At 28.8% G+C, this 70,874-nt stretch overlaps 10 protein-coding genes across 14 annotated transcripts; 4 read left to right on the top strand and 6 right to left on the bottom strand.

Annotated features, from left to right (window-relative positions):
* Window positions 1-8,165: 8,165 nt before the first annotated feature.
* LOC124934934 (serine/threonine-protein kinase RUNKEL-like) lies at window positions 8,166-16,205 on the bottom strand. Of its 4 annotated transcripts, none has more exons than XR_007099069.1 (11): window positions 16,000-16,205; window positions 15,825-15,914; window positions 15,131-15,183; window positions 14,966-15,041; window positions 14,119-14,180; window positions 13,948-14,026; window positions 13,805-13,864; window positions 12,092-13,672; window positions 11,134-12,006; window positions 9,482-10,682; window positions 8,166-8,508 (listed from the first exon to the last, which is right to left on the bottom strand). XR_007099069.1 is itself a non-coding variant. In XM_047475421.1 (10 exons), exons 1-10 carry the CDS (start codon window positions 16,045-16,047, stop codon window positions 9,558-9,560), a joined length of 4,047 nt encoding a protein of 1,348 aa, XP_047331377.1. In that variant the 5' UTR covers window positions 16,048-16,205; the 3' UTR covers window positions 9,305-9,557. The 4 variants fall into 4 exon arrangements, 1 of the variants encoding a protein (XP_047331377.1); XR_007099068.1 differs by having other exon boundaries at window positions 8,166-8,476; XM_047475421.1 differs by lacking the exon at window positions 8,166-8,508 and having other exon boundaries at window positions 9,305-10,682.
* Window positions 16,206-26,118: 9,913 nt separating this feature from the next.
* LOC124936193 (probable E3 ubiquitin-protein ligase MARCHF10) lies at window positions 26,119-28,019 on the bottom strand. 2 transcript variants are annotated; one of them, XM_047476671.1, is made up of 8 exons: window positions 27,872-28,019; window positions 27,435-27,800; window positions 27,281-27,368; window positions 26,916-27,213; window positions 26,773-26,845; window positions 26,605-26,695; window positions 26,459-26,538; window positions 26,119-26,370 (listed from the first exon to the last, which is right to left on the bottom strand). In XM_047476671.1, exons 1-8 carry the CDS (start codon window positions 27,929-27,931, stop codon window positions 26,236-26,238), a joined length of 1,191 nt encoding a protein of 396 aa, XP_047332627.1. In that variant the 5' UTR covers window positions 27,932-28,019; the 3' UTR covers window positions 26,119-26,235. The 2 variants fall into 2 exon arrangements, with proteins under 2 accessions (XP_047332627.1, XP_047332628.1); XM_047476672.1 differs by having other exon boundaries at window positions 26,916-27,201.
* A 2,215-nt stretch (window positions 28,020-30,234) lies between these two features.
* On the top strand, window positions 30,235-30,807 carry LOC124933780 (heavy metal-associated isoprenylated plant protein 19-like). The gene is made up of 3 exons (XM_047474223.1): window positions 30,235-30,285; window positions 30,364-30,445; window positions 30,533-30,807. The coding sequence occupies exons 1-3, from the start codon at window positions 30,235-30,237 to the stop codon at window positions 30,805-30,807; spliced, it is 408 nt and encodes a 135-aa protein (XP_047330179.1).
* Window positions 30,808-33,129: 2,322 nt separating this feature from the next.
* On the bottom strand, window positions 33,130-34,870 carry LOC124934101 (BI1-like protein). The gene is made up of 4 exons (XM_047474573.1): window positions 34,517-34,870; window positions 33,892-34,005; window positions 33,662-33,819; window positions 33,130-33,582 (listed from the first exon to the last, which is right to left on the bottom strand). Exons 1-4 carry the CDS (start codon window positions 34,767-34,769, stop codon window positions 33,376-33,378), a joined length of 732 nt encoding a protein of 243 aa, XP_047330529.1. The 5' UTR covers window positions 34,770-34,870; the 3' UTR covers window positions 33,130-33,375.
* A 1,418-nt stretch (window positions 34,871-36,288) lies between these two features.
* LOC124936973 (membrane protein PM19L) lies at window positions 36,289-37,209 on the bottom strand. Its single transcript, XM_047477499.1, has 4 exons — window positions 37,000-37,209; window positions 36,703-36,922; window positions 36,542-36,587; window positions 36,289-36,443 (listed from the first exon to the last, which is right to left on the bottom strand). Exons 1-4 carry the CDS (start codon window positions 37,124-37,126, stop codon window positions 36,339-36,341), a joined length of 498 nt encoding a protein of 165 aa, XP_047333455.1. The 5' UTR covers window positions 37,127-37,209; the 3' UTR covers window positions 36,289-36,338.
* Window positions 37,210-37,305: 96 nt separating this feature from the next.
* Window positions 37,306-41,306, bottom strand: LOC124936972 (transcription factor GTE1-like). The gene is made up of 9 exons (XM_047477497.1): window positions 41,103-41,306; window positions 40,587-40,712; window positions 40,092-40,307; window positions 39,655-39,732; window positions 38,937-39,161; window positions 38,720-38,818; window positions 38,512-38,570; window positions 37,800-37,950; window positions 37,306-37,717 (listed from the first exon to the last, which is right to left on the bottom strand). The coding sequence occupies exons 2-9, from the start codon at window positions 40,701-40,703 to the stop codon at window positions 37,466-37,468; spliced, it is 1,197 nt and encodes a 398-aa protein (XP_047333453.1). The 5' UTR covers window positions 40,704-40,712; window positions 41,103-41,306; the 3' UTR covers window positions 37,306-37,465.
* Window positions 41,307-43,167: 1,861 nt separating this feature from the next.
* On the top strand, window positions 43,168-44,655 carry LOC124933779 (probable aquaporin NIP7-1). Its single transcript, XM_047474222.1, has 5 exons — window positions 43,168-43,347; window positions 43,431-43,655; window positions 43,767-43,988; window positions 44,084-44,145; window positions 44,448-44,655. The coding sequence occupies exons 1-5, from the start codon at window positions 43,168-43,170 to the stop codon at window positions 44,653-44,655; spliced, it is 897 nt and encodes a 298-aa protein (XP_047330178.1).
* A 2,439-nt stretch (window positions 44,656-47,094) lies between these two features.
* Window positions 47,095-53,139, top strand: LOC124935791 (long chain acyl-CoA synthetase 6, peroxisomal-like). Its single transcript, XM_047476217.1, has 23 exons — window positions 47,095-47,387; window positions 47,468-47,528; window positions 47,609-47,686; window positions 47,767-47,838; window positions 47,910-47,991; window positions 48,069-48,174; window positions 48,262-48,338; window positions 48,639-48,683; window positions 48,782-48,868; window positions 49,673-49,762; window positions 49,860-49,939; window positions 50,031-50,124; window positions 50,373-50,461; window positions 50,553-50,641; window positions 50,908-51,037; window positions 51,347-51,465; window positions 51,549-51,672; window positions 51,801-51,887; window positions 52,082-52,185; window positions 52,271-52,356; window positions 52,456-52,542; window positions 52,637-52,723; window positions 52,792-53,139. The coding sequence occupies exons 1-23, from the start codon at window positions 47,270-47,272 to the stop codon at window positions 52,900-52,902; spliced, it is 2,103 nt and encodes a 700-aa protein (XP_047332173.1). The 5' UTR covers window positions 47,095-47,269; the 3' UTR covers window positions 52,903-53,139.
* A 1,251-nt stretch (window positions 53,140-54,390) lies between these two features.
* LOC124933777 (sugar transport protein 8-like) lies at window positions 54,391-56,618 on the top strand. Its single transcript, XM_047474221.1, has 4 exons — window positions 54,391-54,508; window positions 54,573-54,892; window positions 55,148-55,774; window positions 55,849-56,618. The coding sequence occupies exons 1-4, from the start codon at window positions 54,391-54,393 to the stop codon at window positions 56,287-56,289; spliced, it is 1,506 nt and encodes a 501-aa protein (XP_047330177.1). The 3' UTR covers window positions 56,290-56,618.
* On the bottom strand, window positions 56,517-57,505 carry LOC124936340 (mavicyanin-like). The gene is made up of 2 exons (XM_047476834.1): window positions 57,309-57,505; window positions 56,517-57,010 (listed from the first exon to the last, which is right to left on the bottom strand). The coding sequence occupies exons 1-2, from the start codon at window positions 57,478-57,480 to the stop codon at window positions 56,652-56,654; spliced, it is 531 nt and encodes a 176-aa protein (XP_047332790.1). The 5' UTR covers window positions 57,481-57,505; the 3' UTR covers window positions 56,517-56,651.
* Window positions 57,506-70,874: the final 13,369 nt, after the last annotated feature.

Here is a 70,874-nt window from a genome sequence, read left to right as displayed (position 1 = left end):
GGATATTCCGGAAATTATCAAACAACACGTCTGTCTAAAACCACCTATTAAGGTTAAGAAAGGGCGGCCGACAACAAATCGTAGGTCATCCCAAGGTGAGACTCGTAAGGTCTGAAGATGATGCAACTCATGTGGTGATTAGGGTCATGACAGGGTAACATGCAAATCAGTGATGCATGCACCATCTACTACAAGAGTAGCATCTCAATAGCAGCATCAACCATTATCTCAGCAATAACATCAACCATGATCTCAGCAGCTATTCTAAGTTTACTGTTGTATGAATAATGTTCTAAGTTTACTTCAATGTTGTATTGTATGAATAATTTTGTATTGACTTATAATGTTATTTATTTCAACATGTTTGAGTTAAGTTGTATCATAACTCACGCATATTACAATATGGGTGAGTCATATATATTATGACTCTTGCTAATCATTTCGAGATTAAAGTCTAATAAAATACAATAAAGTAAGCAAACATGTCACCAAAATCGAAGGGGGACAAGTAAACCGAAGTTGTAGTATGGTGTATCATACTCACGTATATTACAATATGCGTGAATCATGTTGTAATATGAGTGAGTCATGTTGTAATATGCATGAGTCATAACTCACGCATATTACAATATGTGTGAGTCATGTTGTAATATGTATGAGTCATAACTCACACATATTACAATATGTGTAAGTCATGTTGTAATATGCATGAGTCATAACTCACGCATATTATAATATGCGTGAGTCATGTTATAATATGCGTGAGTCATAACTCACGCATATTACAATATGCGTGAGTCATATTGTAATATGCATGAGTCATAACTCACGCATATTATAATATGCGTGAGTCATGTTGTAATATGAATGAGTCATAACTCACGCATATTACAATATGCGTGAGTCATTGTAATATGCGTGAGTTATGACTCATGCATATTACAACATGACTCACACATATTGTAATATGCGTGAGTCACTGTTTGTTCAACAATCTGAAATAAATAACAGTATTACATAACTAATGATGATAAACAATATTTAGTATTACACAACATGTTACAACAATAATGTGAATTGTTTCAACATATTACAACTTCATGGCTCTAAAATTTGGTGGAACAACCTGACTCCCCACTTTTCTTTATAAAATTTCATATTATCTGATATGCAATTTTCTAGACCAAGTTTAGCAGTCAGGTACTCTATATACATTAATACAAAAATGGCATAGTCTCCACTTGTTGATTGTTTGGTACTTCTGGATGTGAGATTCTACGAAATGTTAAAGTCTCCAATGTCATGTTAGGATATCTGGACATTTGAACTTCATACATTGCTTTATGAAGGAAGGGCGACAACATTTGACACATGGGTATCATGAATTATGCAAAATTGTCGTCATTGAAAAATTGACTGATCGCAATCATAAACATCAATTCTCCATTCTTTCAACTGCAGAACACACAGTACCTAGTGCTTGAGATCGAGGTTGAGGGGGAAGTAAATGTCATCAACAATGCTCCACGTGAGCATTTGTCTATCTTCCTTACCCCAATAGTACTCATAAAAGGATTCATCAAAAGAATGGCCTTCTGGCTTATCAGCATCATCAGAATCAGCATCAAATTGGTCATAGTGTGGCTGATAATATGTCAAATTGTTCTTATAGTTGGTTTAACATCTCTTCTATGAGATTTATTTCAATTTTTAGTTCATTTAGCTCATTCGTAAGTTGATCCAATCTACATCTATCCTAAGGAGTTGTTGTTGTTGGAGTCATTTGAGAGGAATCATCATCTTTTCTACTTGTGGCGCTCTCGACAGAATAAGAGTTGCTGGTGTTGGGGGTAGGGTTGCGGGTTCTTCTACTCGTGGAAGGTTTGATAGGAGTAATTTGTCTTCTCTCTCTCATGTCAGGTTTAGGAGGAACTATATATCTTCAATATCTCCAAATTTCCTTTTCTACAATCAAGTTCAAAAAAGACATCATAAACATTACCTCACATATCTTCAAAGTCCTCCCCAGCATATAAGATCTTCTCGTCTTCATACAATTCCATCTTCTTGACAATCTTTCCTTGCAGAGCAGTGTGAAGATCAGAGGCGGTGCTCTTCCTGTTGGATTTGTACTGTATTATCCTTGGGAAGACAGGCTTTTGCGCTTGAAGCATCGTATTTCTTGCAAGTTTGGGGACAAACGTTTAGATAACCTCATAGGTCCACACTTGTAAGGCTAGTGAGAACCCATATACGGTATAAGAAATATCGACATTCTTGTCTTTGTTCTTCTTCCCCATGGTTTTCTTATTATCCAAATATAGCAACCTGTAGCGACCAATGTCATTGTTCAAACCCTTTATGGTTGCTCTAAAGGACAACTTTCCCCATGAAATTTGAGGAAAGTGTCGATGTCCTCGACCATGCTGAGGAGTTTGATATTTACTATCCTCTTTGGGTGAAGGGCGAAGAGATATTGGCAAACCATGTATACTAGCCCCAATTTCCATGCATCTTCCTTATTAAAGCAGGACACGAATTTTGAATGAAGGTCGATTGTTTTAACAAGTTGATTACTTTTAAAATATTTAACAACCAAAGGTGGACATTCTTCAACTTGATTGAAAATGGTTTTCACCGCAGGGAATCTCCCAAAATTGAGACCTGTGACCAATGCAAACTCCTTCATCCCGAAGCACAGCTTCTCTCCATTCACAAGGACCTTCATCTCCATAGAATTTGAGTTGTTCTTCCTGAGGAGCATTTGGTGTATTATCGTTCCTGAGAACCGCAGTAACGTGGGTCCTTTAAATAAGAATCGGAATTGGGTTTGCTCTACCCTTTCCATTAAATTCATTGAAGCAAACTTGGTGACAATGTTTGAGATATTGGTTTTCCATGAGATCCTCCCAACAAACTCAGGAATTATAGTGGAATCCATCTACAAAACAAGGAACAACATTGGAGTAAGCAACTCTAGAAAATTATAATTCCCTAAACTTGAACATAACAACTCAAGTAAGCAACATCAAAAAATACACGAAAATTATATATGTTTGCATTCTTTGTTTCACTTTAATCGGGCATTTGTTACAATCTTTATCACATTCATGATTTCATTTTCAAATCTCATTAGCAAATTGTCCGTCAAAGTACAATGCTCGTGAAAGCAACATATAGGTACAATGCTCGTGAAAGAATAAACGAGAAATACATGCATGCAGAATAAGAACACTGATATAATACTCGTGAGTGAAGAATATGGGTGCAAACGAACCGAATCAAACTGAATAATACAAAAAAAAATTGATATTCGAGCTCGAAAATTATGAATGGTATTTGAATTCGATTCGAAGTTCAAAAATTCAATAAAATTTGGCTCGAACTCGATTCGAAGTAAAGTTCGATTTGAATTGTTCGAACCTTGATTCGAACAACTTCGAATCATAGCTCGAAATAATGTTAAGATTTCAGGTTCTTGAGAGATGAAAGTGTATTCATCGTGTTATGGTTAATTTTCAATTAAACAAAATACTTCCAAATTCAAAAAATTATTATGATACCACATTCAAACATTGTCTAAAGTAAGTCTATCTCAATACTAAGGATCGAAAAACCAGCAATATATATAATTCAACAGTATAGAATCCTATAAATTAATCGTCGGCAAGTCGATCAAACATCCAAAAATCACATATAGTCTTCGACGGAACAACCAGATTACAAGTAACATGTGTATAAGAAGAGAAAGAGATGCATACCTTAGAAGAAGTCTAAAGATCGAGCGGCCTAGTCTTCGACAGAACAACCAGATTACAACATTTCTGTGAGGAGGCAAAAGTCGATCGGTGGGATGGTAAATTTGGAGAAAGGCGCCGCAGAAGATCTGTTTGACGGACGAAATCGCGGTAGATTCAGAGCTTCCCTAATGTATAATATAATAAAAATAAAAAATATATGAATATTAAATGAAAGATCGTGAGCGGCTCGTGAACAATCGAACTAAATAATTTGGGTTCGAGTTCGGCTCGAAATATTATCGAACATATTTGAATTCGGCTCGAATTCGATAGATTTGAACTCGAATCAAATATATATAGAGCCGGCTCGAAAAGCTCGTGAGGCAGCTCGGTTCGTTTGCACTCCTAGTGAAGAACACTGGATAAACAACAACATATACACACATAAACGAATAAAAGATACATGAACCCTAAAAGTTAAGGATACATCAATATCCATCAATATAAACGGCAGAATATATGATCGAATAGAACATTAAAGATTAAACCTAAACTTAAACCCTAAACTCACCTGAATATATGATCGAAGAGACGGACGACGAACGATGATGTTGAACGAGGTTGATCAAGGTTGGAATGGAAAGTGGAGAGTTATAAAGATGAAGTTGGAAGTCGGAGTGGAAAGTGAGAGAGTCGATATTCGTGAATGGGTTTTTTTTAATTAGGGCAAAAAAATTATATATACGATGAAAGATGAGAAATGTCATTCACACATTTTCATCTAAAACGCGTAAGTTCATAAACGCATTTTAGATGAAATGCGTGAGTGACATTTCTTGACTTTCCATTTACGGGAAATGTCACTCACGCATTTCATCTAAGATGCGTTTATGAACTCACACGTTTTAGATGAAAACGCGTGAATAGTATTTCTCGTCTTCGAGCGATAATTTGATCGCGCGAGGGGCAATACAGACTTTTCGCAGGACAAAAGAACCCTTTTTGCAAACTATATCAAGCGGGTCTATTTTTGTATTTAGGCCCTTTTAGTAGGGTCATTTCAATAAATTTCCCATATATATATATATATATATATAATATTTTCTCTAGGTTGAAAATACTTAAAAGTTAGGTACTTTAAATCAAAGATGATCCAGAACGTCTCTTTGTTGAAGTAAAAAAAAATATATTTTATTTTCCGACGGTTTAGAAATGTTTTATTTTGATATTCACTGTAATTTGAAATTCAATCCAAAATTTTATTAATATAATAATAATAATGGAGGGGAATGAATATAACTATGTAAAAAAATTATTCTCAAGATGACAATTTTATTAAAATAATAAACACAACTATTGCATGACAATTCAATAAATAAACCAAAATTTTACACAAACTCATGTTTTGTGTAGTAGTTATGTAAAATAGTACCTCACATAACTTGTTTTTAGAAGCAAGTTTGACAAAATAACAAAAATGATACATTTGAAAATTAAATGGTGATCTAATTTATTTTAATATATCAATATAAGAAAATGGATAACTTTTCACATATTTCTTATGAATAAACTTCAATACTTAACATATGAAATATCAAAATAAAATATTTTTACTATTTATTTTTTTATAAAAAGGGTCAAAAATTATAAATGATTATTGAAATCTTTTTATTTTCTTAAAGTTTTAAACTCACTAAATAGTTATTTTTTTATATATTTTTAAAGAATTGACATTTATTAAAAGAAATAAGTGACATTTAGAATTACTTGTCAATATTAACTTTTAATTATAAATGCCACTTAATATAATTTTTTTTTATAGACGTCCATATCCGTTAAGCAAAATCTCATTATGTAGCAACTTCACAATGCAGAGCCTTAAATTATGAGCTCAAAAGAAGAGATCTCAAATTACAATTGATCCCAATAAGGAGCTTCAAATTGTAAAGTTCAAAAGAAGATGTTTCAAATTGATAACAATATTATTATAAATTTATATTATTAAACTTATAAACACAGTTGCATAACAAGCTTATAATAATTCTATTGACAAACTTATGGCGAATATATAAGGGCATTTGTACCAGCTTCCCTATCTTGTATCCTTAAAAATAATATAAAATAATAATATCCCTATTTTAGAGAATCAAAATATAAATTATTCTACATCAGCTTCCTTATCCTTATCCATATATCATTTAAATATTCATTAAAACAACCAACTTTTCAACCATCTCAACCATTTAATTACTTATTCATATATATTTAAATAATCATTGTTAGTCAAGAAAGAGAAAATATATTATTTTATTATTTAGGGATGCTACAGTAATCTCTAAATATAAAGATTCACTTTCATCATCCCTAAAAAATTATAAGGATAGGGAATTTGATAAATCATTTTTTTACAACTTTTATATTATTTATCTTCATAATAGAGATATAACACATTTTAAGGATTCTGCTACAAATGCCCTAAAACTAAACTTGCATAGCTTTTCAATAAATAAGTTTGATACTATAAAACATGTAAGTAGTTAGCAGAGCTAATCTTGGAATAAGTTGAATTAAACTAACCCTTTATTTCAATATAACTATATAAATGAACAAATGTGTCAAACTTTATTTAAAAAGTTTGGGTAATTTAGTTTATTTTGCCTTAAATTGGATGTAAGTATTTTCAAGTGTAAGGATTCGAACTCTTGTAGTCTTCATGGTATTTGTAATTCTTTTGTTAATATTTTTGTTGGTTAAAACACGTCTTTCAATTAAGCGATATTCATAGTGAAATTCTCATGGATGATATGTGAGTTGTATTATGACAAATCACTAATTTTGTATTGTCGAGAAGTTAGCTAGTATTTTGATTCTTTTATAGAGTATGATTGAGATTCATTGGGTGATGTCCGAGTCTTTGAATGCTTTATGAGAAGTTTGAATTGAGTCAGCTAGTATGGTAACACTACATATTTGAGTTATAATCCTAATTTTGAGAGAAATTGTCAAATTTTCAAAAATCTTAATTGTTCAATTAGTATCATAAATGTTATTATTATGACGTTTTAATATATTTGTTTTGGAAAATTGATTGAGTCGATCGTGAAGTTAATCGTTTTTCTCGAGTATCTACGAGTAGGGATGACAATTATAAACCGTTCTATGATTTTCGACCCGAATTAACAGGGCGTTTTTTCCTGGGTTTTACCGGTAGTTGTTCGTACTTGTGTCCCCCGTCCGACTCCGCCCCAATTTAATCCCGATTCTACCCCGAACAATATAAACACAATTAAATATATAACATCACCAATATAATTATTTAAGTATAACTCTACCAAGGTAGCCTAGTGGTAAGAGTTAGCTTAAGAGACAAAAAGGTCAAGGGTTCGACTCAATCTGAAAGTGTTTTGAGTTTAAACGGGTGTTATGCCAAGTGGATCGTGGGGAACTCAGAACGGAGTACGATGGTTTCTTTATAATGGTATTTTACAATATATATATATATATATATATATATATATATATATATATATATATATATATATATATATATATATAAATATATATATATATATATATATAATATTAAGAAAATCAATTATAAAATTTTATTAATTAAATTTTTATTTTTTTAATAATATGATATAAAAGTGCCCATGGAGATCCCAAAATTGAATAGAGCTACGATGGCTCCGAAGTAAATATGGTAAACATTCACCACCCGATCCGCCCAATTGTCATTCCTACCTACAAATTCTTATATTTTTAATATATAAGGATCATTTTCAGAAAATAATTTTATAGGATTAAAACTATAAACAGTAACTTATAAATAACTATTTGAAAATAAAAACAAAATTAAATTTTATTATTTTATATATACAATTTAAAAATATATAATTTATCAATCTTTTTCTCTATTTTTTTTTTTTTGTTTGTTTATAATATTACTTTGGTAGGAAAGAAGCAAAGGAGAATGACAAAGACATCTCATAGCATAATTGTTTAGACAAATTAATGATGTTGTTAGATGAATAATTTAGGCTCTTGAGTCTTCATTATACCTAATCGTCTTAAAGCCTTGTTTGGAATTGATAGAATTGGATTGATTATCCTTCAAATCTACATTTAATAAAAATAAAATAAATGATGTTAATTTGATATAAATTTAAAATTTATTCAAATGTGTAGTTCTGTATATTATAGTTAGTTATCCATATATTGGTTTTTAATTAAATTTTATTAATATTTTAAAAATCATTTATTATGAGGTGGTTGAGAATTGCACTTAAATCTTCGTTTTATCTTATTGTCGAGTAAATGTAGTTATCATTGCATTCAGAGGAACTCAATTAAGAAGGTTGGTAATAACCTTTTGATTAAATTTGGATTAGTCTCTTATGCATATATCAGCATACAGAATTGGATCACAGATCTAGACTGGTGTCTGTCTGATATAGATTACCCAAACACGCCCGAAACAAAGGTATGTTCTTACCAATTTGTCAATTTCAAAAAATATCTACTTTAAAAACACCTTTGCTATTGTTACTTCAGGTGCATCGTGGATTTTATTCAGCTTACCATGACACGACCATACACCTTGTTGTTGTAAATGCGGTCAGGAAAGCGAATGAATTGTATGGAGAAAACATTATGTTTTCATCACTGGGAATTCAATGGGAGGAGCAATGGCTTCATTTTGTGCACTGGATCTCGAGGTAACAAAATCATTTATCCTGCATTAAAATGGGTCTTTAGTTGATTGACCCTTCATGCAAAAAAACAGTTTTGTATTATTTCAATTGACAGATAACAGGTAAAGCTAAGAATATTAAAGTTTATAAATATGGAATGCCACGAATTGGAAATGGCTAATTCGCAACATTCTACACCCAACATGTTCCCGACACAATAAGGGTAACAAGCGAACGTGACATTGTGCCTCATTTACCTCCAAATTTCCCCTATTTAGATTATCAAGAGACATGTCGTCACTTCCCAAGAGAGGTATGGATTTGTACAGTTGTAAACGGTTGTTTAGTTAACATTATTGAGGTTGTTTGTGATGGATCTGGTGACGACCCTTGTTGCAGTAGGTAATTAAGTGCTTACTTAATTAACTAACCTTAAAATTAAGAATCTGAATCATGGAAATGACACACTTTTGTTTTTGTTTATGGATGTAGATCGTTGGACTTCTACAGTATATTCGACCACATGTATTATTATGGACTTAATATGGCAGATCACTCTCCTAACATATGTTACATCGGGATTGATCCTAGTTTGGATAATTTTACGACAAGTGACGGTAATGGAAATTTCATCTTTTCTCTATACCCTTCCTATTTGGATTATTTGAAATTGGAGGGAGGAGGATCTTAACTACCTTAACTATATAATCTTACAAAACAATTACTTATATAACATTTGGATATACTTATATATATGTTTGAAATAATTATATAATTGGTTGATTTCCTTCTATATATAATATAAAAAAACATTATATTTCATTAACTGACTTCAAAGAAAACAATCTGGATCTATCTCAGAACTAATTTTAGCTAAATTCCTTGGTAATATCTATTGCGACGGTTGGAAATCTATAACAAAAACATTGCAAACACCAAAACTTGATTGGAAAAAATCCTGCACATGAGATGCTTGAATTCAAAATAGATGAACCCACATCAGCTATGGCACAAAATTACACAAGTAATAGCATAATAGACTCTTACCAGCCGAGCAGGACATGCCATTAATGCTGAACACGAGCCAAACGGAGCCCCAGTGGAAGAAAAAAAACTGCATATTTCAAACACAACGAGGCAACCTTTGCAGCTCCAAACTCGCCTTATATGCAGAATCATGAATACCTTTCAATCCCGCATTCTTTATCTGAAACACAATCGATTCCACCTTAAAAATCTCCGGTACAGATATCGACAATATCATAGCATACGATAAATATTGCCTACACGAATACCCAAGCGAATGCAATATCCTGTTTATAACCAACTCGGAAACAATAACCGCCTTTTCCCATGACTCCAAAATCAATGTAACCTTCGGTAGATTCGTTAGAAAACCATTTGTAGCTTCCCTCGGAGCTACTTTCATCAACAAAACTATACATTCAGAAGCCAAATCCGATACATTTTTCTCATTGGATTTGCACAGCTCGAGCAAAACACCGACATTCCCTCCGAAATCAACTATATCTTTTATACATTGTTGCTGATCTACTACACTTCCCCAGTCCGAAAAAAACCCATCGCTTAACAGCCTCGGTTCTTTATCATACACGAAACCCTTAACATTCCCAACGGCACGCAATAGAAACGCCTTGCAAAGATTCAAAATTGGCTCGATGAAATCTTCCATTTCCTTCACGTACGCGAATTCCAAGAGGTTACCGATCCTCCTAACAACTCTAAGTTGCGATAATATCTTGTTTTCCAGTTCTGAAGCTGATGCTAAGGCAAGACAGAGCATTATATTGTTCACATTTGCAGCAGAGAAATCGCCAAGTAGAAATTCGAAACACTTGGAGATTATCTTCAGATTAAGGATGTCTGGGATCTTGATGTAATTAAACTCAATGAGCATCACAAGCAACTTTTGGGCGTACATGGGAATCGGATCCTCGTCCTCGATGAACATGGGATATAGAGGAAGGAAGTGATCTTTTGATATGGATTTCAATTGTTCTTGAGGTTTATCGTCTTCTGAGGTTTCGTTCAGAAAGGTATCCATCACGTCGAATATTATTTTGAGGCACAAAAACCGAGCATTCCCATCTTTGTTTCCTTTATATAGAACAGCCAGACTAGGAAGAATCTCATGACTATAAACTTTAGGACTATCAAGAATAAGAGATGGTTCTCCTGTGATGCACTCAAGAACACGTAGAAGGGTTATCTGAAAATCATCCCTTCCCTGCAGTTTCATAAAAAATAATAAATGGTAACAGTCAGTTTAGTCATGATATTTCCTATGATCAGAAATTCAATCCAAAATTTTAGGTCAGTTATGCAGTTTGCTTGTCAACCAGCTCTGTCCCCTGCAATTATATCTTTTCTTTTCTTTTTTTACTTTGGAATGATATTCATTCAGTTTATTAACTATAACCCAATATCCCATTAACAATCTACTCATCATTAAATCATCAACCAAAATATTATATTTATACCCCTAGAGTTTCTTTGATCTTGGGTTATTTAAAACTCTAATGTTTTTTACTCAAATAACCTAATTTTTATAAACCTACATCAAACGGGGTTATTTGAAAAAAATCACCTGGTCATTCAAATAACCCCAGATCAAACAATGGTATCCAAACAATCATTGTAGAAATAAGAAGCAAAAAGCTCAAATTGCAATTGTTAACCTGGAAGGGAGTCTCTGCAAGCTTGATCAGAGTTGTCAACTGTTGAAGAACCTGAAGATTGACTATCTTGCGCTTGAAAGATGAACTACTAAGAAGATGAAAAAGGACAGGAAATAAATTAACATTGTTTTTTGGGGTCGCTGCTCGACTGGTGAGGCCTCCAATCTGAGTGTGGCGTCTCCCTCCCATCATCTGTTGAATATCAGTTGTTATAGCCTCCAGAAGACTTGGTAGAATGGATGCTATCACATGGATGAAAGCTTCTAAGCACTGTTGCATAAAGTTGTCCTTTTCTTTCACCATTCTGTCCACAATTGAGAGTAACCTTCCATTGGAAAAGAAATGAGCCAACCATCTCCTACCATTTTTACAAAGCAGACCCACCAAAACAAGAGCCTTTCCCTTTAGAACTTCACTACCTTGTTCAGTAATAGACATGAGAAATGGAACAAGACCCTTTTCTTCCACCAACGAAAGAACATGCTTTCCCATGTTCGTAACAATGTGGCTGCTAAACATGACCATATTAATAAGGTTTAAGCAAATTTGTTGTTCACGTTGGCTACCTTTAATAAGTACTGAAGCAATATCCTTCAAAGGAAGTTTATCTATGACAGGTTGAATGCTAGGAGGGTTAAAACGAACTAGGCGTACCAAACAAGACCCAGCTGTCAGTTTTGTGCTATCCTGCTTTCCCGGAGCCCTAAATATATAACACAGGTTTTTAATAACATCCTGGCTTGTGAAACGTGTTGCCCATTGTGCCCCTTGACTACATATGTTTTCTATTGTCCTCAATGCATAGAGCTGAGTAAGATCATCCTCTCCTTTCCGCAATAGTGATGTCACCAACGATATCTGTGTATTTGAAACCTGCTTCAAAAGTTAACTTTTAGTAATTTAGAGGCATACAAAAGAACATAAGAAAATTATTTTTATGCCATGCAGACAAAATGACCTGCCAACCAGAAATTCCGCGACTATCCTTGGATGGAGATAGAAATTCAGTAGGAATTCCGTCCTTTGTATGCTCGTTTTGAGTGGAGATATAAAACAGTAGCTCACCAAGAGCAGCCATGGAGGACCTCCTTACTTTTTCTTGCTTATCTCGCAGACCATCAGTTAACGAACTCAAAATCCCAGAATTTGCTAAATCATCTTCAATAAAGGTAGAATGTCGGATTAACAGGCCTATTAGGGAAACAAGTTGAACACGCAAAACAGAAGCTTTAGATTGTCGCGACATTTTGACAAGCATCGACATGATTGGCCCATTAGTCAAGATATTGGCAGCTTCAGCATTGCTGCTCAACATCTCAAGATATCTAATGATATTCTGCTTCTCGCCAACAGAAGAATTCCCACATAAATTTGTTAGTATTCTATTGTTAAGTGCATCAAGCTGGTCCTTGGGCATCTTGACAAAATCAGAAGCTTGCAGAGCTTCGAAGGGGAGAGATTGTATTGGTATTGATACTTTATCAGCCTTTCTACTGGGCATCACAGGTCTGACAGAGAGGTCAGATGGGTGCCAAAGCACCTGAGAAAGCTCAACTGATGATTTTGAAGAGTCAAAATCAGGGATGCCTGCACTTTCTTTTGCCCTTGGATTTTTTAGTTGAGGACTAAAAGTGGATGGAATATCAGTCACACTATCATTTTCTGCAGATGATTCTACAGGCACATCTTGATCCTCCCCCTCATCCATATTGTCTTTTCCACTTTTCTCATCAAGGCAAGTAGAATTATCTGGGTCATCTTGTGTTTCATCCTCCACATTCTCACTAAAGTCTAGTTCCATATCGGTGTTTTCGATCTTAACTTCAGCATCATTTTCACAGCCGTCAGTCATTGGTCTACGGTAGTTTTCTTTCTCATTTTCCCTTTGCAAGTTAGTTTTCGCTATTCTTGAGAGCCGTAGAAGATTCACGCCGCCTTTGGTATTGCCTGAAGAATCTATCCGTCTCTCAGTAACTTTCCCTAGGGCTTTTGTTTGATTCTTCCTGCCACTCGAGATACCCTTAACTGGTGTCTCACAACTTTTTGAACCTGAAATACTATTTTCATCTTTCTTGGGACCTCCTCCTCTTGAATCCTTTTCACGATATTTTGGTGGAGTTTTGTTTTGTACATGCTTATCGCTGTTTTTCTCTGCAAGACACGGCCTTGACAAAACCTCAATCATATTAGTAAAAGCAGGCTGGGGAGGTAAGGGAACTAGAGTAAAACTTGTCCTCCAGAAAACATGTCCACAGAGTTCTGTCCATTGTATTCTTTCAGCTGGATCTTTCACTAGAAGAGAGTTTATTAGGTTGGCAAATGGACGGCTAGGATTACCAGGCAGGGATGGGGTTGGATCAGATAGGATTGATTTAACTAATTGAGTAAATTCACTTCCTACAAAGGGAGGAGACCCCGTATAACATTCATACATCACACAACCAAGAGCCCATAAATCAGAAGCAAAAGAATGGACACCTCCATCCTGAAACAGTTCAGGAGCCATGTAGAATGGAGTTCCGCGCTTCGCTTGTGGCATCTAAAAAATGCAGGAAGAAAAAGACAGGTTACTTTCTGTTTTTGGAAAGAAAAAAAAAAGTGAAGAGGAGGATATTGAAAATTCAAATTGTAATGAATGAGCAAAGGATATTGGGACTGAAAGAAATCTCACCAAAGAAGATGGAACATCTGATACATCACTCAGTTTTCGGACCAATCCAAAATCACAAAGCTGCAATACAGAATAGAGAACATGTTACTACTTGGAGAAAAGCTGCTGACTATAGAAATAAGACAATGTTGAAGGGTCATTGCCTTTGTATGCCCATTTTCATCCAAAAGGATGTTTGACGGCTTCAAGTCACAGTACATTATTCCCTTGGAATGCAAAAACCTGGGGAGGGGATAATCACAGAGTAAGTAGCATGCATTGTCAAACAATATTGGATGTGGCAAATTAATAAAGGAAATGACAGCAGCTCTTACATCAAAGCTTTGACAAGATCACAAACAAGAAGATGTATTGAATCTTCTGGAAGCCTCTTGTCCTACAACTCATTCATTAAACAAATTCCAATACTAAATGAATTATCATAATACTAAATGGTTACTAACAAGCTAAAAGATTGAAATGTTAGGGAATCGCCCAACAACACTATCATCCTAACAAGGTCCACAATACAAAAACGAAAAATGTTGCAGAAATCAACAGTTTGCTATGACATTGATTAAAAATTATTAGCATTTTTTTGTTTCTACAGAAAGGTTTTATAAAACAAATTAGCTTCTTTTTTTTTTTTTGAACCAGAGTTTATTCTCTGGAGGAAGCTAGCACAACCCCCAATCATTATACTTTACCTATTTGGTAATCATTTTGAAGATTTATCAAAAGAATCATATAAATGTCAAAAAAATAAAGGGAGATCAATTTCCCTGTTTTTTTTTTTATTTCACTATTCCAATATCTCTCCATTATTATGACTATGGATGTCTCAGATTATTTGTAAAATGTAGATTACATATCTTGTACTTCATATAAGTTAATTCATAAAATCATAGTAATAGAATACCAAGATTCTGGTTGAAATATTTGTATTTTTATAGGTCTTGATTTAAAAAAAAAAAGTAATTCAATATTTTAACAACACTGAAGTAACATAAGGAAAAAATGATAAAGATAATGTTCTGGGATGGGATTAAGTCTCTTTAATAGCTTAACAAATTAGACTACCTTGATATTATACCTTCAAAATCAAATTCATCAGAAAAAATAAACACATTATCCCTTGGGTTCCACAGCTCACGTGATAATACTCTTGATAGAAGTGATTACCTGTTTCAACAATGACATGAGATCTCCTCCAACACAATATTCCAAGACCAACCACAAATGAGCAGAAGTTTCATACCTAGTGGAACAGGAGATATGCAGTAAATATATATTAATGATTAATAACTATAATCATTACCAATTCCAAACCACCTAAGCAACACTTACCAAGAAAAGAATTTCAATATATTTGGATGGTCTAGTGTGTGAAGAACTCTAACCTGAAAGAAACGGGGTAAGAGAAAATGAATACAAGGGATGCATGTACATAATCAACTCTGGAATTTTGTTCTAACTATCAAAGCATTAGATACTATTGCAACTGATGAATAAGATCTAAGCACTTGATTAGTTTACAACATCTGCTCATTGGCTAGGAGTGGCAATCAGATCAGTACTCAAAATACAGTTTTAGAGTGCAAGGAATCCGAACTAAGGACTGCATATCAGAATCTGGGATAAATGTTCAGGCATAATTCACTAGTAATCCCTCAAACATCGGACAGCGAGCTGCAGCTAATCTAGAGTTTACACAGTATGATCCATCCTTACAGCTATTGGCTGACATGTGTTTAGATTTACTGATTGAAATAGAATAATCCGTGTCTTCCCATGTCATCAGCATATCAGAATACACACCAAACACAAATATCTAGTATTAATTGACATTTTGACTTTGCTGATTTCAAATGCATGAACTCAAAAGAGGATTCTCCAAGCTTCTAACTATGTCATGTCATCATACATGTTTGTTGAGTAAGAAATTAGGTAATTTAATACTATAAACCCTGGATGAAGTTAGAATGTATGAATGGGATCCATATGACTCGTCTGAACCTGAAAAAGGCAGAATGATTCTTACTTCTTGGAGAACCTTGGTCTTCTGCGATTTATCGACACTCTTGATCGCAAAATACTCAAGTGACTTCTTCTTTCTCCCCTTATAAACAGTCTATAAAGATAATAATACACGTTAAATCAACCAAAATTGTAATTTCAGATTTCATTTTTCAACAAGATACATCATCGCAAATTACCGAATACTTCCCGCGGCCAATTGCGTGGTATATATGATACTGATTCATGCCTGCCTGTTCGGTGAGAGAAAATAGGGTTTCGAATCAGCTACAGAAGTTCTGTGATTGGATAACTGGAAATGAATGATATGGAATTAAGATTGCTCAGATCACTTCCAGTTGATGATTTCGTTCTTTTCCAGTTGATGATTACTGTGGATTTGAAAGATGATGGAGAAATGGCGAACGCGGCGGGAAGAAAGATCGATTGAAAATTAAATTCTTGAAAATTTATAAAACGACAAAAGCTTAAAGGTTTAGTACCTGTTTGGAATGGTTAAAAATATATTTAAAAACTACCACCGTTCCTAAATATTATTCATGACAATTTAAATTATAAATAAAATATTATTAAAATTAAAAAATTAATTATGTGAGAGAAAATGTATACTTGGTAGAATTGTAGGTTAATCCGTCCATAAACTTAAAACGATTAAAAATAAAATTAAAAATAACAAAACAATTACAACTATTTAACAACACTTTATATTTTAGATTCAACATCAAATTTGATGAACACGAGACATTTTAACAATAAAAGTTTAAATGTTTAACTAACTAATCTATATATATATATATATATATATATATAATGATACTTAATTTTTAAATTGTTCGGATTGTCGGGTCTCGAGTTGTGGTTAATTTGAATATATATGTGAGAGTAAAATTGATATTTGGGTCGGATTGTGCGTTGACCCGCCCATAAACTTAAAACCGTTAAAAATAAATTTAGAATACTATTTATATGTTTCGAACTTACAACCTAACAAAACAAGTACAACCATTTAACCAACTAGGCTAACAACACTTTATATTTTAGTTTCAACACCAAATTTGATGAACGCGAGACATTTTAACAATAAAAGTTTAAATTTTTAGCGAGACATTTTAACAATAAAAGTTTAAATTTTTAACTAACTAATCTATATATATATATATATATATATATATATATATATATATATATATATATATATATATATATATATATATATATATATATATAATGATGCTTAATTTTTAAAGTGTCTGGATTGCCGGGTCGAGAGTTGTGGTTAATTTGGATATATATGTGAGAGTAAATGGATACTTGGGTCGGATTGTGGGTTGACCCGCCTATAAACTTAAAACAGTTAAAAATAAAATTAAAAATGTTATTTGTATGTTTCAAACTTGCAACCTAACAAAATAAGTACAACCTTCTAACCAACTAAGCTAACAACACTTTATATTTTAGATTAAACACCAAATTTGATTAACGCAAGACGTTTTCACAATAAAAGTTCAAATTTTTAACTAACTAATTTATATATATATATATAATGATGCTTAATTTTTAAAATGTCCGGATTGCCGGGGTCGAGAACTGTAGTTAACTTGGATATATATGTGAGAGTAAATGGGTACTTGGGTTGGATTGTGGGTTGACCCGTCTATAAATTTAAAACGGTTAAAAATAAAATTAAAAATGTTATTTGTATGTTTCGAACTTGCAACTTAACAAAACAAGTACAACCTTTTACCAAATATGATTGAGATGTGGTTTGCTGAGGGATAAAAGACTGGTATCATTTGAAAGTGGTTAAACAAATATGAATCAAATATTTGATTGACCAAAGTTGAGGTCACAATGCTAATTATTAAAAAATATGAATCAAATGTTTGATTGACAAAGTGAAAGTGTAAAGTCACGAGATGAGAGATTCATTCGAAAAAATATGTGAGAAAATAAATTGTTTTACCAAAGTGAATAAAATGTGGAATAAGAGCGTTATATATTTATTTATTAATATATTATTATAATTTTTTAATTTATTTTATTTTTATCCGTGTGCATTGTACGAAAATTTTGCTAGTTTATTATATAAAGATTGTCTTTTAAATCACTATTCGAATAAAAATGTAACTCCTTATTCATTTGTATATGATTAATAAATGTAAATTATTGGAAATTTTATATGAAAAAATAAATAAATAAAAAATTATTGAATGAGTGAATTGGGTGAGGGAATTCTTTTTCTTCTCTCTTACATGACACGTTATTTTCTCTCATATTCAGTTTCTTAAATTCCCTCATCTATCACTTCTCATAAATACATTACTTAAACAATTTGTATGTTTCGAACTAACTAATTTATTTATATATAATGATGGTTAATTATTAAAATGTTTGGATTGTCGGGTCAAAAGCTATGATTAATTTGGATATATATGTGTGAGTAATTGGATATTTGAGTCAGATTGTGGGTTGACCCGCACATAAACTTAAAACGGTTAAAAATAAATTTAAAATACTATTTATATGTTTCGAACTTGCAACATAACCAAACACTTTATATTTTAGATTCAACACCAAATTTGATGAATATGTGAGAATATGTGAGAGATAAAATACACAAATTAATTATGAGAGATATAAATTAATAGAGTAATGATAGGGACGCGAATCTGCCACAAAAGTCCGCGAAAATATAATATTTTCTTTCTCTCTCCTCTTATTAATTAATTTCTCTCTCTATCTCTACTAATTAATTTATCTTTATTCTCACGATTAATTATTTCACTCATTTATTTATATTTATTATCTCTCATTTAACTTTAACGGGTAAATAATTCAACACATTACAACAAACTCTCACATTAAATATTTTAATAATGTTTAAATAAAACATAAGTTGTATTTATTAATTTCTTTTTTCTCTAAACCCTAATCCCTAATCCCTAAATCCTAAATCCTCTGAATCCTAAATTCTAAATCATAAACCTTAAACCCTAAACTCTCCTTTTATTTAATTTTTTTGCATTTTTTTTATTGACTTATTAATATTTTTTTAATTTTATTACTTATAAATGTTTATCTAATATTTCTATTCTCACGATCAATTATTTTTTAATTAATTGATTTTTTTAACTCATTTTTTAATAAATTCATAATTCAACTAAATAAAAATAAGAGATATTAATTAGGGTTTAGGATTTAGGTTTTAGGGTTTAAATAAATTAATTAGAGACGAGGGATAAATTAATTGATTAGTGAGAGAGAAAAAGAGAGAAATTAATTAATAAGAAAAGAAAGAATATTCTATTTTTGCAAACTTTCGCGCGGCCCCATTCGCCTTCCCTATCATTACTCAAATTAATATATATATATATATATATATATATATATATATATATATAATAAGATGAGAGAAAATAAAGAAAATTTAATTAAGAAGAAAAATTAATAATAAATGAGGAGTGATAACATAAAAATAAATTAATTATTAAAAATATAAAATTAATTAATTATATATATAATGAGAGAGAAAATAAAAATAAAAAATATATTATATATATGAGAGAGAAATGCACGTTATATATATATATATATGATAAAGAAAAAAATTAAAAGTAATTGATTAGAAGGGAGAAAATATATGAATATAATTGATTAAAAGTAATTTGTGCTTAACATATTTCTCATAAAATTCTTAAATGATAAATTAACGGCATTAAACATAAAGAAGACATAAATAAGAGATAAAACGTGAGAGAAAACTTTAAATTTAATAAATGAAAAATCAATGGGCATTAAACATAAATAAGAGAAAAACAATATAAATATTTGTAAACTTTTTTTTCTCTCACATATTCTTTCTTTCACTTTTCCAAAAAAACAATAATAATCTTTGTAAATTTTTATTTCTCTCACATATTCCTTTTTTTACCAGTCTCACATATTCATTTTTTTACTTTTCTGCTAGGATTTTGGACGGGCGAAACACTATTTTGCACTAGATGAGTGATCTTCGATCCGCAGATGAATTTCAAAGGTAATTCCACTCCCTCTTTCGACCTGTGGTAAATTTTCTATTCCTTCTCTTTTCGAAAAAAAACAGCATATATCTTACGAACCCTAAACTTTTTATCCCTTACGCTTAAAAGGAATGCAATGTTAACTGAAGGATGATCTCATTGGCCTTTTGTGTTAAATCCAACATCTGACATAACCGTTGCCGATTTCGAGCTGAAGGTGATGGATTTCAAAGGCGATTTCACTTCCTCTTTAGATCACGTGGTAACTCTCAATAGCAACATCAACACTTATATAATATATGAATAGTTTACTAAAAGCATAAACATAATATATTAGAAAACTAACATGTGTTTCGTTGAGAGTTTATTTCTATAATCATAACTAATTTGTAAAGTGTTCAAAATCCTAACAGAAAAGTAAAAGAATGAATATGTGAGAGACAAGAAAAGTAAAGAAGTAATATGTGAGAGAAATAAAAATTTACAAAGATTTGTATTGTTTTTCAGAAAAACGGGAAAAGTGAAAGAAGGGATATGTGAGAGAAAGAAAAAAAGTTTATAAAGATTTATATTGTTTTTCTCTTATTTATGTTTAATGTCCATTAATTTTTCATTTATTAAATTTAACATTTTCTCTTACGTTTTTTCTCTTATTTATGTCTAATTTATCATTTATTAAATTTAAGATTTTTCTTTTATTTATGTTTAATGCCAGTTAATTTATCATTTAATACCATCAAAATTTTATGAGAAAGATGGTAAGCACCGTGATATTTTTATATATAAATATTTATAATATATATAATAATACTATATAATTAATAATTATGATAAGAAATATAAATTAGTTATTAATTATGATAGGAGAGAAAAAAAATACTTAATAATTAAATGAAGGGAAAGAAATATATATATATTAGGAAAGAAATTTATATTTACATATATATATTAGGAAAGAAATTTATATTTATATATATATTAGGAGAGAGAAAATAATTAAAATAAATAAATTAGGAAAGAGAAATTACCTGATTTGTGGATGATGGTGAAGAGACGTGTTGTACACCTTCAACATTTTAAATTAAGTGTTACATGATACATTGGATTATAAATCAAAGTTCACTTAATATAGATCAGGAATAATGACAAACTTATTTAAATTTATATTAAATTGGAAATAAATTATAAAAAAATTTAACTAAGAAACTACTCTGAACAGTTTGAACCACAATGAGAAACTATGATTCAAAAATAAGCTCTCAAACGAAACACATGTTAGTTTTCTAATATATTATGTTCATACTTTAAGTAAGTTTTTCATATTGTTATATAAGTTTTGGATGTCGCTATTGAGAGTTACCACGTAGTCTAAAGAGGAAGTGAAATTGTCTTTGAAATCCATCACCTTCAGCTCGAAATCGGCAATAGTTATATCAGAGGTTGAATTTAACACAAAAGGCCAAAGAGACCATCCTTCAGTTAGCACTGCATTCCCGTTAACCGTAAGGGATAAAAAGTTTAAGATTCGTAAGGTATATGCTATTTTTTTTCGAAAAAGAGAATGAATAGAAAGTTTACAACGGGTCGAAAAAGGGAGTGAAATTACCTTTGAAATTCATCCGCTTCAGTTCGAAATCGTCAACGTTGAAGCTGTCACTCAGCGTCTGCAAATCGAAGATCACTCATCTAGTGTAGGATAGTGTCTCGCTCATCCAAAATCCTAGCATAAAAGTAAAAGATTGAATATGTGAGAGACGGGAGAAGTAAAAAATAAGAATTATGTGAGAGAATAAAAGTTTACAAAGATTTGTATTTTTTTCTGAAAAACGAAAAAGTGAAAGAAGGAATATGTGAGAGAAAGAAAAATGTTTACAAAGATTTATATTGTTTTTCTCTTATTTATGTTTAATACCCAATAATTTTTCATTTATTAAATTTAACGTTTTCTTTTATTTATGTCTAATTTATCATTTATTAAATTTAATAATTTTCTTTTATTTATGTTTAATACCCGTTAATTTATCATTTAATACCATAAGAATTTTATGAGAAATATGGTAAGTACCGTGATATTTTTATATATAATTATTTATAATATATATAATAATATTATATAATTAATAATTATGATAGGAAATATAAATTAGTAATTAATTATGATAGGAGAGAGAAAAAATACTTAATAATTAAATTAAGGGAAAAAAAAAATATATATATATATATTAAGAAAGAAATTTATATTTATATATATATATATATATATATTAGGAGAAAGAAAATAATTAAGAGAAATAAATTAAGAAAGAGAAATTACCTGATTTGTGTGATTTGTGGAGAGAGCGTGTTGTACACTTCCAATATTTTAAATTTAAATTAAGCATCATTATATATAACTTATATTGTTAAAATGTCCCGCATTCATTTTTAGTGTTGAAATTAAAATATAAAGCATTATTAGTCTAGTTGATTAAAAGGTTGTACCCAAGTATCCAATTACTTTCACATATATATTCAAATTAACCACATCTCTAGACCCGGCAATCCGAACACTTCAAAAATTAAGAAATGTAAAATCATTAATAAAATATAAAATAAAATAATATTAAAAATAATAATAATAAACCGTCTATAATAAATATGAAAAAAATTAAAAAATATATTAATAAAAATATAAAATTTAATATATAAATAGAGAAATATATATATATATATATATATATATATATATATTAAAATATCAAATAAATTTATATTGATATAAAATTATATTAAATTATAATATATATATATATATATATATATATATATATATGAAGAGAGATAAAATACAGACAAATTAATTATGAGAGATATAAATTAATATATGAGAGAAAATAAAGAAAAATTAATTAAGAAGAAAAATTAATATATAAATGAAGTGTGATAATATAAAAAAATAAATTAATTATTAAAGATACAAAATTAATTAATTATATATATATATATAATGAGAGAGAAAATAAAAATAGAAAATATATTATATATGAGAGAGAAATACAAGTTATGATATATTCAAATATATATATATTATTATAATTTATATATATAATAAAAAAAATTAAAAGTAATCGATTAAGAGGGAGAATATATATTATAAGTATAAAATATAAAAAAAATAAAAAAATAATTTATAATTTATAATAAATATGAAAAGAATTTAAAAAAAAATATATTAATAAAAATAAAAATATAGGAGTTAGTATATAAAGAGATAAATATATATTTATATAAAATTAATTATAAAATATATTATAAATATGAAGAGAGATAAAATATATATATATATATATATATATATAAATAAAAGATGAGAGAGAAAAAATTAATTAATTCAATACGAAATTTGAATTCGATGAAAGCAAGACATTTTAACAATAAAAATTTAAATTTTTAACTAATTAATCTATATATATAATTATATATATATATATATATATATATATATATATATATATATATATATAATGATACTTAATTTTTAAATGTTTTGATTTTCGGGTAGAGAAATGTGGTTAATTTAGATATATATGTGAGAGTAAATGGATACTTGGATTGGATTGTGGGTTGACCCGCTCATAAATTTAAAACGGTTAAAAATAAATTTAAAATACTATATATATGTTTCGAACTTGCAATCTAACAAAAACAAGTACAACTCTTAACCAACTAGGCTAACAATACTTTATTTTTTAGATTAACACTAAATTTGATGACCGTGAGACATTTTAATAATAAAAGTTCAAATTTTTAACTAACTAATTTATATATATATAATGATTCTTAATTTTTAAAGTGTCTGGATTGCCGGGTCGAAAACTGTGGTTAATTTGGATATATATGTGAGAATAAATGGATTAGGTTGACCCATTCATAAATTTAAAACAGTTAAAAATAAAATTAAAAATGTTATTTGTATGTTTCGAACTTGCAATCTAACAAAAACAAGTAAAACCTTTACCAACTGTGATTGAGATGTGGTTTGCCGAAGGATAATAGACTGATATCATTTAAAAGTGGTTAAACAAATATAAATCAAATATTTGATTGACCAAAGTGTGAGGTCATTATACTAATTATTAAAAAATATGAATCAAATGTTTGATTGACAAAGTAAAAGTGTAAAGTCACAGTATGAGAGATTCATTCGAAAAAATATGTGAGAAAATAAATTATTTTACCAAAATGAATAAAATGTGGAAGGAGAGCGTTATATATTTATTTATTAATATATTATTATAATTTTTTAAATTTATTTTATTTTTATTTTTATCCGTGTGCATCGCACGGAAATTTTGTTAGTTTATTATATAAGGATAGTCTTTTAAATCACTTTTCAAACAAAAATGTAACTCATTCATTTGTATATGATTAATAAATGTAAATTATTGGAAATTTTATATGAAAAAATAAATAAATAAAAAATGATTGGAGGAGTACTATTCAAACAAAAATGTAACTCATTCATTTGTATATGATTAATAAATGTAAATTATTGGAAATTTTATATGAAAAAATAAATAAATAAAAAATGATTGGAGGAGTAATTGAGTGAGGAAATTCTTTTTCTTCTTTCTTACATGACAGTTATTTTCTCGAACAAACAGTTTCCCAAATTAACCTTGTTTGGCGTTCACATTCCCAAACTAGGGAAACTAACATAGTTTGTTCATTTATTCTCAAACTAACCTAGTTTACTATTTAAACTCAGGAATTTTTTTTATTATTTTTATATTTCAAATTTATTATATATATAGATATATATTTAAATTATTATTTATATAAACTAAATTATTTATATTTTGATATATATTTTAAATTATTATTTTTATAAATTTGATTATTTATATTTTAAAATATAATTTAAATTATTTTTTTATAAATTTAATTATTTATATTCTAATATATATATATATATATATTTACATTTTAAATTTATTATATATATATTTATATATATATATATATATGTGGCAGTATATTTTCATTTCCATAATTTTTTTTTTACTATTCAAATTATTATTTATATTTATTAGGTTGACTTTTATAAAAATAGTTTTGATAACTTTTCATTCAAATTATTATTTATATTTATTGGGTTGTTTTTTATTAAAATAATTTTGACAACTTTTTATTGTGATATAATTTCACAATAAAAATTATATCAATTATTTTTATAAAAATTGTGATAAAACTTTTCATTGTGAATTATATCATAATGAAAAGTTGTCAAAATTATTTTAATAAAAGACAACCCAATAAATATATAATAATTTGAATTGTTAAAAATAAAAATTTATGAGGATGAAATCATACTGCCATATATATATATATATATATATATATATATATATATATATATATATATATTAAAATATAAATAATTAAATTTATAAAAAAATAATTTAAATTATATATCAAAATATAAATAATCAAATTTATAAAAATAATAATTTAAAATATATATCAAAATATAAATAATTTAATTTATATAAATAATAATTTAAATATATATATATATATATAATAAATTTGAAATGTAAAAAATAAAAAAATAAATAAAATAAAAAAATTGAGTTTGAATAATAAACTAGGTTAGTTTAGGAATAAATGAACAAATTATGTTAAATTATGTTAATTTGGGAAAATAAATGCCAAACAAAATTAGTTTGGGAACTGTTCTATTTTCTCTCATAGTCTCAAATTTACTCATCTATCACTTCCCATAAATACATTACCTAAACAATTTTAAAACAACTAAATTTAGAATTAAATTTAATTATTTTCAAGCATTTTATTTGAAATATTTAATTAATTTTTTTTTTTTTTGTAAAACTTTAACTTATACTATCTTTTGAATTTATTTTAAAATTTCTATTTCTAATATAAAAAATTATATTATATCATATCTAAATGAAGTCCAAAATCTTATTAACTAAACAAACTCTCAATACATATTATTCAGTTTGTTATGGTTTTTTGTAAATACTAACTTATATATACACGAGTTTTCAAAAAAATTAAAATGAGAAAATTTATTTTATTTTCTAATTAAACTTCTTTCCTTTAATTTTGGTTAGTAAAACTTTGAAAATCATTTGACAAATTCCTCTTATTATTATTATTATTAAATTCATTATTCTTTCAGCTAGGGTTAGCACCAACATATGAAACAAATCTCGAAAAAATTGTTGTTTTAAAAACAGCAACAAAATATGACAGATTATTAAATACTAATGTCATCTAAAGTACATTTGCTAAGCAGATCCAATATTCAAATTTGCAATAATGATTGTTTCTAATTGAAATGCCAAACCAAATATGTTACAACAAAACCAAGCAAAACCACATGAACCTGATTTAGACATGACCACTACTGTTTTGAGTAACTCTCGAACCATGACGATACTGAATGCACAAAACTTGAATGCTAGCCGCCAACCCAAAACCAAGCGCTGACGACAGCGTTAACGCATAAAACGCGCTTAAACCGAGCTGCAAAAGTGCATTCATGTAAAATTCGTTCATCTTAATAGTAAAAAAACCATACAAATCTTTCTTTAGAGGAAGAAATAACACTCACCACGGTGTATAAGAAATAGACAAGTAAACCTATTAGTAGAAACTGTAGAGCAGCATACACAAATATAAACCCCCTGTTTGCTGAAACCCCGACATACCAAGTTAATTAACAACACCATATGATTACAGAAAATCTTAAAGTTGTACCTAGTAATGCTGCGAAAGCTGATGATAGAATACCCAATATCAAAGCAAATGGTGCAGCAAAACCGATAGCCTCAGTTTTCAAGCTTTCAACCTGTTTTTCTTTTAAAGTAACTACACGATTTACGTAAAAATAATTGATAACACTAAAAGAATCATCTTCAAACTTACCAGAATTTGCTGAAGAATGAAGAAATAAGCAAATATACTGATCAAGACAATAAGAATAAAGTCCTGCCAGGCACTGCACAAGACAAAGAAACAGAGTAAGAAAAAACCCTAGATTACAAAAAACTTTATACCCTTTCTACAACCTTGAATCATGCATCTGTTGATTAAACTCGTGCCAAGTATTTATCTGAGTCGAACTCTCCATTCTCAGCAAGGTTACAGGTAAGTTTCTAACCTCTTGACCGCAGATATCGCAGTTATTGTTTCCTTTCATCTTAAACCATTTAACGGCACATAATTCGTGTATGAGTCTTAAATCACCTTTGCAACTACATTCTATCTTGAGCATATTCCCATCATCGCAATTTCCAAAACAAATCCTACATACCGCTTCTTCTTCTGGAATATGTTCATCTTCTAGTTCTTCCACTACAATTAAATCTAATTCAAATTCGACGAATAACATGTTCAATCTATCAATTAATGAATTAAAATTTAAAACACATACCATCATCAACATCAGTCTGAACAATGTCACGAGCAGCAAAAGAAACCGATCTAACAATGACGAAACTCCTTCCTTCAGAATTACCTATCTGGAACCAAAATCGAAATTCATGAGTTCATAACTTTAACAAAAGAGAAGCATTTAGCTTACTTACAGACTTGATATGCTCTTTAATAGTCCTGGCTGAACCAGGAACATGAATTGAATTTGATAGATTTGAAGCAGGAGTGACAGGAAGAGACGTGCCGCCTCTAGTCCAAAGAGACTTCAAATTAGCTAGAATCGGACTCTGTTGATTAGTAATGTCTGGATTAAGTAGAGGGCTTCTCTCATTTACAGCGACAGAAACCTTCTTCTTCTTCTTGAAACTATGAGAATGAAGTAAATGATTGCCGCTATGGCTACCGGTAAAGCCGTAAGGTCTGGGCGGGACCTGAAGAGAAGGGAGACCTGGTCGTCTCGCATTGGAGATTGAAATTACAGATTCGGACTGTTGAGTTAGATTAGTATGCGATCTAGCCTGCATTTAACAGCGATTTGCGCGATTGAAGATAATAATCTAGGTATTTTGAAATAGAGAAATCTGATTACCTGTGGAAGAGAAGCGTCTGAAGAAGAATTGCATGCAGTATTATCAGACGGCGTCTGCATTCTTTTTCTTCTTCTTCGTCGGATGAATTTCTGTTGAGAGAAGGAAGGATTAAAGAAAACCTAGGTATGTACATTACTGTCATGGCTATGGCGGGCGGAGCTTGGACGATTGCTCTGCTATCAGATGAAAGCGTGGGTCCCAAGACTAGCTTTTTATCTATCTGGAATTATTTATACCGTGGGACAATGTCACGTGCTTATTCAAATTCTGATGTTTTTATTTTAAAGTTAAGTTATGTAATCATATTATTTGTATCAAAAATCACAAAAAGTAATTAAAATATTTTTTATGACTTTATCCAAATAAATGCATTTTTAATGAAAATCTTGCAAAAGTCACGTGGAGAACTTTAGTATCTTCAGTCTTTCAATGAGCTAATAGAGTTAATTAAAATTGTGCTCATGATAATGAGATTATTTATATTTTTATTAAAAAAAATAATTAAAGATAATAATTATAATTCATCCGCTTTTAGATATTAATTGCTCCATTAGGATGGAGGAGATAGGATGACAATGTGTATTCATATACCTGATATCTATGGGTACCCGATGATTGGGTTCGGGTATTTTAAATCGGAGTTAGGGTCGGGGTTGAAGATGGAAAGTGAAAAATGGTACCTGATCGGGTTCGGAGTCGGGGATGGGGAGTGTTGAAAACCCAATTCCGATATCTGATGTCCGAATATATTAATAAAATTTAAATGACCTATCAAATTCCAATTCGTAACTACTAAATATTATTAAATAAATATATTAATTATTTTATCATTATTCTTAATATCACGCTTAACATCATTTTCTATGCACATCACGCTTAACAACGATATTTTATTTATTTATAATAAGTGTTTCTCTCTCATAGTATATTCATTCAACCTTACTGTAAGATTTTCAAGTCTTCATTTTCTATCTTCTTCAACTTTCTTCTAGTTTTTGTTTAAAGTTTCCAATAACAAAAAAAAAATGTTATATTTTTTAACATCTACCACATAAATTAATATTTTCATTTAATAAAGTTATACATGTTCTTTAACTTTTACAATCTTATATTTATTTATTAACTTAATTTTTAATCTTTATTTTGTAGTTTCTTCTTCCGTTTTAACATTAATAAAATTGATTTTTTCTGTAAAGTAAGTTTTACATGTAGAAAAGTAATATTTTCATTATTTTTAATTTTTTTTTGTTTAATATGTAGAATCTTTTGATTACTACCTAGACATTTTTCTATTATATATAATTGATATGTCCGTGGAGATGATATTTGTGTCAACCTTACGTCATTCTACCACGAACTACCACGAAGTTAAATATATAATATTATCAATATATTTTTTTATAAAATTTTAAATTTAGTTTTTTATAATAATATAATTTTTTAATATATTACAATATATATAATATAAAAAAAATTATCTTATTTTTCTTTAAAAATATGCCACACGAGAATTCTCTGAAATCAAATTGGACGAAAATTGTAATAAAAAAAATTCCGAAGTAAGAATGAGTCATGAATATGAATATGAATAGTAGTAAAAAGAATTCTCGAAATAGAATATAATGATTAGCAATTTGATACGTTCAATTTTCATTTGTACTCTCATATAAACATAAAACATTTTAAAAATTTAATCTTTCAAATGTGATATTTTGAGCATCATTTAAGATAACCCTAGTAAATTTTATTTTTGAAGCGAGTTTATTTCGTTGAATAAAATAATATCATCTCACTTTAGCGACTAAAGATAACATTATAATTTATCCCGCAATTTCAATTTGAATGATCCCGTTAAAGACAAATTTTCACTGGTTATGATATTTTGTCACTATCGATCTCAACTTGAGTACTAAAATTTACAGTTAAATATAGAGAATTACTATCATTATATTTTCTAAGAGTTTTATTATATTTTTTAATATATTATACTATATATTTTATATTAAAACATCCCTTATATATAATTTGATAATAAAAATAATGTGACCATGGGTTTCCCTAAACTGAATAGTAAAAGGAAGCGAAAATGGTATTAGTTCATTCTCCTATCAATGTAATCTCTAGTTGTGTGACTAAAATAATATCAGTTTCATTTTAACTTAAATCATCATTATAAAAGACCTATTAGATTTTTTTGAACAATTTTTATAATTAGTTCAATTGTTATTGCTCTAACTTCTTAACCGTAAAAACATATCCAACAACTGCTTATAACGAATTATATGAAATGACACGAATACCCTCCTCCCCCTCCTTGGGAAGAAGAAGAAACAATTTGATATTTTCTTTCATTCGTCTAAAAATGGCGGAAGAACAGATCTACACTATCAACGATAAAGAACCAGAAGACGAAGTAATTTTCCTTCCTTAAATCATAAAACCACCAGTCGTTTAATTAAACTGATATTATTACCGTTTGATTGTTTTTCAGGTTACCGTTATAGAATTCAAAATATACATGCACTGTAATGCTTGTGAAAGAACCGTCGCTAAAGCCATATCCAAAATCAAAGGCCCTCTTTTTACACCCTCCCTCTCTTTTATAATTAATTAATTGATTAATTAATTAATTATAATTGAATTGTTTGAAATTTGAATAGGGGTGGAGAAATTTGTGACGGATATGGAGAATGATAGAGTGATTATAATGGGGAAGATCGATCCGGTTAAAGTAGAGAAGAAATTGAGGAAGAAAATCGGGAAGAGGGTAGAGATTATTATGGAGATTAATGAAGATGATGATTTGGACCAGAATAATGACACCGATCAATCTCCGGCGACTTCACATGATATGTCCGGCGCCGGACTTATTCCGTCGTTATCTTTAATTACTATGTTCAGCGATGAGAATCCTAATGCTTGTTCCATATTGTAGTACTTTATTTATTTTATTGTTTTTAAGATAAGTTAAGATTGTGGAGAAAGGAACTATTTAAAAAAAATTTGATTTACTGTAACTTTTTTTATTTGATTTAATAATATTATTTTGTAAATCTTAATTAAATTATTTTTTACACTTTTAATAAAGTTAGAATGAACTCACTAGGGTCATTAATATTTCTTAATATTAAAAAAATGGATTAAAAAATTCAATAAATTTACTTATAAACAAAATAATTAATTAGTGATCTAATAACAAATTATATAAATAATTTACAAAAATAAAATTCTAACAATTGAATTAAAAAAATTTGAAGGATTAGTGTTAAGTAAAACAAACCGAACGAAATAAATAGTGTCAAAAAATTCTCTACTAAATATTTTGAACGGCAGTTAAAATTATTCGTAGTCAAAGATTTGTAATCAACGTATGAAATAATGAAACAGTACTTTTAAGTGAAAATGGATCATCTACGTATATGACTAGGGATGACAACGGATACCCTACCCGTCAGGTAGTGAAGTACCCATCCCCGAACCCGATTTTCAATTTTACTATCCGACCCCGATCTCGAACTCAGCGGGTATCTCAATTTGTATCACACCCCTGATTCGTCGGGTATCCGATTCCCGACGGGTATTCCATTACCCGATTAAAATATGAATTTATATTTATTATTCTTTAAATATACTAAATATTAATAATAATAATAAAAATATTACTTATTTGCATTGCATAATTAGTTGTAAAAATTAAAAATATATAATAACTATATTATTATTACATATTGATCAACAAAAACTAGACGGTGTAAAGAAAGTTTGAGAGATTTTAAACTTGAAAATAATATGTGAAGCGTGAGTAGAAAGAAAAACATTTTGTTATAAAAAAAATGAAGATTAAAAGTTATGGGAAAATAATTAAAATGATGTAGTAAAACATGGGTATAAATAAGATAAATAATATATTTATTGTAAATTTATAATGATATGGAATTTAAAAAATCATATTTTAAATTTTAATATATATATATATATTAATATTTCGGAGATCAAGTATCGAGTTTGGATTTTGCACGTTCCTCATTCTTGAACCCGAACTCAATCGGATAATTATTTTGACTATCTATCCTCGACCCCGACTCCGAATCCGATTTAAAATATCCGAACCCGACCATAGAGTACCTACAAATATCGGGTATACGGATACCCATTGTCATTCCTATATATGACTGAAATAATGAGAAATTTATACCATTAATATAATTAATATGAGGATACATATAAAAAAAATATAAAAGTTTAAATTTATTAATATTTTATTAAAAAATAAAAAATAATTTCAAATTCAATTACTTTGTTATTAAGAAGACAACACATATACTCAAAAATATTCTATAAGAGCAACTGCATCCGGTACTCTAAATCTGAGTATCTAAAATATATTAAAACAACATAAACCTACTTTAGCATCTCAAATTTTAACTGGTCAATACATCAGCTACTTATAATTCTATCCTACAAAATTATAAAATATTCATTCCCTCTAAAATCTATTATTATAATAAGAGAGAAAAAGAATCGTAGAGAAGAGAGAGGAGAGAGAAAGAATTATTAAAAAATTATAGAAGAGAGAGGAAAAAGAAATAATTATTAAAAAATTATAGAATTTGTATTTGGTATACTAAATTTAAACTAGGAGAGTCAAAATTTTAAAATTTTCTATTTTAGAATTAATGTTTAGATTAACTGATGGTCTTTTTTTGAAGATTTTTTTGTTAAAAAACCTAATATAGCATAGATGGTTGTGTTTAGAGTAACTGTGATGCACTTACTTTAACACAATCAGAAAATATAAGCCCCAAACAACCTGACCAAAAATATTGACCAGATAATGAACTGAACAAAAACACAATATCTCAAATGAGAGTGTTACATTGAAAGAGAAAAGAAAAACCCAGAAATACAAACTAAAATAAGAAAGAAAAAAAATGGAAGGGCCATTAAAGATTGACATTTCAATCACTTTGTATTTTAATTTTATAGAGGGAGAAAAGTCTAACTTTTAGAAAATTTAATACTTATTGTTTTTTACTTTGCTTTAAATACAGTAAAATACATTTACATTGAATACATTTACATTGGATAATAATTTTTAATAACATTATTAAAATTAAAATAAATAAGAAACTAATAAATTTATGAATCTTTGTATTTATCAAGTATTTATAAATTGACCTAATATTACCTCTCATCAATTCGGATCAAAACCCTGTTCATCATTGATGGAAAACAGCACCATTTGATTCAAATCGGGTCAATAAAAATTGAAAATTGAATTTCATACACCAATATGGATGGCAATAATATGGTATACAAACATCATCAATTGAATATAGCAACATCTTATCCAGTAATATATATTGTCATAATGCCTCAAAATAGAACATCTTAGGAAACCTTTAGTAAAAGGCCCTCCATATTAACATATCAAGTAATAAGAAAAAACATATTGCAATTCATTATCTCAATTTTGATTAGACAAGGGCACTCAATAGTTAGCTTAGTTGTCACCCTGTCTTAGAACCCTTAAGATGGCAAGGAACAGGTTCAGGATATCAAGATAGAGCGTAACCGACGCCCATATGTACTCATCGTATGTGAACCGCTTGATCAAGTTGTCAGTATCATACACGATATAACCTGAGAAGATTATAGCACTAATTGCACCATATATAGCAGTCGATGTAGATCCAAGAGGGAAGAACATCTGTGATCATTTTAATGCAAGATGTTAGTTATAAACATCTTATTAAATAACCCGTGTTTCATTTGAGTTGTAATTTAACCTGAATGAATCCAGTCAAGACAAGAACAAAAAGGCTGGTGAACAAGATTGGTCCCATATAGCTAAAGTCCTTTCCTTTCTTGGCAGCCCAGAAAGTGTATCCAGTTAATGAGAAAACCACAGCTGATGTTAAAATCAAAGCTTCGAGCACAATCCTTCCTGCCAATTCCAAAGTGTTTTTCGTATTATATTAACATTCTGAAAGCAAGTAGGTTAGAAAATTCTACAAACCTTCTGTGTTTGCACAGCTCATGCCGACAGTGAGACTCAAGGACAAGGTGAAGCCTCCGAGGATAACCAAGTTTATCGGGTGCTTTTGCTGGTAGACATACATTGGCCATAGCACTGCAAATCTCACAATGAACAGCATCAACGCAATGCTTGACTTTCATGAAACTCGCAAAATTGTCGTGAAAAAACACTCAGTACAAACATTTCACTTATGTGAGAACTGTTTTGAGGAATCAATAGCAAAGCATGATCAATTCATTTCTTAGTTACTGGTTTTCATTCAACTTAATACAAACAATTCAATATCGATAAATATGTGTTTTTTCACTTATGAAATGTTTTGGGGAATCATTAGCAAAGCATGATCAATTCATTTCTTAGTTTCAGATTTTCACTTATGAACTGTTTGAGCATTCCACAATCTACTACCAGATCATCATCATCTCTTTAACAGGAAAATGTTTTAAAAAAAAAAAAAAAAAAAGGAATTTCATGTACGAAGAAGAATCCAAGATTTCAATTTTGTTCATAAGTCAACTAACAAACATCAATCATGTATCCAATTTAAACTAAAAAGAATTATTATTATTATTATTATGAGATATTCAGATCTAGGGTTACTTACAGATCAAGGGAAGAATGGCGAAGAAGACCAAAACACCAGAATTTTCCCTGAGAAGCTCGTTGACGGGAGAGTATAGAACGGTGATGGAAGAGACGATGGTGGTGAGAATGAATTGCGCCGCAAGGATTCCGTAAACCTTTTGGATGAATCCCCATCGCAACTGATTCTCTCCATAGCTGAGTCCAGGATAAAGCGTTCCTGACTCCAGATCAATGTCTTCTTCCTTCGCGTTCACCCTCTCGAATCCAAACATCTTTGATTCAATTGATCGATTGATTCAATCGGCGATTTTTCTTTCTTCTCTTCTTCTTCTCGAATCTATACGCGTCCTTCTCTCTCCTCTCTCTCTCTATATATATTATGACAGCAAGATAAGATTTTTTTTTTTAATCGTGGGAGACGTAAAATTAGCATAATCATTTGTGAATAAATATATATAATAATTTTAATAATAAATAATAAGTACAGACATAGAGTAAATAAGAAAATAAAGAAAAGAGATAAAATATGAAACAAAAACATAAAATAAACATGTTATGAACTTGTAGATTCTAAAAGAAAAGTGATTATCTTTTTTAGAACAAATATGTGAATAATAAGCATCAAATATATGAAATTACTAATAGTTATTCAAAAATTTGTGTTTAATAATACTTAAAATAAATATCTGAATATTTATTTCTAATTACTACATTAAAAATTGAATTAACAAATCAAAAATATTTTAATTTTAAGTATTTAATATTTAAATTTATGATAATAAATTAATATACAAGAAAATAATCAAGATTATTATACACTTATATGTTAATTATATTAATTAATAAATTTAATATATATATATATATAAGAGATAATAAATATATATATATATATATTTCTCATTATTTTTTATTTTATAAATAAATTGATGAATTATAATTAAACAAAAAAAAAAAGTAAGTTTGTTATATTTTTGTAGAAAAAAAAATGAAAATATAAACTTTAGTAGTTTAATTAAATTTAGAAGGATAAAATAGTTTATTTTTTAATTTTTAAGATATTGGGTTTAGTTTTTTTTTTTAAAATAAACTTGATATTTTGACTTATTATTTTTAACATGTTTTTACTCAATTAAAATAAATAATTATAAATATACATTATCAAATATATTTATATTAAATAAATCTTAAATATATACTTAATCTAAACTTTTTACTAACTATCCAAAATTATTATATGCATTCACAATTAAACTAGCATTTAGTCCGTATTAAAGATATAAAATTGAGAAAAAAAATTACTAAAATGTGATAATATTTAAAATTACTCTCATATATATATTCAAATTAACCACAACTCTCGACCCCGAACCCCGATAATCCGAACACTTTGAAAATTAAGCATATATATATATATATATATATATATATATATATATATATATATATATATATATATATATATATATATATATATATATATATATATATATATATATATATATATATATATATATATATATATATATATATATATATATATATATATATATATATATGAGTATGCTTTTATTAGAAAGTAAAAATGGAATTTTCTTTAATAATTTAATTACAATAGGTTAAAATGTGACTACTCATTCATATATATATATATATAAATATGATAAAACACAAATATTCTAAGTTTTCAGACATGAATTATTAAAAAAAAATGAAATCTTCAATTTGCCTTCAATTTGCCTTCGAAACAATAGTAATTGGCATAATAATATTTTTGTAACATACATAATATTAATGAACAAACATCCCATAATAGTAATAGTAAACATAAAAATAAGTAATTAAAATATCTGTCTTTTAACAACATCTTCAACTCCAGCATGAATGGCAAGAGTGCATAAAAATTGTGTCCCACTTAGCACTATCATAATATTCTCCAATATTCTCTGCAATATAATAATATTTACATGAATAATTCATAAAAGAATAACTTATTAATTATTATTATTATTATTATTATTATTATTATTATTATTATTATTACCAAGTTTCCATTTGTCCTCTCAACGTTAATCTCTTTGCAAGCCACCCTGCCATTAATTAATCCATAAATTAGTCAACTCAATTTATTTATTTTTTAAATCTAGTAGCACGATTATAATAGCTAATAAACTTCAACTTAAGATATTTTAAAAAATAATGTACCCCATGGCAAGAACAGTGAGTGCCCATGTTAGAAGAGAGGAGGCTGCGGCTGCATGCAAATGAGCACGAGTCCAATGACCAACATTGTTTAGACACGAAACAGAAGATACACAACCCACAACTCCAGCTATGAGAGAAAATATCACCAAGAATCCCGTGGCATCATTCCCAAACGGGTAATAAATTGGGAATATTCGAGCAGGAATCGTCAGACTCGAAGCTGCATGCATGGATTGGTCGGATCGATTCATAAACAAATATGATAGAAAAATGAATGACGAAGAAATGAATATATACCAGTCTCGCGTGCTTCTTCAATACCGTGATTCACAGCCCAACCCGAGATGATCACGACAATGAAGTATAGAACCAGATGAAGCACAAGTATGCTCGAAGCAACCGTCTTGATGCCTCCAGAAACCATGGCCTTGTTTTGATTTGATTGAAACAACTAATAGAGGAATGTATGTATATAAGATTGAGAGTTTGAGTATTCAAAATGATGAAGAATATATGCTTTCTTGAGTTTTATATATTATTTATTAATATGCTTGAAGAAATGTATAATGCTTCTTTTGCTTTGCTTCCATCAAGAGAAAAGGAACAACTTCAATTCAAATTTTACATAATTAAAGAAAAAAAATCTCCAACCTCTGTAAATTTACGACACTGATAATTCAATTGAGAACAGCTACATAAGAAAGTAAAACTAAAAACTTGACGATGTCTGAAACAGACGCTGCTGCTGCTGCTGTTTGTTTAGTTACTTTCTAGGATTATTATTATACATTTGTGGAGGGCTCTCCTTGGCTTTCTTCTGCAAATTCTTCGCGATTGCATCGCAAATCTCCCTTTTTCTTTTGCTCACATTATTATTGTTCTTATTAACTGTTGCTGGTGGCTTACTGTTGGTATTGTTCGCGTTATTTCCATTGTTATGGTTGTGGTTCGAATGATCTCTCGTTGCCTGCTTATCTTTCAAGAAGAACTTCAGCCTCCATAACGTCAATTCGCTCTGCAAATCAGGAAAAAAAGATGCAAGTGTTTGAACATAAGATAATAAGGGAGGTTTTTTGGGACTGTAGTTGATACAAAACCTGAGAATCAATATCGAGCTCCACTTCCGTGGCAGTTGCCTGGAAACAAGGGTTATCCTCTGCTACAATCATTAGTGCTTCGTTGAGATCATCAGGAGGTAATCTGGTGAGATGTGTAGCAAGTCTTCTTTTCTCTTCAGTGGTCATCTTTCTAAGAATAGAAAATATAAAATCTTCAATTTTATGCTTGTTTTTGTATCTATAAACAAAAATAAATTTCTGAATATGTCTTTGTCTGAATTTAAGGCCTTGTTTGATCTAGGGTTATTTGAATAACCTTGTTTGGTTTTATGCAAGTTATTTGGGTAAAAATACATTAGGGTATTTTGGTTGATGATTTGAACTGAGTAGATTGTCTTATTTGAAATGAATCTCAAATAACCCACATCAAATAAGGCCTTAGGGCTTGTTCGTTTATGGGTTATTTCCAAATAGCCTTATTCGGAAAAGTGGTTTATTTGGGTTAAAAGACAGTAGGAATATAAATTTATAATTTTTTATGAAATATAGGATATTTTGGTTGATGATTTGTATGATGTGAGTGATGAGGGGATGTAGGATTGGATGGTGGGTTATTTGAGATTAATTTCAGATAACACCAACCGAAGAAGGCATTAGCTTTTAAATGTTTTTGTATCTGGATCCAACTCAAAATACAAGAACATAAATAAAAAGTGTTACCAAATGGGGCACAGTGGTGACTTTGCACTACCTGCATTTCTCAAGGACTAGGCCTTTAAGTTCTTCCAGATGCAGATCAACCTCGTCAAGCTGAGGAATTTCAATAACAGTTAGAATGTCAGAATGGTTGAAACTATAACCTCATTCAGCTTATCCATGATGATATGGTAATTTTTTACTATGGTAATTCTTTTTGAAAAAGATTAGCCCAGTAAAATGGCTTAAAGAATTTTAACTACCTCGTTGTTCAAATCGCGGGCCATTTTGGCGTGAGCAACTTCATGAGTTAGTCGCATATCAAACTGCATCTCAGCTTCATCTTCTTCCAGTCGTTTATCCTGCAACCATGTATCTGGAATTAAGTCGTATGATGAAACTGAGTATTTTGATTCCTTACATCATTCCATCATCAATTACTTGAGGGGGATATTCATTGGTAGTAAGTTGAAACATTACCTCTTCAGCAATCTTTGGATATATATTCAGCCACTTTTCTTCAAATTTCGATAATAAATGCTTAGCCATCTCATGAACGTCGTGTTTTTCATCATTGTATTTCATGGCATTCTTAAATATTAACCTCACATCGACCCATATGTCCCTGACATGTTTGTAACCTGAACCATCTTTACAATCCATTCTTTTTTTTATTGTACTGAAGTCCATAGGCTTCTCAATAATCTAGTACACGTTCAGCAAAAGGTTCAGTGGAGAAATAAAAATACTAACAAATAGTAGAAAATAAAAAGGGAAAGAACAAGCAACTTGCTATATGTACCACACATGCATTCTAAATATTTGGTAATCGCAAAAAAATGAGTAGTATTAGCATGTATACAACACAAGCTGATATTCCCAGATAATACAGAAACACGATAGATTATTGACCAAGATGAGAAACAATTTCTCTTTGGGAGAATAAGATCAATTATTTTCATAACCAACAGAGTATCATCTGCCAGAAATATACACTGGATCACAACCTTAATGGCTCTAATACCAAGTAGAAACACAAAGCAGTGTTCAAATATATACCTAAATCAAATCAAATCTAGTTTTGGAATATTATTTTGTCTAATAGTAATATGTTAGCAAGGTGTACACAAACAATTTAGACTGAGTAAAGGATTGTGGTTTTTGTTATGGGTAAAAATATTCGAGTGAAAAAGTATACCTCGTAGTAATCATGCAAGCCGAGACCCACAACATCTACAGGTTTCATAAATGGTATTGCCCACTTGTGTTGGGTAACCTGCAAATGATAAAGGAACAATGTTTAGTGGTGACTGTTAAGGTAGAAAGAACACCAATATTTTTTTGTTAATGTATTATCCGGATCCAAACGAGAAATTCGCAATAAATTTCTGAATCTGTGTGGGACTAAATTTTGTTTTCAAACATGATCTCATTTAGATCCACATATAAATGGGACATCTGACCCCAAAAAAATTGTTTCAAATGGGGTCTTGTGTTCTAAATGTTAACTCCAAGCCTTAATACATAGGAAACCTTTACACAAGATTTTCCTCAACAGTACCAAAAAGATATTATCATATAGAGGAATTCAAGACTATTACTACACAAAAGCACAGACAAGTATTTATTAATTGCCTGGGAGATTATTGTGCCGAATTGGCGCATAAGATCCAGCATTCTCTTTTTTGCCGCTGCTTCCTTAAGAGGTGCATCATGCTTACGTTTCTTTAAGTTCGCAATGAGTTTATCCTTGTCTTTGTCCTTGAGAATAGAACCTAGCTTGGAAGTATTATGTTCCTTTTTATTTGTGGTTGTGTAGAACTGTTCTACCTCTTTGAGTTTCTGAGAAAGCTGTAAAAATTAAGAACCGTAAAATAAAGGTAATTAGCATAAGACCGTGGAAAACAGAGTTCAATGAATTGAGAAGATTCAAACAATATGAAAACCTCAAACTTCTCGAGAATAAACCAAGTACATAACTTATTAGGTGTTGAACAAAAAATCAGATTGATTCAACAATGGAAATAACATATAATGTACTTAATGTTAACTCTCAAATACAAATAAGAATAAACAATCCAAGGACCACTAAACAATGCCATGATTCTATTATCAAGAAAAGGAACTTACATCATCAACCTTGTTCACCATTTCATTAACCTGAAATTGACACTCCTCCAAATCACCATAATCTCTTTCAAAATTTCCATGCAAAACTAATCTGTTATCAGGAATGCAAGGATCCATTGCTTCTATCTGTCCATACAACGCAAAAAATAGTGTAAGCTTTGTGAGATTGACTGTTAGGTCTCCATAAGATCTCATAGAACAGTTAACACAGGGCAATCTATTGTTGTTGAACAGTATTGAAATTCCAGTGAGCCTAAAATACCTAAGACTTGATCATTAGAATACCTCCTTCTACTTGAAATAGCAGTGAACTTCAATTCGAAGTCAAAATTCTTCATTCCGATTATTCAATTTACTACTAGATTCTACTTAGAACTACATCACGATTCATCAACAAACTTCTTCAAATCGTCAAACAACGCATAATTCACAAGCAAGTAACAAAACCGTGTTAATTAACTGTATTTCGCATGATTCGGCACAAGATTATTGAATATTGAGTAAGAAATAACGTACGGATAATCAAAACTTGTCGCTGATTGCTGCTTCAATGCGAAATTCTGTCAGGAAACCTGAACCGCAGTGTTGTATAGGAAGTGAAGAGAGTTGAAGAAGCTCAAATTAACACCATAGCTTAAGAGAGTGGTTGAAAAGCATGATCATCAACCATTGAATGAGGGTTTGGCTGATGGCGGTGAAGAAAATATAGAGGAGAGGGCAAAGGAATTGCTGTTTCACGAGGGTTTCATACTATTTTGGAAATATTTTTTTATTTTATTTTCTAAATTATTTTGGGTCTAAACAAAATTAATTTATTTAATATATGAATTTTTTTTAATAAAAAATGATTTATTAGGATATATATAAGGTTTATTTAAATAACCAGTATAATTTGTTTTGAATTCAAATATTAATTAAGATTTTGTATTGGATATTAATTAATATTATGATTATTATAAATTTTTTAATTAAACAAATATTTTAATATTGTTATTTCATTGATGTAAAACGGAAAAAATGTGTTTTAAGACATAAAAAGTTACGAGAGAATAAGATTAAATATAAAGTTTGATAGAGTATAATCAAAGTTTATCTTAAAAAAGTACTCAACCCCATATATAAATAATAAACTAGGATCTATTTAGAAACATCTGTCGTAAATGAATGTTATAAATTTATTAATATATATATAATTAAAATATATTTTAAAACATTATTTTATTTAAATTAATATCACAATAATATAATAATAAATTATTTTTTATTTCAAATTTCAGTGTCTCCAAATTGAGTTATATTTAAAAAAAAAAATATGAACTTATATATCAGAACCAATTTGAAGGTCACAATATTAAAAAAAACAATAATTTTATAACTACTAATTCATTTAAAAGAATCAAAACAATATTCTTAAATATTAAATTATTCAAATAACTCAACCGAATAAAGTCCTATACGATATTTTTTTTTTATTTTGTAAACTAAATTTTTGTTATTGATATAAAAAATAGAAATTCATTTTTTTTAGATTAAAAACGAATGAAAATCAACAATTGGATTTCATTGTATTTCTTGATTATAATTGTATAGTCTTCAAGATATAAACATTTAATACCATGTTACTCAATAATCAATATCGATCAAATAAGTAGATATTTAAATAGTTTGATAAACAACATTCAAGTCACACTTTCATTGACTTGTTAAATAAATTGTTAATTTAGTCAATACTAGTGTTTAAGTGATTGGAAAGCATGGTAAAAACTTGTTGATATTTTTTTTTTTAATTGTTCATATTACATAATATTTCTTTTGTGGATCTCTCCATATTGACATATAATTCCTCATCTTGAATGTTTAGTCAAAAATTTCCGTTATTAATGTTATAAAATTGACAAAAACTTGATCTAAACTTATAGCTAGTTTTGAAGTTATGCTATTGTGACATTATTGAACATTCTAATGGGGAGTCAGTTGGTGAAACTTTTAAGGTCCCTCAAGCATAATTGAGCAACAGCATCCCTTATTAATGCATTATCAGATTCTATCAATTAATACTACCAAACAAAATATTGACATAACAACATGTGATTTAATATCTACTAAGGACTTTTGAGCTTAATTTTGACAAATATATAAATAAAATGGAAGCAACCCGGATAACTTATCCGAAGTCTCGTGTAACATCTGATTTCATCGCTTACACAACAAAAAACGATAAGGAGGAAGATGAAGAGCTAAATTATACCAATTTATCATGTTTTTATGGGAGCATTGAAGAAGCATGACCAAACTCTCCTACCTTTTGGGTGCAACACATAACTTGTGTGTTTTTTTGGATCAAACCGACCATCTAACTATTCAAAACTCATAATTAATTGGTTGAGGTAAGCAACCTAAATACCATGAATAGCTAACAAATTAACCAACCATTTTATTGATTTGATATTTTTGCACCCTTTTTCCCCACTATGCATGTCCTTTGCCTTTTTTTAGGGTCCCCACAACTTCAACCTTCAAACTTTATTTATAGAACCTTGATAGTTTCACTTCCAACTCTTTTCATTTGAGGCGAAAAGCTATGAAAAGCCCGCTCCATGACAAGCCATCCCCTGGCATTTCAACAACCGGTTCGACTAGCACCGAAGCCAAGTATGGTCATGAGATTGAGGTTGGGAATTCCTCACCCACAAGCGGAGATTTCTTGATAAAGAACGGTCCTGCCTTCGTGTTTGGAGTCAATCTAGACCTCGTCAGCCAGGTATAAAAAAATAATTGTTATTCGAGAAGAATAATTCTATAATAACTATGTTTTTTTAATTAGTGTTGTATTTTAACGCGTAGGTTCTGGCAGAGGGAGTAGGGACTTTCATATTGATGTTTTGTATATGTGGGATAGTTGCAAGCACAGTCGCGACTAGAGGTAAAGTCGGGCTATTGGAATATGCCGCGACAGCTGGCTTGACCGTCATAGTCATTGTCTTCTCCATCGGGTTCATCTCGGGGGCTCATGTTAACCCTGCCATAACCCTTGGTTTTGCAGCATTAGGTCATTTCCCATGGTCCAAGGTGCATGCATGGTTCATCAACAAGCCATTTGATCTTGGCTAGTAATTATTAATATTCAAATTTTATGGTCATTCTATATATGTTTTTAATCTTTCATTTTAAATTTCCAAGGTTCCTTTCTATCTCGTGGCACAAATCATGGGTGCTACATCGGCCGCGTTTATTGGCCCACTAGTCTATGGTATAAAACCCGATCTCATGTCGACTAGACCAGCTCAAACGGGTGTAACTGCGGCTGATGCTATTGCCACCGCCTTTTGGGTTGAACTCATAGCCACCGCGATCGTTATGTTCCTAGCCACCTCAATAGCTTATCAATCCGAATTCTCCCGGGTAACCATTTTTTTAAGTTTTTTTTTTTTTTTTTTTAATTTTTTCGACTTTTTTATGAACAAAATGTGACAAACTATGAGTACTACATATTGCAGATTGGGCACTTATCCGGATTTATAGTTGGGATAGCAATTGGGCTTTCTGTTATGATTACAGGGTAAATTAGTAATTCACTACTTCATCCCCTACCTAGTTTTGAAAACGCAATCTTTTGTTATTTAAATACATACTAGGTAACATCGAATGATCGATTTTCTAGTTAGAAGAAATACACTTTAATCAGCTACATTGTATTCTTTTATGTACCTAAAAAAATGTCACAAACTTTTGGCGACGCTTTTCATATAAAAAACAAACAAAATCACTTTGACCTATGATTTGTAAATTTTCGAAAGTGATCAAAATAACATTTTAAAAAAGGGTTTTATTGCAAATGTGAACTTGTCGAAACTCTTACAGGCCAATGTCAGGAGGATCCTTGAATCCGGCTAGGTCATTAGGTCCAGCAATTGTTTCGTGGAACTTCGACGACGTGTGGATATACATAATTGCTCCTACAGTTGGAGCCGTAGCTGGGGCTTTTACATTTCGCCTACTTCGTCTTCGGTGTCTACCTTGCTTTGTCTCCAAAATCGACACGAGCCAACCTGAGCGAGTTAATTCTTAAACTAGGTTCTCCATTATTATTAGAGCAGAAATGGAAATTTGGATTGAAGTGCAATAGTTACTACTTTGAATTATTGATTCTCAATTTAAGAATGTGGAAATAATACTAGTATGTGAAGACCAGAAATTTTAACCCTACTTCTTATTCATTTTAATTAATAATGAAAAGAGTTACTTCATAAATATTGAAACTTTACAGCTATTTAATTTCATTAATACTAAGCAATTATTTTGTTAAGTTAAGATTAAAACTAAACTCAATTTTTTAAACTCAAATTAAAACATTTAGACATTGTGGTGGATAAAAAAACAGAGGTAGCTTATAAAGTATATTAGATTTGATAACAAACTAATTTTTTTTTGTCGTGAATTGTGACCAATAATTGTTCCAAAAATATTATAATTTATATTATATATATGTTGCGTTGTAGAACAAAAAATTGCCATAAACTCGAAAGTATTAGTATTTGTTTAATTTAAAATTTGGGTTGTATATGAACATGTCATCCTTAAATTTAAACTATTCAAAACAAAAATCTAAGCTAATACTAATCTCAATCAGACACTATTCTCTCTAAGTCTAGATTATCCAAACGTGACGCTTTTAAACACTTCTATTATGTTATCATATACCATACAATAATTATCTTGAAATTCGGACACTTTATAAACATGTTTTGTCGGATTCAACGATTTCTAGAATTGTAAACCCTTTCTGTTTCTCATTCAAATAGGTCAAATCGTGATGATGAAGGAATGAATGTGTAACATTGTCCACTAAAATAAATGTATAAGACATACCAATATTGAAGTCAATCATGTTAAAAATTGAGTATTTTTAAACGAAGCAACAGCGACGCTTTGTGGTCCAATTTTATTAACAAATGAAAAAGACAACGAAAGGCACATTTGACATGACAAAAGAGTAGTATAATTATTAAATAATTAATTGGTCATTAGCGACGAATGAGGCATATCATCTTGATTGATTACAAAATTATGTAACTGATGCTTTTAAAGTTTGGAATATATATGTGTATGATATGATTATATTTTCTTAAATAAAATATTTGATAATTGATTCAAATGGATATTTAAAGCTTGTTTAATCTTTTACTATTTGAATAAAATAAATAAATTGAATTAGTTAGAAAAAATCATGTTTGATGTTTGGTTTTCAAAAATCAGATTATTTAGGTCTATAAATTATAGTTTTAAGAAAATAAAGTTATTTTATTATTTTAGTTTCAAAATGATGTAATTAAATAATAATAATAATAATAATAATAATAATAATGTTTGATGAGATCTCTCCAATAATTTACATCAGGTTATTTCCTTTTTTTCATTCTTGTTACAATTTATATTTGTTTAATTTTGTTTTTGGTTTAATATTATTTTTCAATTATCATTATATTTATGTAGAAAATGATTTAAACCAGTCTTCATTGATTTGGGTATTGTATGATTAAGAGTCACTTTTCACGTCGAGTTGGTTTCGTGGTTTTGAGTTTACGTATAACTGGATTGAGTAATACTAATAGTAATTTGAATCAAAACTCTAATCTGAATTGACTTTTTTAATTGTATTTGATCCGAACCCCACCTGATTCGCACACTCATGTAAATAATAACAAACACAAAACCTTAAAGAAAAATTATAAACAAGTTGACTAGTCTACTAGGTTATTTAAGGTCGACCCAATTTTAATATTTTTATTAATCAAGTTAAAACCCAGATATACGTGATCATAACATGTTTTTTTATGTTCGGGGTCGTATTTTTATGTCAAGCTAAAATTGTCAATCCTAATTCATGTCAGTAATAAACCTATATTTTTTGAAAATTTATGGCTGTTATCCTTCTTTTTGTTACTTTGTATATTGTTTTTTATTTTTATTTTACAGTAGTTTATAGTTTCTTTTTTCATTCTCTTTTCTAGTTTAGGGGCAACAAATATGTGGAGATATCTCCAGTCTCCTCGGAATGCATTAAGTTCTAATCTGTCATACGACAAATTATGTGTATAGTTAAATGATAAAGTGTGTATAACATGCATAAAAAGTTAATCATATATATGTTTATTTTTTTAATTTATTATTTTTTTTTTAATAAAAGAGAACTAGTATTACACCAACCACCGTTACCTCGTTTTAACACAAAACACTTTCAAATATAATTGAATTCGTGATCTTTTAATAAAAAAAATTAGGCATACCGTTCTAACTAAATTTAAGAACTGAAAAAATAAGAAAGGATGAAGAAATAGAAGAATGAAAATATTTGTTATTTTATTTAATTCTCTCTCCACGAAACATTTGTCTAAAATTAAATATATTAAAAAAAATGTTAGTTTAAAAAGAAATATATTATTTTCAATAAATAATTATAGTATATATATATATATTGAATACCCTCATAAAAGGAAAGAATGGGCTTCCATACTTACTTCATCATCACTGTCAGCCAATAGTCCAGCCATCTTCATCTCCATCTTCTACCATTGGTAAACGTGCCAACCTCTTCTCTATCTTATTATCTAACACAGAAAATGCTCAGATTTTGATCGCCCATTTTTCAATTCCAATTCTAATTTCCACCTCCTCAAACCTCCATGGATTCCACCGTTCATCGTCGCCTTCAATCAATCCAACACCACCTCACCTCCGTCTCCATCACTCATCACTCGCCCCTCCTTCAAACAAATCACACTTCCGCCGAGTTCGTTCTCGGTATCTTCCTTTTCTCTCCCTCTACATTACTATATAATATCATCTATTAACTCTTTTGCTTTCAAATTGGAAAACTGCAGATCAAGGTTACAGTGTTGTGCTTCCAGAGAAACTGCAATCTGGAAAATGGAATGTTTATAGGTTATTAGTTCATATATATATATATATATATATATCAATTCTCTTACCTGCTTACTAAGACTTTAGAATGTTTAATACAGATCTGCACGATCTCCTTTGAAGCTTATGAGCAGGTTTCGTGATCATCCTGAAATTGGGACACTGCATGATAATTTTGTGTGGGTACACCATTAACATTTTAGTATAATTCATTGAATTGAATATAAATGCCTAATTTATTATATTCTTACTATATTAGGCGATCGAGTGAGACTTTCAAAGATTATAAGTACTTGGGTAGCAGAATCCGTGTTGATGGAACAGTTGGAGAGTAAGTTTTTTCAAGATGTTTTTTTTTTCATACTTTTGTATGGATGCTTAAATTTGACCTAATGTTTCAAGGTATAAGTGGATGACATACGGGGAAGCAGGTACTGCGAGGACTAACATCGGTTCTGGTCTGTTGTATAATGGCATCCAAACTGTGAGTACTGATTTGTATTAATATATGAAATGTTGGTATTATGTTTAACTGATATATTGAAATGTTTATTACAACAGGGTGCTTCAATTGGATTGTATTTCATTAACAGGCCTGAGTGGATGATTGTTGATCATGCTTGTTCAGCATACTCGTATGTATCGGTTCCTCTTTACGACACTCTTGGTATGTAGATTATTTTAATGTTGAATTTGTGCTATGTATTGTTTAAATTAAGAACATTTTGATATTTACAGCTTGTTGTATCTCCAGGTCCTGATGCTGTCAAATACATAGTAAACCATGGGGTCGTACAAGTCGTATTTTGTGTTCCCGAAACCTTGAATATCGTGAGTTATAGATGGAATTTGTTCTCTTATTGTTTTCAAAATGTAAAAAAAGCTTTCAAAAGTGTTTTATCTGAAGTTAGGATGATAAAATGTTTTATATTAGTGAAAGATCTTTATGTCAGCTATAGTTAAGCCACTTTTCGTTTTGCATCAAATTGCTAGAGTTAGAAGGATATTCTCCAAGCTTGATGGTTTTAACTTGTTACATGTATACTTCACGTTTAGTTCAGGCTATCTAATAGTAACTAAATGCAATGCCCAAGTTACAAATGATAATCTATTTCTTATCTCATTTTGCAGTTAATGAGTTTCTTGTCGGAGATTCCAACTGTACGCCTTATAGTGGTAGGAGACTCACTCCCTAATGTTTCTTGTATTCCATGCAATACTTGTAACTTTTTGTCATCTCACATGTTCTTGCCCATGTCAACTGTGTTCTCCAGGTTGTTGGGGGGATAGATGAACACATTCCATCACTTCCTTCAACAACAGGAGTTAAAGTAATATCTTATTCGAGACTCCTTAAACAGGTAATTTTATATTCTTGTCAATAATTGATAGTATTCTAAGAAAAAAATCAACAGAAAAGGTTAAGAGAAAAAAAAGTTTAGAAATGTGAACTCCTTTGTGCTATCTACTTGCAATGAATTTACAATGATTAGCTGACATCAACATTGGCACAGTTTCTCGGTTGATTTGAATGTTTTTACTATGCTTTTTTAGGTTTTGGGCAAATGTAGCATGTGTTTTACTTGCATGCATTTATTTTCTTTCTTTCTTTTTTTGATAAAGAATGAGAATTTCTTTAAAACCATGATAGATGCAAGCATTTCATTTCCCTATGTAGAAATCTATTCAAGAAATACAAGTCATGACACGTGTAGTCATTAACGTATGTAACAACACAATCATACAAACCTTACAAATCAATGTGAACTCACGAATTCTCTGGGAACTCCATCATTACTTGCTTCTATCAGGTCTTTTTTTATTTACTTTTTTCTGCATTGCCCATGTTTTTGCTTGAACTCATTATTAATATGATCAAAAACGTATATTTCTTCCATGAGTACTTCTATCGCCATGGTATTCTCTACTTAAATAATTTTTTGAAATAGAAATCTCGATCTTTAACTTTAAAAAGAGTTACACTTGTTACCACTCAATTTCATTATGCCGCCATCCTATCCATTACTAAATGTGTACACTGTATGTATACTGAAATGAGATTATATGACAAACTGGTAAACTAGACGATATTATTATTTAGTAGAAGCAAAACAAAATAAAATATGGAGATGAATTCTGAGGCACGTCACAATATTTTTTTGTAGGGTCATGGTAGCCCTCGTCCATTCTGCCCACCAAAACCAGATGATGTTGCTACTATTTGCTATACAAGCGGTACAACTGGAACACCTAAGGTATTGCTAACTGTATATGAACTATTATCTTTTGAGTTCATTTATTATAGCTTATGCAGAAATATGTAATGATTTTAACATTATAACCATTCGCAAGGGGGTTGTGTTGACACATGGAAATTTGATTGCCAATGTAGCTGGGGCAAGCCTTAATATCAAATTCCATCATTCAGATATGTGAGTAGAAAAACGGTTTAGTTTGGGAGCAATTCAGAATTTTCCACTAATTATTCCCTCTGAACTTTACATATTTTCCTTTTTGAGGCAGTTATATATCTTATCTTCCTCTGGCGCACATATATGAGAGGGCAAACCAAGTCCTGGTGCTGTATGCTGGAGCTTCATCTGGTTTCTACCAGGGGGTATGGAACTCCTTTAAACTTTGTATCTCCATGACGGTCAAGTTATTTATCCAGTTTAATTCCTTTCATAATACCTTTTTTAAAATGGTGAGAAATTTAAAGGCTTGTGGCCATAAAATAAAGCTAGAGAAATATGAGCCATGATCAATATCTGGTACATGAGATATTGGATTTTCTTAGATGTGCTATACTCTAGTAAGAAGTTGTATAATTTTATTAGAGCAATATCTCCTGTTATTTTTGTGCAGGACAATTTGAAGTTGATGGATGACATGGCTGCTTTAAGGCCCACTATATTGGCCAGTGTTCCTCGGTTATACAATCGGATATATGCTGGGTAATTTTTGCTTGTATTACTGATACAATTGTCATGTAGTTTAAATATCTGTAGCCATCTTAACAGCTAGATGTTTCTTTTTATTCCCCAGCATTACTAATGCCGTGAAATCATCTGGTGGTTTGAAAGAGAAGCTATTTATTGCTGCATACAATGCTAAGAAGCAAGCTATAATGAAAGGTAAGGGTCTTGAATCATGATACACTGTTCCTTTCTTTCTGAAAGGCGGAAGAGAAAGACCAAGTATATGTTTCTTATTTTCACTGTAAACACTAAAAAATATCTTTTCCTGGATGTTTTTCCTGCAAAAAGAATTCACTGATAAAAGCACTACATTTTCTTCTTTTCACTGTCTGATAGGCAAGCCAATGTTACCTTTTTCATGCATGTAAGTGTGATAGTAATGCATTTAATTATAGTACCTCTATTGGTTTTGTTATGACCAGGCAAGAATCCTTCTCCGATTTGGGACAGATTGGTGTTCAACAAAATACGGGAAAAGCTTGGAGGGAGAGTACGTTATATGGCTTCTGGTGCCTCGCCCTTATCTCCCGATGTCATGGACTTCTTGAGGATGTTAGTTTTTCCAACTTTTATGCAACACATCTGTCTTGTTTCTGTTATATTGTTTAAAGAGAAAAGCATTGGGGGAAGGGGTCATGACAGTGGGATGTTGTGCTAGCCTCCTCTAGGGACTAAGCCCTTGTTTTAAAAAAAACTGCACTCTAGCATCTGATGATGCTATTGCCCATAAAGAAGAGGATTTCAAACATTATCAGATGATCCTTGAAGATATTTGAAAATATGGTTCTTATGCATGTCAATATTTTGTTTCTATGGTTAACATATTATTTGTCTGACTACATTTGAGAATTGGAACTGCAGATGTTTTAGTTGTCAAGTTTTGGAGGGATATGGAATGACTGAAACTTCATGCGTTATTAGTATTATGGATGACGGTGACAATTTGTCGGGTCATGTTGGCTCTCCAAATCCTTCCTGTGGTAAAATTATCAACTTCGAAAATATCTGTTGCATGTATAATCTATAATGCTCTTTGTAATGTGGTTTTCGCATTTGGCTACAGAAATAAAGCTTGTCGATGTACCAGAGATGAATTATACATCGGAGGATCAGCCATATCCTCGGGGTGAAATCTGCGTGAGGGGGCCAATTATCTTCCAAGGTTATTACAAAGACGAAGTGCAAACGTACATACACGCCTTTCTTTGTTTTTGTCCTTTGGGAGTCTCTTAATTTATTTATAAACTTACCTTTATGTCCTTTGTCTAAGTTAAGTACAAGGAACTTGATTTGAATTTTTTTATACAATGGGCAGAAAAGAAGTAATTGATGAAGATGGCTGGCTTCACACGGGAGATATAGGACTTTGGTCTTCTGGAGGTCGTTTGAAAATAATTGATAGGTGAGTAAATTACTTCCCTTCCCCTCATCCAAAAATCTACTAGACATATTTTTATTGAAATCAGAATTATAAAAAATAATTTTAAGTTTCAATTCTACCATTCTCATTTGAATTCTGACTGCAATTCAAATTCATAGCCTAATTGATTTGGGTAGTCTTGTTATGTCTATAATGAAAAATCCTACTTTTGGCAGGAAGAAGAACATATTTAAGTTAGCGCAGGGAGAGTACATAGCTCCGGAGAAAATTGAGAACGTATATGCTAAATGCAAATTTGTCGGCCAATGCTTTGTTTATGGTAATAAAAAAACAGAAGACTTTTGTCATCTTTCTCGTTTCTTGTTTATGGCGAAATTGAGACTAACTCTTTTATTGAATAATAGGTGACAGTCTGAACTCATCGTTAGTAGCAATTGTGGCTGTAGATCAGGATGTGTTCAGATCTTGGGCTGCAAATGAAGGCATCAAGGTGTGATTTACAGGATGGAATTGCAAAAACTAACTACAATTTGCAGTTTTCTTTTCCAGTCGCTAATTTATTTTTTTTACTTTCGTCGTTATTGTGCAGTATGAACACCCAGAAGAACTCTGCAGTAACCCAAAAGTTAAGGCTGCCGTGTTGGCTGACATGGACGAGGTTGGAAGGGAAGCTCAGGTATTGAAATCTTTTTGATGACATCCACATTTATTGAAAAATATTGACCCTTTTTTTATTGGTTTGATTTTGAATGGTTAATTTTATTTTACAGTTGAGAGGATTTGAATTTGTTAAGGCAGTGAAATTGGTGCTTGAGCCATTTACTCTGGAGAATGGTCTTCTTACTCCAACTTTCAAGGTAAAAAACTCAATTTCATTTAAAAAACCTGGTTAATTGTACTTAATTTGACATTTTTTGTATTGCAGATAAAAAGGCCTCAAGCAAAGGCGTATTTTCAGAAATATATAGACGAAATGTATGTCGAATTATCGTCGTCCGATCCTTCCCTAAATAGAACCAATATGGTTGCTTTCTAGGGCATCAAGGAAGTTAGCATCCAAGTTCGACTGAGAAAGACAATATTTGTTGTACGAGTTTGGTTACAAAGAAGACGATACAAAAGAAGAAGAAAAAAAAAATCGAAATGGAGAGTTGTTTATTTAAATAAATACAATCATTTAGTGACTATAGTCATAATCTGCTTCCCTAGAAAGATGCATTTATTTACATGTTTTTTTTGTATCCTTTGGAAATAAAATATCAATTTCTTCTTTTATGGAAATAAAACCAGCTAGTTATACTAAATTAACATTAAACCACACTCGAGATTTGGAATTTTATGTTACCCAAAGTCCAAAAGGTCTTGTTTGAAGATAAAAATAAAAGAAAGAAGAATTCCACATTTACTTATAAGCTTTCAAATAATTTATTTATTAGAATAAGTTTTATATAATATATTTTAACAATTCCTTAAAATAAAATTATATATATAAATTAAAATAATTAGTCTTATAAAATATTTTAAAATAACGTTGTTACAAAATATTTTATTTAAAATGATAAAAAAAAAATATAATTTTAAAATATTTGTTATAATTTTTTAATTTTAACGTTGTGTTTTGTGTTTTGGGTTATTTAAATAACTCAATTATAAAAGTATGATCTCATTCTCTTCACATTAATAATTACTCAATTTATTAACTGAAGAAATTAAATATCCTTTATTTTAAAAAATAATTTTTTATTTTATTATTATTATATATTAATACATTTTAAAAATCAAAATTATTATTAATTATTAATTTTAAATAACAATATTTTTTGGAAAATGTTACCTAACTAAAATGTATTATAAATTAAATTATAAACAAACAATTCTTTTTATTTTTTTTAAAATGTTCATCCAATAAGTAATTCAAGTCTAACTAACAAACAAAAATCATGAAATAAGAAAAAACAATAGACAAACATAAAAAAAAATAATAAAAAAAAGACTAATGTTAAAAGTTCTTGATAAATAAGTTCATTATATAAATTAAATTAATCAAAATTTCAAAATATATTTATTTTATAAATTTTAATAAAAATATATTAAGTTAAAATATTAAATATATATTATAAAAAAGTAATTATTTAATAAAATCATTAAAAAGAAATACAGATCTAGATCTAGATAAGTAAATTAGACATTTTTATAGATTTGAAAGTAAAACATTTGACAAATTCCTTTTTACATAACTAAATTTGACATCTTTTACAATTTTCTTCCTTAAAAAAATGTCCTAAAAGTAAGGTTATAGTACTACTGACTATAATCTGTTACATATTACTAGTGGCCAGCAAAAGACAGTCTCTATTCACATCTCCCCCACCATTTTCTCATCCAATTTCTACTTTTAACTTTTTACCCTACTATAAAATCACATCCAAATTTCATTCCATAAGCACCATCATTATTCATCTCATTCGATCTAACTAATTCAATTCATTTCAATTCAATTCGATTCAGTTCAAATTTATTAAACATGGCAGGCGGCACCATAGAGACAACTTACAAATCCAAGGTCACCGGTTACATTCTAGGATGTTGGATTCTCGCTGCATTTGGTGGCATGATGTTTGGTTACGACATTGGAATTTCAGGTTTGATTCGTCGTTGATTTATTTAATTCTAATTCCAATTCTAATTCTTGTTTTTCGTGTGTAGGCGGAGTGACATCTATGGATGATTTCTTAATAAAGTTCTTCCCTCGTGTACATGAAAAGAAACAACACGTGTTGGAAGACAATTACTGTAAGTACGACGATGAACTACTTCAACTCTTCACATCATCCCTCTACTTGGCGGCTCTCGTCGCAAGTTTCTTTGCCTCCAAAATCTGCACGATCTGTGGCCGGAAACCCACCATTCTTTTCGCCTCCGGTTTCTTCATTGTCAGTTCCCTCATCAGTTGCTTCGGCTCTGAACTTTGGATGCTCATCTTCGCCAGAATCCTCTTCGGTATCGGCGTTGGTTTCGGCAACGAGGTATAATATACTTCACCCATATCCTCGCAGTCACAAACAAGTGTGGATGGCAATAGCGACGGAAAATACTTTCGTTATTGATCGTTTCTCCGTCGCTAAAGATTAATCAAAGATATGATAATACTGTCGTTATTGATTCCTCCCCGTCACTACAGGGAAATATTTGATATTATTAGCATTGTCACTCAAATAGATTTCAAATTCTAGTTCCGCACTTAGAGTCAAATCTAGATATATAATTGATTTCTATCGCAGGCGGTACCATTGTTTCTATCCGAGGTAGCTCCGGTTCAACACAGGGGAGCGGTTAACATTCTGTTTCAGCTCTTTGTAACAATCGGAATCCTAATTGCCAATCTAGTAAACTACGTCACCGCGACAATCCACCCCAACGGGTGGCGAGTGTCGCTCGGTTTAGCCGGAGTTCCAGCTCTCATCCTCTTCTTCGGATCCTTAATCATAACAGAGACACCAACCAGTTTGTTGGAACGAGGAAAGGACGAGGAAGGAAAGAAAGCTTTGAAGAAAATCCGTGGAGTTGACGATGTAGATGAAGAATTTGAACAGATTAAGGAAGCTTGTGATCACGCAAAACTCATCAAGAAACCGTTCAAGAAGTTGATGCAAAGATCCAGCATGCCGCCTATGATCATTGGAATCCTCATGCAATTCTTCCAACAGATAACCGGTATCAACGCCATTATGTTCTACGCCCCGGTTTTGTTCCAAACTGTCGGTTTCAAGAGCGATGCATCGTTGCTTTCCGCCGTCGTTACTGGTCTAGTAAACGTACTCAGCACTTTCGTTTCGATTTACGCCGTCGACAAGGTCGGCCGTCGCAAGTTACTCCTTCAAGCTTGTGTTCAAATGTTTATTTGTCAGGTACCAACAAAATCAATAAGTTTTTATTTCAATCATAGATTCATAATTTAATCAATTTTGAAATCCAATTACAGATGGCAATTGGAGTTATCCTTTCACTTAACTTGAAGAAAACAGGGACAATTTCAGGAGGACTAGGTTTGTTGGTCCTAGTCCTAGTTTGTCTTTACGTGATGTCGTTCGCATGGTCATGGGGTCCTCTCGGGTGGTTAATCCCGAGCGAGACATTCCCACTCGAGACAAGAACAGCTGGTTTCGCATTTGCCGTCGGAGCCAACATGCTATTCACCTTCCTAGTAGCACAAGCCTTCCTTTCAATGCTTTGTCACATGGGAGCAAACATTTTCTTCTTTTTCTCGTTTTGGATCGTGGTTATGGGAGTATTTGTCCTTTTCTTGTTGCCCGAGACAAAGGGAGTCCCGATCGATGCCATCACCGATAGGGTATGGAAGGTTCACCCCGTATGGAAGAAGTTTATGGATGACGATGATCGTAGGGACATGCAAATGGTGTGATCAACCCTAGTTCAAATTCATCGCGGAAGGGGGACATGGCGTGCATAGAAATAATGGGCTTCCGTCCGCTTGGACGATTTCATCAATCGCGAAATAAGTCATGATTGTGGCCAATTCGTCGCATACAATTCATTCATTATTTCTGCATCATTTTCTTTATTTACTTTTCATTGTGTGTCACCCCTTTCTCGAATATTTTTTTTGAATGATATATGATTTTACTTGAAAAGTCTACTTTTATTATCTTGTTACTTTAGAAATTAAGAACAAGATCCCAATTAATGACTCAAAAATATTCAATATAAATGAAATTCAACTTATTACACACACAAAAATAAGTAATTAGTTAAAAATTATGCTCCTCACAAGAAAATAAGAACCATTAAGAGACCTACTCCAATAAGAAGTCCTTGGAGGCTAAGAACAGGGCGGGTGAAGGTGGCGGCTCCACTAGGGGCGGGGGCGACAGCCGGAGAACTTGGAGGAATATTAGAAGGCGATGAGACAATAGGAGCACGGTTGACAATATTGATATCGACCTTTTGTCCAGATTGGCAATGTCCGGGGACACCACACAAGTAGAAGTGGTGGCCGGAGGAGGTGATCAAGATGGAGTCGTTACCGGAGGTGTGAGTGGCGATCGGATGCGATGTGTTGCAAGACCGGAAATGTGAATGCGTTACTTGCATCACATTATGGAATTCAGGATTATAATGAAAACCTAAAAAAAATAAAACATAACCTTAGTCTTGTCCATGTATTTAAAAATTTCAATCTTAATACTATCATAAGTTTGTTATATTGAAATCATATAACAATTTTATATTTAAATTAACAAAAAAAAATAATTTAATTTAGTTAGTTAAATGATTTATCATTATTATTAAAGTCACAAATTCAAACTCAGTATAAATTATTTTTTTTTATTTTAGACTCGAGAGGGAGGTAGAGTCAGCTGACTAGCTCGCCTCACCCTAAGACCGACTCTGAATACATTTAAAATGTAAATATATTCTTACGAATGGTGTCCCCGACTTGGAATTTTTTTGTAGCAGCCCATTGGCGGTAATCAACGTTGCCGATGGTGGTCCAGCCGGCGGAATCTCCGACTATGTAGATACCGGCGCCAGTGACCGCCGGGGAAGCAAAAAGCAGGACAAGGATGATCAGAATGATATCCATTGAAAACATGTACAATCTTTATCTCTATCTCTAGGAGAAATGAAGTTAATTTTTCTTGCTCACATCATAAGGCTTTTAAGTAGTAGTGGAAATAAACAATATAAAATAGACTCTTAGACTTATAAGTATGGATCATTTAAATTCTTAATCTTTTAAACAATAACATATAAACCCTAAAGTTGTTTCAAATTGTTATTTTTGTAAAACTCCTCCCTAACAATGACAGTGGAGTGTGTTTACTATCATCCTTCGTTCTAATTTGGAGATTTCTTTTACTATAATATCTGTCTGGTTCGGTTTTAAAAAATTCTCGCGAGACACCATTATACCATATTTACTAAAAAAAAATATAAAAAACATTTCATAAAAACTATATAAACATATTTTTTTTTTTAATATTATAGGTAATATAAGATATTAAATATTTATATTATTATAAAGAAATAAAATTTTAAAAATATATAAAATAAATATATTGGTTATATTATAAATTTATTATGTTTATTAGTGTTCGGTCAAAATTGAGGTTAGATCAATTTCGATCCACTACCGGTTTATTGAATGCAAGGTAATTCAAATCAAAACCGTACCACAAATTGTAGTTAACATCCATCCATGATTCATTATTAACTAATCTTTAAAATCATTTTATCTTCAAGATTTTTGTCACTTGAATATGATATTTTTTTATACCCACATAGGGAGAATGTTCTTTTATTCATTTTTATATTTTTCTTCCATAACAGACTGTCTTGTTTATTTTTTGATTTTCGGACATATTGAGTAAAATTGAAAGTTTGAGGAGGGTATTTGATGAAACTTGTAAGTGTATGGGGGGCAATTTGATGTTTGTATAGGACTCCAAATTAGTTTGTTTTGGGTAGTTTAAGAATGCTTTTCAGCAGCAAGCATTCAACTATGCACTGTTGTTTAATCTATATCTAATAATTTTTTTTTTATTTTTTTTAAATATTTTACAAGTAGTTGGTGAAATTAGCATGATCTTTTTAAAATTCCTTTATTTTATTCTATCATATATCAATCAGATAATTTATAATAAAAAAAAATCATTGAATATATCAAGGAAATTAAAATACTAGAATATTACATTGTTTTTATAAAATTTAAATTTTAATCAATTACAAATTTAATAATTAACAGTATATTTTTTAAATATCAAACAAGTAAAGGAGATCTCAATTTCAATTATAGTTAAAATATATGAATTGGATCAATAAAAGTATATATATATATATATATATATATATATATATATATATATATATATATATATATATATATATATATATATATATATATATATATATATATATTATGGTCTAAGAAATGTTGGAAGAACTTGGAAGGGAAGTCTTTATTTTTGGTTGGCTATGATATGATTAGAGAAATGTCTTGAATAGAAAGATTTGATAATGGGGTGAAAATGATTGCACTTTGCCAGACATTCAATCTATACTTATTTTATTTTTATTTTTATTTTACATAATTCATGTAAGTTGTTTAATTGAATGAAAAAAAAAACATTATAAAATGAGTGGGCCAAAACCAAAGTATCATTAAATATATCCAAAACAAAACAGGGGATATGTAATGAAAAAACAATAATAATGATTAACTGAGTTCAAAAAAAAATTAATTTTCATTAGTTTTTCCGAATATATCTAAATTATCGTTACAGCGTTGTGCGTCCGAATTAAATCACTTAACATTTCTTTTAAACCAAATATTTTTACCAAAAGATAATAAAGATAATGATCCATCGCCTCAACTCAAATCATCGATCACTCAATCTCAATCCAAACTTTATGTTAGAATTTTTAAACTAGTTCTATAAATTCCATTAACGAATGGAAATGAGAATGTGGGTAATAAAATCAAATCAAATTCACATGAAATTCAAACGTGAATTAAAGGGTGAAATTTGATCTAAAATGCCTTGATGACGAATTAACAAAATGTTGTTAATTTATAGTGTAACTTAAATGAGTTTGTTATTATTATGATTTGTTATGATAATTAATATTATTATTAACAAATTGAAAAACCATATAATGTTAGTATTGAATTATAAATGTCTTAATTGTTTTGACAAACAATTACTCTATAATGAAGAGAAAAACGTTAAGGTAACAAAGAGGCAAACAACGTCAATCGTTGAATCAAATGATGATTTTATTTAATGGTTTAACTTTTCAACAATATAAAATCTCTCATCTCTAATCATTTCATTCTTTCTCACTCTAAAATTCTAAAAGTCTTCTTCTTGTTTTATGAATGTTCTTCGAGTTCTTTGCTCGATAGTTCCGTTGAAACCCGGTGATAGTTCAGGTACGCTGATCAAGTTCGACGAGTAGTGATTTCAGTGCAGAATCACTACTGGATTCGTTGTACCCTGGGAAACAATGATCTACGATAAGCTCCAGCACAAACGAGACGATGAAACTATTTTAAGGGAAATGTGTCTAACACATGTCTCGAATCAACATCTCAATCGGTGATTTTATTCTTCATATATTTTATTTATTTCATTTATTTGTACATCATTTTATATATATTTCTGTAATTTATTTCAAGACAGAATATCTAACACTTTATTCCCTAATTTTTTTTTAATATAATTCACTATTAAATAAAATATTTACTTAGTTTTTCCCTAATTTTTAAAGCTCACATTCAAATATTTTTAAGTCATTTTAACTCCAAACATTTATAGGGAAAAGAAAATAAAAAATAAAAAATGTGAGTTGTATATGCTCCTCATAACACATTATACAAGACTCCTTCATCATTTTTTTTGTGCATTTATTATTCTTATTTAATGTTTCTTTATTATTATAAATTAAATGACCAAATGATAAAATTGTTAAGACTTTTAATCAAACTACTTGTAAAATTAAATATACAAAATGTAATTCGAATCTTTTGAAAGTGGATTATGAAATAATATATTTTTCTTTTCTTTTTATATAAGATATATATTATTTGATTTTCTCTTTTCCTTTATTAAAATTTTTGTCAAAAAAATACAAACAATCCTTTTAAACCTTGCACTTTATCTTATAAAATATTTGAATTCTACAAATAATTTCAAAAAGTTCTAATTAGAAGAGTGTTAATTATTCAGCATTGAATAATAATAATAATAATAATAATAATTGATTATTTTGTATCATTGAGACGTGGGCCGAATAGTTTTAAGTATTTAATTTTGTTGGACCTCAGTATTATTATTGTCAACAAGATATAGCCCATTTCAAGTGTAAAGCTAATACCAGAAGAAGGCCCATTAATTCAAGAGCCTTAGTTATCACTTCAATTCTATATTGGGCCTTGTTTCGATTTTATTTTTTAAAACATGAAAAAAGAACCATAGTTATGATTAGTGATTATTTTGAATAGATTGTAATTTTTATAGTAAAAAAATAATTTAAATTATTTAAATAATCAAAACTAAATAAAGTCTGAACTATTAAAAAAATAATAATACTGGTTATTAAAATTGTTATTATTATTATTATTTATTTTATTTTAGTTACCGGAGTTAATTAACTCAATCCCGTTAATTTTTTTTAATCTGGTGAGAATCACTCTAGTCATTTTAATTATCTCTTTATCTGTTATAAATTTTCTTTTAAATTAATGTTTTATTAGATTTAATTTATTAGTAAAATTAAAAATTAAAAATAAAAATAAGTTTTTCCAAAAAATTAAAAATTAAAAATAAGTCGGCAAAAACATTACTTTAGCGGACGGACCATATTTGATTTATTAAATTATTATTACTTATATTTTTATTGGAGCTTGTTTGATTTTGTTTATTTATCAGATTTTTATAATAAAAAAATATTGTTTGTTAAAATAATATGTTTTTCATTTTTAATAGGTTAAATTATTATAATATATTTTTATTTTTATTTTTATTTTATAAAAAAAATAATAAATTTATTTTAATATTTTAAATTAAAAAATAATATGATAGTGAGATTTTTTCATCTAAAAAAATATCATCAAACGAGCTCTAAGTTGGGAATGGAGTTAAATAAATATATCGGTGGGGCCATAATACAGTCTCGGTACGGAAATTGGACCACTTATAAGTTGAAAATGGTGGAAAACTACTATTCAAGATTATTTTCAAATAATTAATTGAAATTATTTAAGATAAAATATATATTAAAATTATTATAACATGATAATTAAATAAAGTATTAATTTTTTAAAGTAATATTTTGCACCAAACAAGGCTTAAGTTTATTTAAATTATATTTGTAAAGTCTGCATATAATTATAAATAATATATTGATATAAAAAATAAAAAAGAATAGACAAAATATTAAAAAAGTAAAAGCTAACCTCTTTCTGATACGCGTTTTATTGGCCCGCCTATGATTTTGTACTTTATAAAAAGTAAAATTATTTTATTTATTTTTAAATAAAGTTTGATGTTATATGAAGAGTTATAATATTTTTTTGAAAAAAAATATAATTTAGTTAACAATAAATAATGTTGATGTATTCGATTTTAAGCAACAGCAACCTATTTCATAGGCTTAATGTCATCATTCCAAATAAACAATCTCAAAACCTAATTTCCCACTAAAATTATAATTTTATTTTTTTAAAATTAATATTAAAATTTAAAAATTATGACTTTAAAGTTTAAATATGTCCTATACTGTGGAGTCCACTCCATATTTTATTAGTCATTTGTGCCTAGAGTTTGAGACTAAAACACATTTAATATTGATTTATTTTTTTATATTAAGTTTTTTTTTAATAATATGAATTGAACTTTGAACATGAAAAAAAATGTAGAAGCATGTATGAGTGACTTTTAAACCTTCACACTTTTTGAAATTGATGGTGTAATATATATATATATATATATATATATATATATATATATATATATATATATATATATATATATATATATATATATATATTCCTATTATTTTACATTTTTTAAATTAAATTAGGGCATTAAAATTAATATGAAACGATCATTATTTACATTTCCACTTAAAATATTATAATTGAAAATTGAATCATGATTTTTTATCTCTTCAAATCACTAGTGTAACTTGAACTATTTTAGTGAGTTAAATAATAATTATTATTTTAACTCAAATTTCACTTTTTAATAATGAATTCAATTTTTATCACATTTTTTTATCTAAAAATAAAATATATATGTGTTATGTCTGTTAAAAAAAATATATAACTCAAAAATAGAAATAATACATTTTATACCAAATAAATTATGAAGATAATTCAAACAAAATTTATTATAAAAAAAAAATATTACTTTCAAATTAAAAATAAATATATTTTGTAATAAAAGGTGGCTAGTAGCCAATTATATTATTTTAGATAAATATATTTATCCGGTATATATAGGCCCACGCCGATGAGCTTTCTTGAGAATAAAAGTATATACTTTAAATAAAATATGACATGGACTAAATGCCAAACAATCACAATAATTGGGTTCTTTCAAATCTATTATAAAAAAAAATAAAATTAATTACTTACTTATTAATAATAAATTAAATTAATCATAATACAAAAAAAAATACATTATCATCTCTTAGATTTTGATTGAAAATTAAACATTAAATTAAACTTCTTATTGTTTGGTAATGGTTGGTCCAACAAAGCTTAATGATTTCAAAGACATTCTAAAATGGAGTATTGTTGATTAATTGCATCCTTAATTGGTCAATTCTTGTAACAAAAAACATTCAAAATAAGTAAAATTTTAATTAAAAGTCAATTATAGTCCATCATTAAGGCTTATCAAAAAAATATACTATTGAAATGAATGAATAACAACCAAATTGAAAGTGACCCATTTTATTAAAATATTAAAACTAATGAAATTTTTTGAAGTATTGAATATCACTATCATTTGAATTAGCGAACCCTATGACATGATACAAAAATGCAATCGCTTGTAACATTTTTTACTTCTCAATTCATCATAAATATTTTATAATTAAAGTGTTTTTATCAATATTATTTTAAAATCTCAATATTAAATTATATATATATGTGTGTGGACCTTAATATATTGCAATGAAAAGGACTTGATAAATTGTGATTTGTCTTCAAGGTAGGCCTTCCCATGTTCAAGCTTTGTAGTTTGCCCTACTACAAGTCCTTTGTCATGTTTGTTTATTTGTGTTATTATATGCAATATTGCTAAAATATTGGTCTAATTTAATTCCTACACGAAAATTCTCCGAATATCACAATCGCAAAATCTTGAATTAAATATTTAATTACTTGTTATACTACCCTAGATTGAAGTTAGATTTTATAATTGTGGGTGTTATAACTTATATTAATCTCCTTTATTCATGACGGTTATAAAGTAAGGTCACTAGGTTGGCTTATTAGGACTACCTCTCCACGAGTCTCTAAAATCAGAAAACTAAAAAATAAAAACACTAACAAAGTTTGATCTTTAGGTATGTTTATATAAAATTTAACCAACTGTACTAAATTATTTCCGTTTAAGATAATACAAACATGTTATATTATTTAGAATATGTAATATAACTATTGAACAAAAATAATTATTATTTTTTCGCTTAGAGTACCCAAATCCTTATGGCCGCTACTTTATTTATAATGTACAAGTTTAGACGTCCACAACACAAAAATGATAAAAATAAAAATGGAATCAAACTAGGCCTTACCAGGGGTGTTATTTCATTTAATTGCAAAATGTTGTTAAATGGGACCTTTGTGATCAAAATATATAAACTGCCCTACCTGCCATCCTAAAATTATTATATCTTATGGGTCAATCTTTAAATAATTATAATAATTCAAACATAAAATAAGATGTAAACGTATCCAAAGATATAATAATTCTAATAAAACTCTAATTCAATATTATTTTAGCAAGATAATAAAACAAATCGTAGCTAACTTATTGTATATATAATTGACTAATGTTCATATTTAATTCATTATAGTTTTATATAAATCAATTATTTATTTTTAAGGCAATATTTATAAATATCATTTTTTTAAGATTTGTTTTTAGAGAGATAAATATAGTTGTTTGGAAGTAGGAATTCGGAACTTTCCCAAACTATTATTTTATTATTATTTATTTGTTTATTATTATAATAATAATAATAATTATTATTATTATTATTATTATTAACCATTCAACTTTTTGTTTTCCACTCCTTGTGCTTGGTGGGTCACTTTGAATTGTGAGGTATAAGTCATTTGATTTGGAGTTTGTGAGAGACAAGACTTTTTACATTTTTTATATTTAAAAATTAATTATTGGTTACCTATTTTATAATAATTTAAAACCACTAAGTACCTGATAAGTATTTTTAAATTCCCTAATTTTGAATAAAGTGAATTCTATATAAAGAATTATTAAGGGAAATATTGAAATTAATGCCACATAACTCGATCAAAATGTCAATATTGTCCCTGCCAAAAAAGACTATGAAAGCCGATAAAGTATAATCGATTAAAATCAGTTAAATTTACTAGTGGAGGACCTTAAAATATATTTATTTATTATTTAAAAGAGCAGTTAGTCATTTTAAAATATTTTATTAAAAAAATTATGTTATATATAATATACCTAATAAAAAAATTTAATTAGATAGGCCGAATCCACCTTAGAAAATTAGTTTACAGTAAGAGCAGATTGAATTTGAGTTACACCATCACAAGTAATCCATTATAATATTAAACATATATATTATATCTAACTTGGGTCCCATTCAATTAATATATAGGCCTAATTTAATTAGAAAAATATAATATATTAAAAGAAAATCGAAATAAATAGAAACATTTATCTTATATCTCAAAATTATATGTTACTAGGATATTATAGTTAATATTTGATTCTCATTAAAACCGTTTTAGTATAAACTCGATTTATGTATTTATGTTTAGAATTAGTTTAGCATTTTATTACTTAAAAGGGGCAAACAAAACCATAAAATAAGAGATAAAACATTTTTTTTTGTTAGATTAGTCCATATTGTCAAAATTAAAGTTACGAGGTTGAGACGACGAGGAATAAGATGAAAGATTACAAGAGGAGGGCTCTGGAGATTTCGTGTAGTTAGGACTTACAATTATTTCGTATCAATTGATAATATGATCAAATCAAACAGACCCTTAATTAAATATTGGATATCGTATTCTCCCAAATTCAGTTTAAAATTACTAGAATGATCATGCATGCATCTTGTTTGAAACAAATTATTCTAATTAATTGACATTAATTTTTTAATATTAAAACAACTTTATTGATCAAAGACTTGACCATTTGCAACAGATAAATTTTATTTTATTTTTATCAAATTACCTGTGTTTACAAAGGTATTTCCCTTTATAATATCAATATTGAATATTAAAGAGAAATGTAAAGAAAAAGAAAATAAAATACATTAGGATAAGAAGAAACTAACATTATCTTTTGAACCATTAATTTGTGTGGATATATTATATATTTTGGTAAACAAATGAAGTAACTTAAAGGTCCCTTTCTACCCACCAAAAGTCACTAAAAATAGTGCAATTTGGAAAATTTCATATAAAATGTTTAATTAAAATAGATTACTATAATATAAAGTATTTATTTAAAAACTCAACCATCAAATTAGGTTGATATTGCAGTAATATTATAACAAACAAAGTTTTTTTTATACAAATTTTAAGTTTTAACCTTTAAAAACCTTAAATTTGTATATTTTCCTAAGAAATCATAATTTTATTTGAATAACAAATATGGTGAATCTATTTACATGGTTACTCGGGTGACCCAAAAAATGTAGTGTAAAATAGGGTAATGTGACGAGAAATAATGTTATTATTGCAAAAAAGAGATAACAACATTAAACTAGTTAGATTTGGTTTGTTTATTTGATATTACTATCATTTTAGTCCGGATAAATTTGATAAAATGTATTTTGTCTCGTGTATATTCTAAATTCTAGCGTAGCCTTTGATTTCACGTTTATTAAAAATAAATATAAATTTGTTTACACTAGTTATATAAATCGGTATAGATCTACTCAAGATCGTGATCGTTTTCGATATGAAGGGATTCAAAGAGACACAAATGTGAGTTCTTTAAAATATTTGTGATTATCATAGACTTTGACTCATATATGTCTTAATTTGATGTATTTTTTGTATTTTAATGAATTGACGAGATATTAATTTAAAAAAAAAAAATGTTAGTTTAACTTATAGGTTGGATCAAACTGAGTCATATTGAGAATATATTTCTCATTAAATTTGACTTTGAACTTTATGTATTAATATTTTAATGAATAACTTACATAATGATGAAGAGTACAATTATTTTTAATTCTCTATGTCATCTATCGAGATTGAGTTTTCTTTGCCAGCCTGTACTCACTTCATTTTTTTATTATAACATTTAATATATAATAATATTAAATTAAAAGTTAGTGTATATTTTAATTATTTTAATTTTATAATATTATCTTGATTTCTTAATAGTATATTACCCAATGGTTTCTTTTTTAATGTAGATTTGATTAATTTAAATAATAGTATATTTGAAGGTAAAAAGACAGGAATATTAAAATGGAACACATAGTAACTATAATTAAAACCATCTTAATTTATAAATAATTTTTATTTATTTAAGAAAATTAGCAAGACTGTAAAATATGACAGATTCAACCCTTAAAAAGAATAGACTATTTAAATAATTGAATTATATTAGTGGGAAAACTTTATCATAGCTTTTATTACTAAATTAGTATGTGAGTATATATATTTATTTTAGTTAAATTATTAAAATATTATATATTTGAATACTCATATTTTAAGCCTTGTTGGGTAGGTGGACTAATACGTAATTACTCATTGTTTAATCATTTATGTATATTATATTTATTTGTTTTAAATATATATATATATTTTAAGATAATAGGTGAAAAATATTTAAAAATAACACATTATATTTAATTGTCCAGGATTTTTTTTTTTTTATTGTTGTTGCAAAATTTGATTTGATCATACTAATGATATATTTAACCTATTTGAGTTATATCATCTCAATTATTTTTTAACAAAATCGTGGAAACTTTAATTATCATAATAGTGCGATACCTAACTTTCATAATATTTTTATTAAAAAAGTTTTCTAATATTCATTCTAAAAGTCGATGAAACCAGTCGATTAGAGTGTTAATCGTTTTATTTCATTCAACCGCCGGCTAGTTCGTCGGCTGCGATGGAATTCGCCGGCAGGATATTTCTTTCGATTAAATCAACCAATCAGGGAACCGTTTGTCGCCTTTGATAACTGCACAAACATAGATAGAAAAGAGCGGTTCATCCCGGTTCATTCCGGTCCACTATCAGGAAGAAGAAAGATCCCAATCTGAATTTGTAGAGAGTGAGTGCAGGAAGAAGATAATATATATATAGATAGATATCTTTTGGATTTTCATTTTCTTTAATTTTCCCTAATAGGAAGATTAGGACTTGTTTGATGATTGATGTAGGTATTTTTAAAATAATCAGAATTTTGAGAGAAAATTATTTGAGTTTTTTTTAGTTTCTTAGTTTTTTTTTTTTATTTAATTTTTTAAACATAATTTTAATATTTTAATTAATTATTAAAAAAAATCTATATTTATTAACATATTTTATGATTTGAAAATTAATTTTAAATCAGTTTTAAAAATTGTATTTTTTTTAAATGGTTTATGTATTATTAAAACTAATAAAAGTTGTTTATGTATATAACGACAAAACACTGAATTAGAAAAAAAAATATATTAAATGAAAAACAAAAATACAAGCGCGTAGTTATAACATATTAATGAATTCGTAGATTCTCGTGAATGACAATTAGTTCAACAATCAAATTAATCGACTTTTCTAAACGAAAATAAAAAAACATTACGGAGATGCAGTTTAATGACTACAATAATTAAAGATTCGACAATTTCTTTTATTGAGATAGTCCACGAGTAAATAATCGAGAGTTTTAACAAAAATAAATTTAAAAAATCTAATAACCTTGTATTAGCCATGTCATTCCAAATTTTTTTCCAATTAGCAAAGACTTCGTCAACCAAATCTCAATCATATTCTATACATACAATTTGTTTTTGTAGGATATTGAATACCAATAGATATTTCAAACAATCACATTTTTTTAATAACACAAAATTAGTATATTTATTATATTTTTAATTATAACAATTTTAATAATTATATATAAAAACAATTTATTTAAATTTTGTATATTTTTGTTGGTTAGGTAAGGAGTTAAAACCATGGATGAATCTATGTAGGGGTTCAGGAGCTCATCCCGAAATTTTTTTTATTTTTTTTAAAAATTTTTGTTACGGTTAAAATGTGACATTACCCCATAATTTTTAATAAAATTCAATATTTTATTTATTTAATTATTAAAAAAATGGTAAAATTTACTTTTATTTACCCATTTTATCTAAAATTTTATCGTTTTTTACTTTAACCTACCTTAAAATTTTTATAAGTCACCCCACCGCACAAAAAATTCTGGGTTCCTGGTTAAAACGATACTTCACCGTCATCATTTAAACTTATATTTAAAGAGTTTTAAGTAAAAATATTTGTACTGTTTTGATCTCTTAAAAATTAATTATCTTTGTAGGGTATGAAAACTTATTATTAATTTAACAAAATTACTTAAATAATATTTATATGAAACAAACAATAAATTCCCTCTAGTTTTAAACATAATCCAATAAATAATAATATTCAAAAAAGTAATTTTACTAAAATAGTATTGACAACCCAAAAAATAATATAATAATATAACAAGTTTTCAAATATGTCGGTTCACCTTCCACCTAACATTCATTTCAATGTTATTCTAATATAAATATCATGCCCATTTATAAAGTAATACTTTAAATATTTACGAATAATTTTATGTTCCAAAAATATAAAAATCTACAGATAATAGTTCACATACTAATAGTTTTGAAAAAAAATAATTTAAAATTAAATTGATTAAAACAAATGATGAAAAAAATCTTAAACAAAATAGTAATTATGATACATTTAAAGACTTATCTATTTATTAAATTTGAAAATTTTAGTTTATTAGTCAATTAAAAACAACTAAATACTTATAATTTTTTTTTTTATTATAGCATAAATCATATTCATTTATTACAATCTAAATATCAATTTGTTTATTTTATTATCAATATAGAGTTTAATTTATATAATAATTTAGAATTTTAAAACTTAACACAATAATTACCATAATAATAACAAGTATATTTCTTAATTTAAGAAATAATACGTCGGACAGTTATGACTCTCATCTCAACTTAACCTTAGTGGTGAAATCGAAAACGACTCTTTAATTAATTCGAGATTAAACATGTAATTATAAATAAATCGATTTTCATGAATGATCTAAATAATTGTTTTATTGGGAAGCTCTACCTGCTTTTTGTTTAATGAAGCTAATTGGGAATATTGTTTGGAGAAAAGCCAAAGAAATTGAAGGGACCAATAATTCAATATCCACGTGGCATACTAGACCAATATTATTTTAATCCACTGATTTTTTTAATGGTTGTGTTTAATTATTATTATATCCATGATTAGCTTAATAAATATTTTAATAATAAGAAAAATATTATTATTATTACTATTATATGATATAAGGTTGGATCTTGTGATTTGAATATTGACAATATTATGTTCCTTTCCTTTTATTTTAAGCAACATGGCAGCAGTAAGCTTGTCGTGTCCCACTACCATATTAAATTACTATTTTAATTATTTAATTATTTAATTATTTCTTATACTATTATTTAACCAATTATATATTTAATAACACGTTTTATTTAGTGATATTACTCATCACATCACTGTAAAGTCTAATCAACAATTAGAACATTTTATTCAATAGTTGCAACCAATTATTTGTTAATATATAGTAAAAAATATATATTTATTTATTGTTACATGATCTTTGACATATCAAAGTTATTTGAAATTAAAAAATAATAATATAATTATTTTAAATATTTTTTTATTTTCATACAAATCTATATATATATAATGATGCTTAATTTTTAAAGTGTCCGGATTGCCGGGTCGAGAGCTGTGGTTAATTTGGATATTTGGGTCGGATTGTGGGTTTACCCGTTTTTAAATTTAAAACGGTTAAAAATAAAATTAAAAATGCTAGAGGTATGTTTCGAACTTGCAACCTAACAAAACAAGTACAACTCTTTAACCAACTAGGCTACAAAGACTTTATATTTTAAATTCAACACCAAATTTGATAAACGCGGGACGTTTTAACATTAATATAAGTTCAACTTTTTAAC

This window comes from Impatiens glandulifera, chromosome 4, assembly GCF_907164915.1.
Source record: "Impatiens glandulifera chromosome 4, dImpGla2.1, whole genome shotgun sequence".
Classification (NCBI taxonomy): domain Eukaryota; kingdom Viridiplantae; phylum Streptophyta; class Magnoliopsida; order Ericales; family Balsaminaceae; genus Impatiens; species Impatiens glandulifera.
The sequence above is the reverse complement of the archived record's forward strand: the minus strand, read 5'-3'. Positions and strand labels throughout refer to the sequence as shown.

Bases quoted from the DNA above. Each gene is read 5' to 3' on its own strand.
- LOC124936972 (XM_047477497.1), bottom strand. From the start codon at position 40,703: ATGGATCCTTGCATTCCTGATAACAGATTAGTTTTGCATGGAAATTTT. The intron at 40,308-40,586 runs GTAAGTTCCTTT...TAATTTTTACAG, and splicing joins TGGTGAACAAGGTTGATGAT to CTTTCTCAGAAACTCAAAGA. The intron at 38,571-38,719 runs GTAGTTAAAATT...GAAATTCCTCAG, and splicing joins CCCGCGATTTGAACAACGAG to CTTGACGAGGTTGATCTGCA.
- LOC124933780 (XM_047474223.1), top strand. From the start codon at position 30,235: ATGGCGGAAGAACAGATCTACACTATCAACGATAAAGAACCAGAAGAC. The intron at 30,286-30,363 runs GTAATTTTCCTT...ATTGTTTTTCAG, and splicing joins ATAAAGAACCAGAAGACGAA to GTTACCGTTATAGAATTCAA. The intron at 30,446-30,532 runs GCCCTCTTTTTA...AAATTTGAATAG, and splicing joins AGCCATATCCAAAATCAAAG to GGGTGGAGAAATTTGTGACG.
- LOC124934934 (XM_047475421.1), bottom strand. From the start codon at position 16,047: ATGAATCAGTATCATATATACCACGCAATTGGCCGCGGGAAGTATTCG. The intron at 15,042-15,130 runs GTAAGTGTTGCT...CTGTTCCACTAG, and splicing joins ATATTGAAATTCTTTTCTTG to GTATGAAACTTCTGCTCATT. The intron at 12,007-12,091 runs GTCATTTTGTCT...CTTTTGAAGCAG, and splicing joins GCGGAATTTCTGGTTGGCAG to GTTTCAAATACACAGATATC.
- LOC124935791 (XM_047476217.1), top strand. From the start codon at position 47,270: ATGGATTCCACCGTTCATCGTCGCCTTCAATCAATCCAACACCACCTC. The intron at 50,642-50,907 runs GTAAGGGTCTTG...TGTTATGACCAG, and splicing joins GAAGCAAGCTATAATGAAAG to GCAAGAATCCTTCTCCGATT. The intron at 51,038-51,346 runs GTTAGTTTTTCC...TTGGAACTGCAG, and splicing joins GTCATGGACTTCTTGAGGAT to ATGTTTTAGTTGTCAAGTTT.
- LOC124934101 (XM_047474573.1), bottom strand. From the start codon at position 34,769: ATGTTTGGATTCGAGAGGGTGAACGCGAAGGAAGAAGACATTGATCTG. The intron at 34,006-34,516 runs GTAAGTAACCCT...TGAGATTTGCAG, and splicing joins CGCCATTCTTCCCTTGATCT to TGCTATGGCCAATGTATGTC. The intron at 33,820-33,891 runs GTTTGTAGAATT...TGGAATTGGCAG, and splicing joins GAGCTGTGCAAACACAGAAG to GAAGGATTGTGCTCGAAGCT.
- LOC124933777 (XM_047474221.1), top strand. From the start codon at position 54,391: ATGGCAGGCGGCACCATAGAGACAACTTACAAATCCAAGGTCACCGGT. The intron at 54,509-54,572 runs GTTTGATTCGTC...TTTCGTGTGTAG, and splicing joins TTACGACATTGGAATTTCAG to GCGGAGTGACATCTATGGAT. The intron at 55,775-55,848 runs GTACCAACAAAA...ATCCAATTACAG, and splicing joins TTCAAATGTTTATTTGTCAG to ATGGCAATTGGAGTTATCCT.
- LOC124936340 (XM_047476834.1), bottom strand. From the start codon at position 57,480: ATGTTTTCAATGGATATCATTCTGATCATCCTTGTCCTGCTTTTTGCT. The intron at 57,011-57,308 runs GTAAGAATATAT...TATTTTTTTTAG, and splicing joins CCAAGTCGGGGACACCATTC to GTTTTCATTATAATCCTGAA.
- LOC124936973 (XM_047477499.1), bottom strand. From the start codon at position 37,126: ATGGTTTCTGGAGGCATCAAGACGGTTGCTTCGAGCATACTTGTGCTT. The intron at 36,588-36,702 runs GTACATTATTTT...AATTAATGGCAG, and splicing joins CTCACTGTTCTTGCCATGGG to GGTGGCTTGCAAAGAGATTA. The intron at 36,444-36,541 runs GTAATAATAATA...ATTATATTGCAG, and splicing joins AGAGGACAAATGGAAACTTG to AGAATATTGGAGAATATTAT.
- LOC124936193 (XM_047476671.1), bottom strand. From the start codon at position 27,931: ATGCAGACGCCGTCTGATAATACTGCATGCAATTCTTCTTCAGACGCT. The intron at 27,801-27,871 runs GTAATCAGATTT...TGTTAAATGCAG, and splicing joins CAGACGCTTCTCTTCCACAG to GCTAGATCGCATACTAATCT. The intron at 26,371-26,458 runs GTGAGTGTTATT...GCACTTTTGCAG, and splicing joins TCTATTTCTTATACACCGTG to CTCGGTTTAAGCGCGTTTTA.
- LOC124933779 (XM_047474222.1), top strand. From the start codon at position 43,168: ATGAAAAGCCCGCTCCATGACAAGCCATCCCCTGGCATTTCAACAACC. The intron at 43,656-43,766 runs GTGCATGCATGG...TAAATTTCCAAG, and splicing joins GTCATTTCCCATGGTCCAAG to GTTCCTTTCTATCTCGTGGC. The intron at 43,989-44,083 runs GTAACCATTTTT...TACATATTGCAG, and splicing joins ATCAATCCGAATTCTCCCGG to ATTGGGCACTTATCCGGATT.